General features: G+C 43.4%; 4 protein-coding genes and 1 long non-coding RNA gene across 5 annotated transcripts; 3 read left to right on the forward strand and 2 right to left on the reverse strand.

Annotated features, from left to right (window-relative positions):
- The first annotated feature begins 13,938 nt into the window (after positions 1–13,938).
- LOC133911007 (bZIP transcription factor 53-like) lies at positions 13,939–15,369 on the forward strand. The gene has a single exon (XM_062353241.1). The coding sequence runs from the start codon at positions 14,553–14,555 to the stop codon at positions 15,036–15,038; it is 486 nt and encodes a 161-aa protein (XP_062209225.1). The 5' UTR covers positions 13,939–14,552; the 3' UTR covers positions 15,039–15,369.
- Positions 15,370–26,823: 11,454 nt separating this feature from the next.
- On the reverse strand, positions 26,824–27,458 carry LOC133910524 (uncharacterized). The gene has a single exon (XM_062352892.1). It carries the CDS (start codon positions 27,262–27,264, stop codon positions 26,824–26,826), a length of 441 nt encoding a protein of 146 aa, XP_062208876.1. The 5' UTR covers positions 27,265–27,458.
- Positions 27,459–29,344: 1,886 nt separating this feature from the next.
- Positions 29,345–30,599, forward strand: LOC133912342 (uncharacterized). The gene is made up of 2 exons (XR_009908784.1): positions 29,345–30,220; positions 30,286–30,599. It is a non-coding gene; the product is annotated as an uncharacterized LOC133912342 (long non-coding RNA).
- Positions 30,600–31,238: 639 nt separating this feature from the next.
- On the reverse strand, positions 31,239–33,365 carry LOC133912343 (bifunctional TENA2 protein). Its single transcript, XM_062355023.1, has 3 exons — positions 33,126–33,365; positions 31,744–31,958; positions 31,239–31,659 (listed from the first exon to the last, which is right to left on the reverse strand). The coding sequence occupies exons 1-3, from the start codon at positions 33,267–33,269 to the stop codon at positions 31,344–31,346; spliced, it is 675 nt and encodes a 224-aa protein (XP_062211007.1). The 5' UTR covers positions 33,270–33,365; the 3' UTR covers positions 31,239–31,343.
- A 14,300-nt stretch (positions 33,366–47,665) lies between these two features.
- Positions 47,666–55,555, forward strand: LOC133912344 (uncharacterized). The gene is made up of 2 exons (XM_062355024.1): positions 47,666–47,882; positions 54,607–55,555. Exons 1-2 carry the CDS (start codon positions 47,810–47,812, stop codon positions 55,380–55,382), a joined length of 849 nt encoding a protein of 282 aa, XP_062211008.1. The 5' UTR covers positions 47,666–47,809; the 3' UTR covers positions 55,383–55,555.
- The last annotated feature ends 16,534 nt before the right edge of the window (positions 55,556–72,089 follow it).

Here is a 72,089-nt window from a genome sequence, read left to right on the forward strand (position 1 = left end):
ATGATCTTAAAAGACTTTGGTCTGAAGGCGTTGAGGTTTGGGATTAGTACAAACGAGAATACTTCACCCTACATGCCGTATTATTCGTCACCATCAATGATTTGCCAACACTTCATAACTTGTTGGGGCAAAGTAAAAGAAAATGTGAAGCTTGACCCCAATGCTTAGATGACACTGAGAGTATGTAGTTAAATGAGTCAAAGAAAATAGTGTACATGTGGCATCGACGTTTCCTACCCATATCAAAAAATGAAGTATCAACTTGACGACACAAGGGAGAAATCATCACCTCCAAGGTATTTCAGCAAGCAAAATGTCTATGATAAGGTTAAGAATACTAATGTTGTCCTTGGCAAGCTAAAACGATACTCCACGAGTGATGACAATGAAATGAGGAACAAGAAATGAATTATCTAGGAGTTTGATTATTAGAAATACTTAGACGTTCGCCACTCTATTGACCTCATGCACACAGAGAAGGATATTTGCGATAGTCTCCTTGGTACAATGCTCAACATGTAGGAGAAAATAAAGGATCATGAAATGCATGAGCTGACTTTGAAGAAATGGGCTTAAGGCCGGAGCCTCATGCACATGATATGGATAAAGGATAATTCCTACCCCCATCTTGCATCACCCTATCCAAGAAGGAGATTTTTTTTTTGCGAGTTCTTGCACGATGCGAAAGTTCCCTCCAGTTACTCATCCAACATTAGAAGACTTGTTTCGGTGAAAGAGCTGAAAATGGTTGGCGGCATGAAGACTCATGATTGCCATGTAATGTTGACATAGATGATTGTGGTTGGAATTAGAAACATGTTGCCAATTGGTGTTCGAGAGGCTTATGAGCCTATGTTTTTTCCTCAATGCAATTGGTCAGAAGCCACTCGATCCGAAAGCGCTAGTCGAGTTAGCAAAAAGACACTTTGAGACTCTATGTCTTATCGAGATGTATTTTCTACCATCTTTTTTTCGATATAATAGTCCATCTTACTGCTCACCCTGTGAAGAAGAATTATTCCCATGGCCCCATGTTCCTACATCAATATGTATCCATATGAGAGATTCATGGATGTTCTCAAGTCGTACGTAAGGAATCGAGTTTTGCTTAAGGGTTTCATCATGCATAGTTACTCTACAGAGTAGATAGTGGAGTGTTGTGTTAATTACACGAACCCAGATAACCTAATTGATGTGCCTCAATCTCGCCACGTGGGCAGGCTTGCAGGTCAAGGCATTCTGGGGAAATATGCAATTACTCTTGAGCCAAAGGCATACGACCAAGCTCATTTTCTCGTATTGCAACAAATGAGTGAAGTGTCCTTATATATCGACAAGAACAAGCAGTTGCTACTTCAAGAGAATCCAGGTCGGACAGAAGCTTGGCTTACGAAGTAACATATGCAAAGGTTCAACACTTGGTTTGGAGATCGAATCAATCAATCGAGTACTCCTACAAGTGATTTGATTAAGAAACTAGCAGCGTGCCCTATATACACAATTACAACATATCAATGGTACGATATAAACAGTTACACATTTTACACGGTTGCCCAAGATTACAAAAGCACATACTAGAACTACAGTGTCCATATAGATGCTTATGATAACCTCAAGCACATGAGAACATACTACGGTCAGATAGAGGAGATCTGGGAACTGTATTACTTGGGATTCAAGGTACCCATGTTTCGGTGTCATTGGGTACATGGGAGAAATGGCATTATGAAAGATAAGTATGGATTCACTAGCATTAATATCAAACATATCAGATATAAGGGCGAACCTTTTATACTCCTAAACAGGTTGCCCAGGTGTTTTATGTGACTAACACAGCAAATAAGAAACTCCATGTGGTTCTCGCCATGAAAAGATGGATTGTCAGAGTCAAAAATGTGGTTGATGTGGACATGTACAATCAATTTGATAAAATCCCCCATTTGCTACCTCAATCATGCCACAGGTTGCACAAAACGAGAAGACTCTGTACCCATGTTTCGACCATAACGAAGGGATCTATGTCAAGAAAGCACGAAAACAGTGAGTACATGCCAAATGATGCATGAATCAATGTAACATCAAATTTGTAATTTTGAAAAAAGTCAAATTTTCATGTGCATTGAAACCATAAGTTTGAATCTGATTTTTTATGAATTTTGATCAATTTTTAGGAATTTTGATGATATTTTTATTTTTGATGAATTTAGATGAATTTTAGGAAATTTGTGGAATGTTGATGAATTTTTATGTTTTTTTTAGAATTTACATGAATTTAGATGAATGTTTAGGATTTTTTGTGGAAATTTTAATAAATTTTCACAAAATTTCATGAATTTAGATGAATTTTCAGAAATTTTGTGAAAATTTTGATGAATTTTCACAAATTTCATGATTCTTCATGAATTATGTTGAATTTTGATTTTCATGAATTTAGATGAATTTTAATGAATTTAGATGAATTTTCATGAATATTGCAATTAAATAGTGCATAATTGTAATTTGTTAATTGTATATAAATTCGTAGAGGAAATAATTAAGTTAGACAGTAGGAAAAGAAATTATATTCTTCAAAGAAAATATCCCAAAATCCCTTTAAAAGTCATTAGTGACAAGTAGTAAACGCAGTAGTAACGGTAACAATTATAACCCATCACTACTGTGCTACTGTTGGACTGGTCGAGATAACCTCCTGACCAACAAGTGACCTTAGACCAGTCTTTACTTCTTCCGACCAATTATCCTCATTGAAGTGCTAGAGATTCCGATCAATTATCCTCATGTGGTCATCACCTGTCACCCCCTCCTTCTCGGCACCACCCTCCTCCTCATCACTGCCCCCGCCTCCCCCTCCTCCTCAACACCTCCACACTGAGGCCCCCTTCGCCCTCATCACTGAGGTTGCCTCCTCCTTCTCCTGGCCATCCCTAAGGTCATCGACGTCTCCCTGCCATCCCTATGCCCCTCCCTGACACCGTTGTCCCCTACGTCCTCATCCACCATGACACCTCGATGCTGAGGAGCTCGCTGCCTCATCCTTGATGCTATGGAACCCGCACCGCTATCGCTGAGGACAACTACCCCAACGCAGGAGCCCACACCATCATCGCTAAGGATCACCACCCTGATGCCGAGGAGCTCACGCCGCCATGCTTTGCGTCGCCATCGTCCTCATCCATTGAGGTAGGCCTCCCGACTCCTCCTCACCTCCTGTTGTTAGCTTCCTGTGCCAATGTGTTAACTTTCAGTCCTGGTAGTAGCATGATGATGACCTGGTGAACTAAAATTGGGCATATCTTGAGTACAATAGCTGTGAAACCTATGGTAGCATATCTCAATGATGATCTGGTGAACTAAAATTGGGCATATCTCTAGTTTATTTGTTGCGCACTTTAGTCGATGATGATCTGGACAATATGTTGTTGTACAATTTGTTGGCCTATGATTGTATCATATCCAGTATATATTTGTTTCGAGGCCATCGGTGTACAATTTGGATGATTGTTGCTTTGTTAGCATTTTGTTTATTTAGTAGTCTTCTCTATAGCAGCAGCTCTATTCCAAAATTGAATTAAACTAGAGAAAATATTTAGGTTTTAAGCTAGTTGAGAACTTGGGATTTGCCTAATTAATGATGTGTCACAACGTGTAGTTAGGGGCAAGATGATTTTCGTCTTGGGGCCAACTGCAAACTACATTCGGAGAGCACTTGCATTTATATTTCATACCTGTTGTTCAATTCTTTTGTGTTATTAAATCATTGTAAGGTCCTGCTTATCTGCAGCATTGTTGTTCCTCTCTCTCTTTTGATCTATGTAGCTCAGTTGGATATGTTCAATAGATGCTCGATGATGATGCGTACACACTGAATTTGGGCATGTATTTGTGAAATTTCTGTAGGCTCTGTTCTTTTATTTAGATTGAGTAACTATATTGAATAGGCTCGGTTGATTTGCTCATGTTCGACCGTGAGTAGTGCAACTCACTGGAATTATTTGAGTAGTGTAGCTCATTGGAATTTGCTTATGTTATTCAGTTTGACCTGAACTTTTTGTGGTCTATCGACATTAGCACTTGTCTGAATTATTTAAGTCTGAATTCAGTCAGAGCCTATATTGGCTTGGAAATTTTGCTTTGTGCCCAGTTAATGATGTGTTAGATAGATTAGTTAGGGGATAAGGTGTTTCTTTACCATGGGACCAACTAATTGCAGTAATATGAGAGCCATGACTAATGTAAATTCCACTGCATAGATTTTGTTTAATATTTCGATCAATGTTCTATATGACATGCTGTTGTTTCATATCATGTTATTTCAGATTTTGTTATGCTGCTCTTTACCAGTTAATTTCAGTTCTGCAAGCTCATGCTAATAGAATGCTTTTGCTTCAATACACATGTTGTTATTCCCGTTCGAGAGTGTTTGCTCATAATATTTTTGGAACCTAAATTTGTAAGAAAATCCTAAGAGTGGATTTAATTTGTGTCACCTATGTCTCCTGTTCGGGAGTGTTTGATTGTAAATATGACTTGACAACCCGTCAAACTTATAGAAAGATGCTCTTGAATTAGCCATGAATTTTGGACAGCTCGATGATATGTGGCCTAGGTAGTAGGCTTTTGTGCTCTTGTATGGTTATAAAGAGAATTTCAGTGGCATCTCCCTGTTGTTCTCTGAATACACACCCTCTTGGCTCGTTGTCGAGATGTGTATTTGGAGAACAACGGGGAGATGCTGTCGAAATTTTCTCTAGAACTATACAAGATCATGAAACCTACTCGGGCCATATATTCTCGAATAGGATTATGACATATCTTTGCCTATGTAGAAATTAGGATCCTTCACTATAGATAATATGTATCATAGATAACCTCTATCATTTCTATTAGATATCTACTAACGAGTCTTCATTGGGATCCTCTAACGAAGGACAAGCTCCCAGTCAGATGTCTACGCAACCAGGTCCCAGTAGAGCAACAATATGAATGCCAAGGACACAAGCAAAGTGGCTGACATATAAGATTACCATCATATAAATCAATGATGATGGCATGCCTATGGAGAAGAAGGCCCTGCAGAGGTTGAGGAAGCTTGCAGGCCTTAAGGCTTGGGAAAGGGTGCCATTGACCCTTCTGGAGTTCGATGACCTCACTGTGGCTCAAAAGAACGCCTTGTTCAATGATAACGTCAATACATTTCTGGAGTTCCTGGTGAACATGAAGGCGAAGGGTTTTAATGCTGCTATGAAAATGATAACCAAAATTTGGAGAAACCATAACAGCAAGCTTGTGCACGAGTATATGGCAAAAGGGTTGGAGCCCTGTTGCAAAAATGGCCCTATCAAGCCATGATTGCGATTTTGGTGATTGATATGTTTGTCAAGAGTATATGTTAGTAGGTTTCATGGATGCAATACATAAAAAAAGCCACCACAGCAGGGACAAAGTTTGGTCGAAGTGAAGAAATCCTAGGAAGATTTGTCTCGCTGTATGGTTCGGTGCTGTGGATGTTGAGCTCACCGGAGCATATTTGACAAAGGGGGAGAGAGGCCTGAAGACATCACCAAAAGGTCCGGCTATTAGCAAGTGTGCTCACCAGATCAATTCTTACAAAGAAGGGTGACAGTGTTGAAGAATGAAGGCTAAGCCTCACCGGATAGTCCAGTCATCAAAGCATGGAGACACCGGAGTGTTTCTGTCCAGAAGGCAGAATGGAATAACTGACCAGATAGTCCGATGATCAAAGGAAGATACACACCGAAGCATTTCCACCAGAGAAGGTTGCAGCATTGGAAGATCAAAGATCAACACGCTAGAAGGTCCGGTGATGAAGCAAGGCTACACTGGACAATACACCAGACAATGAACAGTGCAAAGAGGCAAAAAAAGTTTAAGACATCGAATAGTCCAGTAATAAAGTGATGTCCACCGGATGCTTACACCAGAGCAATTTACACAGAGAGAATGCAGTTGGCTCAGATGCTAAGTATATATTCACAGGATAGTCCGGTGATGGAGATGAAGTATACATCAGAGTGTCCAGTGTTCACAGAGGCTTGAGTGGGGGTTCCAACGGCTAGTTTATGAGACTGTACTCACCGGATGATCTGGTGTTAGTACTGTTGTTCTCACCGTATTATCCGATGTTAATAACTTTTCTGAACTGTTGGGTTAACGGCTAGTGCGTGAGTTTGAGGCTATAAATACCCCTTGACTTAGTCATTTGAGGGGATTGGAGTCGTGAGAAGTTCATGCACACATGAGAAGATATCCAAGACACCAAAGTGTTTAAAGTGATCATTCAAGGCGATTAAGTACACCATTAGAGAGTGATTATTGCTTATATGCCTAGAGAATGTGCTGCTAGGTGATTGCTGCCTAGAGATTGGATAAAGGAGTGATCCAAGCTTGTACTTCTTAGTACGTCGGCACCTTGGAGTCTTGGTGACTCATCGACAAACTTGTTAACCCTCCGATTTAGTGTGGAGAGGTGATGAGAAGCATGTATGGGGACACGGAGACCTTTGCCTTGGTGGCTCAAGCTCCAAAGTGATCACGACGGCAAGGAACCAGAAGAGAGGCTAGTGGTGAGACCTTGCCTTGGTGGCTTGGTGGCTCATCCGGGTGGAGGCACTGTCTTTGTAACTTGGCGGCTCAAGAGCCATGATCGAGTGCCAAGCGGGAGTATATCCTTTGTGGAGCTCCAACGTAGACTAGGGGTGGCATTGATGTGGTCGATACCACGGGATAAACATCCTTGTGTTGAGTTTGCTCTCTCTACCTTATTTATGTTTCCGCATTTACATTCTTGCAAATTACCTTCTTAGATAAGTTGCAAGCGCTTTGATCAGTAGAGTAGACGCACTAGATAAACATAGAGCACATCTAGATAGAATTTGATATACATTTATCTTGTGTAGGTTTTGGAGCTGAATAGATTCCAAATGTCCTAATTCACCCCCACCCCCTTCTTACGACGTCACCGATCCCTTCAAGCCCTTCATCAAGTACCTATATATGAAAAGGGAGGATTGGAAAGCTTTTGTGGCGTTGAAGAGCTCAGAGGCTGAGAGCTCGAAGGCCGAGAGCTCAACAAAGAAGCATCTTCGGGCAAAGAACAAGTAGAACTACAATCTGGGCACAACCGAGTACGTGGGAAAATGGAGAAATGATAGACAGAGGATGAAAATTTAACTAATGAAGGCCGTAAGAATCCTTAGTTGCAATTCCCGGGATGATCGCAACATATTTGTGAACGAGGGGTATGCTATCATATAGTGGAGAAGTCACCTTCAAATCCAGAAAAACCCAAGCAGTCATCGAAAATGTGAAAGAAATAGCAGTCCAATCCTCTACAGTGGGAATATGATGAGCTGTCCACTACACTGGGAAACCCTAAGCACCCAGGTCGCGTTCGACGCATGTTCAGTTCTCAAGGCTAGAAGTTAGGCTTCCCCGAACACGTCGGGATGTATAAGAAGAGGAAGAAGTCAGGTGCAATCGATGTGCAAGCATTGACCCAGTCAACCATAGAGAGTATCAAGACGTCTTGCAAAGGTTTGCAGCATAGGGAGTCATAATTCCTAGTGCACCAGTGGATGTAGCCTCGTTGCTGGACTCAAGAGTAGTCAAGCCTCCAGGGAGCAGGTCGAACAATCTATCTTCTCTCCATCCATGGAGTTGGATATTATAGAAATTCCCTATGGGCCCATGCCATGCTCGCTGGTCATAAGACATGGTGGGTACCAAATTGAGGTTGCAAAGGGCTAGGTGCATCCAGAGGTTCAAGTGCATTGAGTTTCATACCCCAACCTTAACCTTGATGAGCCAGGTACGTCAGCTTTGCCCACTCCACCATCTAAAGGTAGGAAACCTGAAGGCAGCCCTGAGAAGGAGTAGAAGTCCAAGTCAGGGTCTAAGAAGCAGCTACTAAAGAAGTCCAAGACCTTTGGTAAGGACTCAATCATCGATAAGCGTGATATAGAATCGAACAACCTTGTGTCAAGTTGCATAACTACTACATGCAAGGTTGTAGAGTGAAGAAGAGTTCCGTTGTCCTTCAATACCAAAATTGTCACTTCTTGAATGGGGACGGCTACTTCCTCGCGGGTTTCAACAACTTATACGACCTCTTCAACCTCGATGGCATAATTGTGGGGTTATTACGATGCCGGACATTATAAGTCCTTAGAGCTATATGTTCATTAATTATTACCACTAATTCTCCAATCTAACTAACTTCTTATCTATAGACACATGGTGTAAGAATCGAGGAAGAAAGAGCCCTTCAAATTCCTTGACCCCCAAACGATGACGATCTTGGTGATGCAACAAGATAGGAAATCCGTTGTGGGATATGTGGCTAGAGAAATAAGCCACTTTTCGAGGAAGGACTACCTGATGACCGCCCACAACACTGGTGACCATTGGATCTTATTGGTCATTGCCACCAAGTGGAACTTGGTTTGGTACCTGGATTCAGCAAGTCTAGTAGTAGGACCTGATGGCGAACGGGGAGAACATGACTATACTTTGGTCAAAGGAATCATTAATGAATAAGTGCTTCATGACTTAGGTTACATATTGAACTTTTCAAACTTTTTCCAAATGTTGACTAATCGATCCCTCTTTGCATATAGAGCTTTTGACATGTGTAATCATTTTGATCCGAAGTACGATTCAAAGGTGCCTCGCACGCTGACACATAAAACCGCCTTCGTAGTAAATACTAGCAGGGACATTTACAAATACTCTACTATTACCATTTTTTTTCTTTTGAACTAACTGTCAAGGGTTAATCCCTGATAATAGTTCCGGGTTGTACCAGTCGGTGGACGCGTGAACAATGCTTCGGCGTTTGTGTGCTTGTGATGGACTAAAGAACATAAAGGAGGTATCCAGGTTCAAGCCTCCCGAAGGATAACAGCCCTACGCTTTGTGTATTTTGTTATCAGAGTTTGTGAACTGGTAGTAGATGAGTCTTTTCGGCTCTTGCCCTCCCCCTTTACAAACTGGGTCCAACCCTCTTTATATAGAGAAAGGGAGAACTTACAAGTGAGCCTTATTTAGCGGACCTATGTCTGGCTAGATATTCTATTCTTGGATCATCCTCATGGAGAACCTAGTGAACCCAATTTGTCCTAAGAGCTCTACACGCTCGTCCCATCCATGGCACACCACCGTATCTGCCTTCCTTGGTCGCCTAGCCTGGCCTGTCCCATCTTCGTGCACTGCAGTATCATCTACCAAGCTGTCCTGTCCCTGCGCCTCGTGATCTACCTGCAAAGTCATCCAATTTGTCAGGTCGTTCTGTAGATCTTGTCTCATCCGTCGTATGGTGCAAGCTGGTCCACAACACCCCACTCTATAGCAATTAATGCTACAGGACAGGGCACTATCCATCTGCTCCGACCATGACTTTGTTCGCTGGAGGAGGTGCTTTGGAAAGGAAAACTCTTGAGTAGCATCAATAAATGCGATTAGATATGTTAGGTATGGGCATCTCATGACCAGTCCTGGCTAGTCGGGGACCATATTATATCACAAGGAGGCTGGTTGTGTAAGCCTCGCCTAGTCACGCAAGCCAAGAGCTGGTCGCTCGATGGGCTACGGTTCAGAAAATATCCCCCACCGGTCGCAACATCCCTCGTAGGGCCCATTAGCCAGAATACCCCTTTACTCAAAACTCCGACAATGATGGTTTTTTTTCTCTCCAGTGCCACCAATAACTACCGGGAAACACTTGCAACTTCTACATTGCGCGTCACATGCTACTAACCATTGCAGCAAAGGATATGAAATCCCCATATGTAAGATAATTGCATAGTCTTCTCATAGCTTATTTCATTCATTACTAATATCCGATGATAAAATAATTTTTCTCACGCAAATTGCATACCCTTTCCATTATTATTTTCATTCAACAAGAATTCAGCTTATTAGGCGGTAACATCAAGGAGTCTGCACTCTTCAACATTCGAGGACAAATCGCCTCATTCATAATGACCGAAGTCATCTCTTCAAAAGGCAAGTTCCATTGTAGGGACCAAACATTCTGAATCTTATGTAATTTATGGTTCCATTTTAGACTTAGGTATTTATACTATCTTGATGTGGACTTACAATATTGTATGTTTTGATTATGGATATGTGGATATCTTATGACTTTGGTCCCTACAATGTGGATATCTTGAAATGCATGGTGATTATGGTATCAAAGTTATGAGTGATCTCGATATGGATATCTAGATGTGTACTATCTTGTTTGCTGGAGAAGATGGCTATCAAATCCTGATATTGCTTCAGGATACAGTCAAAAATTAGGTAAAGCCCGTCGGGGGATTAACATATTAGTGACAGGTGAAAACCACGCATCACTAAAGAGTGTCATCAGTGCATGTTGTGGTTACCACCCGTCACTAATGATAGAGTCCCAGTGACAGGGTGCGGTTAGCACTCGTCACTAATTATCAAGTCATAGTGATGGGTAGTTCACTAATGACTCGGCCATTAGAGATGAGAGGAAAGGTACCTATCACAAATGACGGACCCCAATGATGAGTCATGGGCCTGCTCAGGCCATAGGAGACATATGTCACTAACAATTCGATCCGATTCGGTTTACTCGACCCGTGCCCGTGAAGGGTGAAGAGCACAATATTGTGCCGATGCCCGTGGCCATCGAGAACCCGAAACCTACGGGTCGCCTGCGGGGACAAGGGGTGGCTGGGGGTGGTGCTCAGGGACAGTGGTTGGCGAGAGGCACTCAGGGAAGGGGGAGCCGAGGGCGGCGCTCGGGGACAGGAGTGGAAGGGGGCGGAGCTCGGGTACAGGGGCGGCGCTTGGGGAAGGGGGCGGTTGAGGGAGGTGACGTAGATCTGGCCTGGAATTGGCGGCATGCAGGCGAGAGGCTAACGGTGGGCAAAGGCAGCTGAGGGTGAGACCCAGCACAAAGATCCTGGTGGTGGGAGTCGCAGGTAGAGTGACCAGTGACGAGATCTAGTCGGGCGATGGCGCGGCGCAACCGAGCGTAGGGGAGTGCAGGAGGAAGTTGATGGCACGCAAGAGGATCCGATCGGGCTAGGGCGACGATCTCGGGCGGTGGTTCTTACCGGGTGGAATGTAGCAGGTGGAGCACATTGGGAGGAGGATGCAGCAGGTGTGGAGCAGGCGTGGCCAAGGGCCCTGGTGGCAGATTCGGCCATGGGTGGCCTCGGCGTGGAGGCGGAGTGGCCTACTGCGCTGAGATGGGCTGAGTATTGAAGAGGTAGGGTTAGGTGAGGTGAGCTAGGCTGAAAGTATTGGGTTGTGGTGTGGTTAATGGCTATGCTGGTGGATACCCGTGGGCAGATTAAAATACCCATGCCCGACCCATGATTTCGTGGGTACCCAACCCGTCATACTCATGGGCGAAATCTCAAACCCGTGCCCGCACCCATCGGGCAGGTACCTGCGGGTAGGATTGCCATCCATAGGTCTCAGTTGTGACCTGTCACTGGTGACTGTCATTACTGACGGATTCGAATCTGACACTAATGTATCATCATTAGTGACGTGTTTGAAATGATGGGTATGGGATCCATCGCTAATTATGGTTATCACTCGTTACTAATGTGATGTTCTGATGTAGTGATAGACATATATCTCTTTAATATATTCTAGGACAAAAGCAGAAGGAGAACATGTATGATGAACATGATGGATCACAATGAACATACCTGGCGGCAGCATGAAATACAGAAACCTCCGTGATGGCGATGCGACAGACGATAATGAAGAAGACATAGAGGAAGCAGACCGTGATGACGAAGAGGAAGAAAATTGTGATCAAACGCGCCGAGCGCTTCCTAAAAACCTTATTCACCCTCTCCCGATGCCGAATCCCAAGAGCGACGGGTTCCAAAGGCCTGCCCTCCCGTTCATCGATGCACGCCGGTGCAGTGGGACGGAACAGAGTAGTATGACAGCGCAGCAAAGAGGAGAGGCAAAAAACCTAATTATGGGTATGCTTTGTGGCGGCGGCTGGCAGATAAATATAAAGAAAATTTTCTGGTTAAAACGAGTATGATTAAACTCGATTACGTGCCACGATCGGATTCTTAACCGACACGATTATCCATATATATCTGTTTGCGCATGCAGCAAAAAGAATAAAACTGCAAAAGAAGATCGCACATGCGCAAGCTACTATAGCTGATTTTGGCGGACCATTCACACATGTGATGTGCGGCCACGCGCTTGGCTCCAGCCACAACCCGGCAAGACGAGCAAGCGCGCGTTCTCAGTCCTCTCATCCACATATATTAAGTGGGTGAAGTAGACAATTACTTACAAATTGATCTTTCTCCTTCCCTACTAATAAGGTGAGATTAAAATATAGACCCACACTCCTATCTCCACTTATTTGACCATTAAGATTTATTTAGAATTACTCAAATATAATAAATCAATCTCGTATATTCTAACATCAGACAGGACGCCGTGATACATTTGTAGACAGCAGGAGTACTGCTCTACGGGTGAAGTGTATCCAGTCAGCTCTGCTTTCTTGAAACCAATAACTACACAAAAACTGAAAGATCTAGTGTGTACGCAGTACGCTCTTGCGTAAATTGCGAAAGTCAGCCAGTCATCGCAAAGAAAGTTTTGTTATTTACAGGCACTACTGCTGGAGAAAGTTCAGTGGGTCATAAAGAAACACATGTTAATTTTCTCCAACATGCTCGTATGTACTGAACTTTTAAAAGATTTGCATCAGCAAAAATGCTATGATGATCAGGTGCAAAGAAACTATGCCACATGACTAAATTAGCAAGCACTTGGCACTAGCTAATTAATCCCTTGTTACACGCAAAAGTAGTAAATCAAATGCTAAACTGCATATATTTTCTAGGTACATTATTCGCTGCTCTTTGTTTCCCTTAACATATAAGCAGCTTGCCAACACTGTCACGGCACAATGTGCCTACTAATCGAAAATGACATGTACTGGTTTTTGCATTTCCCTTCGTGTAAAACTATTGGTTCTACGCGATGTGGTCAGTTGTTAGTGTTATCTCATGACGCCATGCTCCAAGTCCAAGAGAAGCAACTGGGACAGCTGAATCTCAACATCGAATGTTCAGACATCTTCCTATGCATCGATCGGTTGATTGAGCTGCTGATCATTTCGTGAGAAAATGCAGCGGCCACCTGTCCTGAGGCCTGTACACATCAACCTGAAAACTAGGTCACAAATTCATACGATTCATGCAGTATCAGCCAGTAGTTAATTTGTTGTACTGTTTATTCTTTGATCTCTGCTCCGTGCTGCTTCGCAGAAGGTAGAGCGACCAATCCTTGCCTTTGGTCGGCGGAATACACGTAGGCGAAGTCGTCGATGGGAACCTTATGGATTTTTTTCACTGCATACGTGCGCTGTTGCTTTGTTGAACAGCAAGTTGCATTGTGGTGATGTAAGTAGTGGTGTACTTTTGGTCAGACACAAGAATAAACGAGCACCTCTCGAACTGTAAAGAATCAATGGCCCCCTGATGCTTCTATCTGACTGTTGCCACTTCATGAAGTTATTCAGTGTCTCTAAGCTGGTTAATTTGTCTATACACGGTTAAAAAAAATTTGATAAGATATTTCGCGTAAAATACCTCAGGTATGTGCACATCATCTAGTGGCATCGATAGAAACCGCATGCATTGTTTTTTTTTTTTGCGGGAAGTTTCTGGCCTAGTTCTTTGGCATCTTTGGAAATTTCACTGCTTGCAGTTCCACGGTTAAACCAACCATCCTTTAACCTGACCAATGAAGGTGGGTAAGTTTTTTGGTTAGAGTGGATTTTAAAAGCTACAGCAGATCGGAACAAAAGATCAGCTCTTTTCTTTAATCAAGCTAGTTGGTGCACACGCAATTGCACGAGCTACTAGTTAAGCAGTTAGTGCATTTATATGTCCTCAGTCCCCCGTTTGCACCCTCCACGGCAACACCACTCTCAAGCACCCCTTCTGCCCTCAGCCTTCTCCAACCTTCTCCCTCGTTGAATTCTGTTCTTGGTTGATCGAGAAGGATAGCGTCAGAGCGCCATGCCTCCTTCTCTCCCAGAAAGGCTTACTTCAGCTAGCTAAGTATTTTCATCGTCTCAGTAGCTGGTACTTTCTTTGAGATTCTGGTACGAACTCTCTACCTGCGGTCTCTCTTGTTTGTTTGTCAATCGGGTTCTACCTCCATGTCGCTCACGGAGGCCAGCCTCCACTTCTGCTACCTCCACTCCCTCTCCATCGTGATGCTCTACTTCCTCTACGTGATCTCTTGAATCGCCTCAGCCACGTTCCCAAGAAACCGATCGAACAAAGCTTTTATTTGATTCAGAATCGAAGCTTTGTTTGGTCTAAAATATTTATCGCTAGTTCTTGTCCCTCTTCTTGCATGATCTTGTCCCGTTCTTCTTCCCCTCCTTTGTAATCGCAGCTAGCTAAGTTCCGTGCCCCCCCCCCCTCCTATATTTGATCATTCAAGAAGGAGCGGGCGCTGCACCAAGATAAGTGTTCTTCTTCTGTAATAAGATGGCTCCAGCGGTGGCGCAGGCCGGGGTGCGCCGCGCCGCGGTGATCACCGAGGAAGAGCGCCGGCGCAACCGGATGAAGTCGAATCGGCTGTCGGCGCGCAGGTCCCGCATGAAGCGGCAGCAATACGTGGACGACCTGACGGCGCTCGCGGACCGGCTCCGGGGCGAGAACGAGGCGATGCGCTCCTGCATCGACGGCGCGCTGCGGCAGTGCCGCCTGTTGGAGCAGGAGAACCGAGTGCTCACCGCGCACGCGCGCGAGCTGTGCGCAGCCCTCATGCTGCGGAACTCCCAGCTCCGCCTGCTCGGGACCGTCACCAGCGTGACGCTCGACGTGCCGGGCGTGCCCGACCACCTCGTGCAGCTGTACGGCGGCATGCAGATGCCACAGACATTGCCGTCGCTGCCAACACCGCTGCCGTTGGAGATTCAGATGCTGTTCCAGCCCGACGTCGTGGACGCCGTCAGTAGCCTCGGGTTCTGAGTTGCAAGTGAAACTATAGTGTGATGTGTGCTTTGTTTTTCGCGTGCTGTTCTTACATATTTCGCGTGTTGTTTGTTTGGATGTGTTTGCCCAGCATCGTTGTGCTGTACGCTTATTGTATATATCAACTGTACTGTAGTATATACTGAAGTGTGATGTGTTAAATGTCGTCGATAAAAGAATCTATGCAATGTCAGTTGTGTAATGCTGAAACTGATGAAGAGACGTGTTTCTGGAGTTCTTGTAGACAAGTATCTTTTCTTGGAAGACTGTTTCAGTGTTGAGGTTTTAGGCTGCTTGTGTTGAGTCTGTCGGTGTACATTTTTTTGGAAAGAATCGGCAGGAGATATGCCGGATTATATTAATAGAGCAGGAAAAAGGGTATCGAAACAAGGCCGAAAGGCCTGGAAAAATTAAGACAAACCAAACAAGTTACAACTCTGATATTACTCTCGCCGAATGATGAGCTCTAATCCTTTGGCTCAAGCCAAACACCACATCCCAGCCACCTCTTTGTTCTTTGCCAGAAGCATAGGGGCTGAAGACTCCTTGCGTTGGGAAACTCATGTGTTGCGCTCTTTTCAGACTTCCCAGAAGACAAGAATCAAGGCTGTCCAAAGAGCCTTCCAGGGACACTCACGTCGAGGAGTTTTTCTGACAACGTATCCGAAAAATAATAGAATTACTTCCATGAATCAGAGATCGAATATGAAGCGAGACATATATAATATATACAGGTTTGGACCTCAGGTTAGAGTAATACCATATGTCATGTGTGGATGATTATGTATATGTATTCACTCGAGTATAAGCAATATGGTTAACATATTATAAGAAGTAGATCGGATCTAATCTAACTTAGGACTAAAGTCGTTGAGTTCCTTCTGTGTCAAGGTCCTGATACTTGCCTCGAGTAACCAGAAAAAGATAACCTTCGGAGGATTTGGATCCCCACCTTATATAGGGGTGATGTACTGCCTCTTATTCATTTATAATCGATAAGGAGTTCTTCTTGTCGTACAAGTAGATAAATCTGTTATGTATACTAGTCTTCTTGAGTTAGGTAAGCAATCAAGGCCTTCCTAGTATACATATTCTAGATTCCGGGCGTATCAGGTACCACGGATTTAGCTCCATAATATTTGGAGTATCAAGTATGCACATGGCATACCCCATACGTATATATTATACTCTTTATACGTATATACCATATAGTTAGATATTCGATAGTAGCCCCCAACTCTACTCAGCAGGGAGGATTTCTGCAAGTGTCTACTCGAGTACCGCCAAGTCCAAGCCTAGTTGAGTAAGGTAGATTGAACTTATAGTCGAAATAATCGAATAAGAAGATGCTATGTTCCGAGTATCGAGTGGAAACATTTTTGGGTCGAGTGCCCTGCTGTTATCCGCACTCAAGACTCAATAAAGGCCAGTAATATCGACTTCTTGACATCTATCTCTGAGTAGAGTTAAAAAACCTTTTGAAATTTTGAAACGATAGGTATAGGAACATTAAATGCTTTCAAACAAGCGTGTAGAGATTCGCACGATGCTATTGTCCCACCTTTCATGCTGATCGAAGCGCCACATTTTTTATCCGAAGCCAAAACAATTTCCGAGTCTCATCTTGAGGCAAGGCTTATTTAACTACTTGAGGGGGAACTTCACCGTCATTGTCTTAGTCTCGTTGCCTCCTCTATAGTCTCATCCTTCGAGTTCATCCACCATTGTTCACCTTCTACTCAAAGACTTCATCTTTAATTTTGGATCTTATGACGGAAACTTGCGATTGGGCGACTTTGTCTTTCAGGGTGCTAGACACTATCTCCAACAAACTATAGCATCCAGAAGCTTTTGTCTTCTTTCGTTGTGTCTGCACCTCATGGCGTGAAGTGCGTAGGACGACATAATGTGCTCCTTAGATCCTGAAGGTATTGTTCGTGCATGAGGATGGCTTGGTGGAGGTCCACCACCTGTGAAGTGAAGCAGTTTTCAACCTTCATTTTCAAGATTTAGTCAAAGACAACTGGGAGATGATTGGGGCCTCGAACGGGCTCTTAATCGTCATCGAGCGAAGGCGTCAGATCAAAAGTAGGGTAATTAACCCGGTGACCGGATGGTTCTATAATCTCATATCTCTTTCCTATGATGCGTTCTGGGTGAACCTGGAGGGGTTCGTAGTGCGCAAGGATGGGAAATTATTCATCATCATTGTTTCAAAGATGCCATCCTTTCATCTTAATGAAAGGAATGCATGTTTATCTTATCATCGGACCATCACGGTGGTTTCAGATCTCTAGTGGCAAGTTTTGGTGGTGTATTTCTGATTTCCTGGATGGAATGTCTTCTGGAGATCCATCGGGAGTTGTTACGACATTGGAACAATTGATGCCCGAGTTCGTGATCTGGCAACCTAGTCTGAGTGGTTCTCGACTGCTCCTGGTCGAGTATCGCGGGTTTTTTCTAAAGGTTAGCGAGCAAATTGATAATCTAGGTAAGCACAATGCATTGACGCCGGGTTCCCTTCACACATTCGGTGATGACATTTGGGAGCCACTAGAATAGGAGGTTGTTCATTGGGCGAAAGAATGATCATTTCTACTAGGCATGACCTCCGAAGTCATACCATCAGTACCCAGAGTTACAATCCTGGTCGAATTCTCAGCTTCCGCCGGGTGAACTCAACTTACCACCAGGACGATTATGACATGCTTGAAGTTTCCTATCATGACGAGGTTTTCTAGACTATAAAATCCCTTGAGGGGAATTTCAAGTGATGTTCTTGTAAATGGATATCACTGAAGCTTTCTCCTTAGTCGAGCAGTAGCCTTTTTGGTATGCTTTTGTCTGATGGTTGTAATAAAACATTGCTGATATCTTGCCCATCTAACATGCTATTGTCACTATTTCTTTATCTATAAAATAGAGATAGCATGAGTAGATACAATCTTGATCTGTAAGCATGTAGACCACCTTCATGACTTATTGATTGAATATTCATTGATATTTGAAAACTCAACTAGATAAATTGTTAGATGTATGGCTCTTGAGTTACTACTCGAAGTAACCACAAGAGTAAGGAAAAGATTTAGTGTAAAACTAAAAAATAGAAAACAATGATGACCTTTTGCAAACTTTTATTGACTTATGTGCTTGACCAGCGTATGGACATGAACTCGATAGAGAACACACATGGGATCGACTAGAACTTCAGAATCTTTTAGCTGTTAGGCGTGAGATGTCTGACAATCTCTTATGTCGTTATGCTTTATTAGGTATAGTTATCTGCCATCAACCCAACATATGCCTCTACTGGCTCTTATCCAAAGTAATTGATGCAGAGCCAGATAAAGTTTTGCAAAAGACATACAAAATATATGAAAAATATGTTATTATTATGTAGCCCCTGACTCTATAGTCGAGGAGAAGCTTACTCAATCAAAGAGTAGAAAGAGGACATACATGTACCATTGAAGATAGGTGTTGCTATAGCTCTCAACTATCTACTTGATGACGGAATCGAGTGAAGAGTAAAGCCGTGGCATTAAAAGTATACAATATAGCCCCTGACTCTCTGCTTGATGTGATAATCAAGACAGAGAGTAGAGCATATGCATCAAAATATACCTGACGTGGCCCATGTCTCTTCGCTCAATGACTGAATTCGAGTATAAAATGGAGCATAAGTGTTCACACAACATGGCTTCCAGCTCTCTGAATGGTGCAATAACCAGAGACAAAGAGTGAAGAAAAAGCATTGAAACAAAATTATATGATGTAGCCCTCGGCTCTCTATTCGATGAATGAATCGAGTGGAGAGTAGAGCATAATCATAAAAAAACACGCGATGTAGCCCTCGACTTTCTGGTCGATATGATAATTAAGACATAAATGAGAGCATAAGCATCAACACATTACTCTCGACCACACGCTTGAGAATGCTAGCCCCAGAGCTCATGGTTGTGACTATTCTATGGTCATCGAGTAAAGTCAAATAGGTAGGAAGGTGAGCATTAAAAACCCACTTCCTCTCATGCTCGTTTTCATTGCAACCCTTGATTTGACACATCATCACAACTATACACTCCTCTTTACAGAGATTAGACAGGTCATAATACCACAGCGATGCCTCGACTTTCGCCAGACGCACTGCATGACCAAGGCAGCCTCATTATCACACCTAGCAATATCGGATCTTGATGGCTCTGTGTGTACAGTGCGACCCGTTCTCACCGCTATAAATAGAGGGGACTCGAGACCATTTGTTTTTCACCCCGTCTTCCTCCTTTCTCCCTATATGCCTAGTAGAACTTGTAGAGCTTGAAGCCATGGCCTCCACTCCACCATCGTCTCCAAAGCCCGGTCCAGAAAGTGAAGAGATAAGATCTCTCACCCCAAGGCCCTTGGCCATGGTTCCTCTGGGAGTCATCATTGTTTCTTCCGACGAGGAGGAATCAATCGAGAGGCATAAGAGGAGAAAGAATAGAATGTTCGTTGGAGGTCGCTGATCCTTCACCCGCCACCTCCGGCGTCTCCTTGACATCGACACCGTGGAACGATCGACACAAGAGCCAACGACACGAGTTGTGAAGGAGGGAGATGAATATGGTTGTGATCTTGATGAAATTATCGACTAGGTCACCAATGAGACCTTCGGTGATGAAGCCCCCGAACCTCAAGTGGTAGAGAGAGTGTGGTCGTCTTCTCCATTGACAACTGCCAAATCACCTTCGCATCCTACGCAGGACCACTCGGCATCATCAGTGCCGGTCAACATCTCTAGTAGGGTTTTCACCTCGGCCACCCTCCCTGGACCTTACGCTGGCCAGCGCCCAATCCTCGGCATGATCAGCTTCCGTCCGAGGGATGAGTATAGAAGATTCCTCAACTCGTTCAAGGGAAAATAGAACCTGCACTATTTGCAAGAGCTATGCAAATACTTTCTATCAACTTTTCACTAGACATGCAGGTTAGATGTAATCGAGTAGTTAATCAAATCAAATGTAATTGACTTACCTGTAATTTACCCCTTTTATGAATGAAACTTTCGGAGTTGGTCAATATTTTATAAGTGCTTGAGTATCTAGCCGTTTGAAGTAGATAGTTGTACTGATCATGATCGAGTAACTTCGACTACTATGTAGGGTCATCCCTACTTAGGTGATAACATATGGCGTCAGGCCTATTTCTGCACCTTTTGCGGGACAAGATCCTCAACAACAAGTTTCCTGGCTAGATTTTTTGACTAGTATCTACTCAATACTTGTTGATACTTAGATGCTCAAATAGATGCTCGATTGCGATACTCCTTGAGTAAGTTGATGTTGTCCTCTCCTAACTACTCTTGCCCTTCCTCCGAGTAACGTTCCACTCATGGTGATCCAAACTGCAACTCATTCGTGAGCACCACCTCTGCTCCATAAACTAGGAAGAACAGAGTTTCACAGGTGACCCTGTTAGTCGAGGTATGAATGGCTCATAGTACTGAGGGAAGTTCTTTCACCCATCATTTCGAGTAAGCCTTTAGCCTACCGAAGACCCGAATTTCGATGCCCTGCAATATTATACCATTAGCACGTTCAACTTGACCATAACTTTGTCGGTGAGCTATTGAGGTGAAACATGTTTTGATGCCAAATTCTTCATAGAATGCAGTGAAGGTCCCGCTTCTAAAATGACTACCATTATCCATAATTATTCGATGTGGAATACCGAATCGAATAATTATGCTCCTCATGAACTTCTTAGCCACTTCTGCGGTTATCTTTCCCACGGGTTCAGTCTCGATCCACTTAGTGAACGTGTGGATAGCCACAAATAGGAATTTATAATCACCTTGGACTCTTGGGAACGGTCTCAGGATATCTAAACCCTAGATGGTGAAAGGCTGAGAAAGAGTAATTTTTTGCAGAGCTTAGTCTAGTCGAGTGGTTTGCCTTCCAAAAAATTAGCAGCTCTCGTACTTTTTGACCAGCTCAAAAGCACCCTGGAGGGCATTCGGTCAATAATATCCTTGGCAGAAAACTTTTTCAACCAAGGTGCAGCATGACGCATGATTACCACACATGCCTCTATGAATATCGAGGAATATTTTATTATCCTCTTCCTGCGTGATGCACTTCATCAAGATTCAGTTACTCCCCTTTCGGTAGAGCTTGTTGTTTATCAAAGCATAGAGCCTGGATTTATGAGCAATTTTCTTTGCAGACGTATCATCATCAGGGATGCCTTGACCTTTGAGATAGGCTTGGTACGAAGTCATCCAAGTCAATTCATGTTCGAGTAGTGCAACATCCGTGTCTGCGGGTTCTGCCACGCTGACTGGACCAGACTGCTGGTCGAGTTCGGCAGCATACTTTCGCTGAATTGTCGCGACATATGGTTTGAGGAGTTTCTCAATAAAGACTCCTATGGGTACCGGAGCTCGAGAAGAAGCGAATCTAGCAAGTTCATTCGCACTAGAGCTGTCACTCCTCCTGATGTGCGTTATTTCTAGCCCTTTGAACTTTTTCTCGAGCTTTCACACCTCGTTCAAGTAAACCGCCATATTGTCGCTCGAGCACTAGCACTCTTTTTAAACTTGGTTTACGACTAGCTGTGAGTCTCCTTTCACGAGTAGTAACCTAATTTCAAGTGATGCAGCTATACAGAGCCCGTTTACTAGTCATTCGTATTTTGCAATATTATTAGAAGCTTTAAAATCTAATTGAACGACGTATCTGAGTTCATCGCCCGTTGGAGATTTGAGCACAATACTAGGCCCCAAGTCCTGAAGCGTGAGCGATCCATCGAAGAAAAGCGTCCAGTGGTCCTCAACCACACTTGGTCTTATTTCTTCAACGCTTGTCCATTCCGCGATGAATTCCACTAGTACTCCTGACTTCATGCTTATGTGTGGTATATATCTGATGTCGAATTCATTGAACTCGACTGCCCATTGCACGATTCGTCCAGTGGACTCCCTATTGCGTATGACATCCTTCAGCGGGTACATCATCACGACGGTGATCTTGTGTGCTTGAAAATAGTATCACAACTTCTGAGAAGGCATCAAGACTACATATATCAACTTCTGCACTTGCGGGTGTCGTATCTTAGCATCGTGTAGGACTTCGCTCAAGTAGTAAATAGGTTTCTGGACCTTGGTCTTTTTCTCAGAGTATTCCTATTCAACCACCAGAATTGTGCTTATAACTTGTGGGGCAGCTACAATATACAAAAAGAGCTCATTTTTTTTTTGTTAAGTGGTGTAAGAATTAATGGAGACGACAAATACCTTTTTAAGTCCTGGAAGGCGCGCTCCACTTCGTCTGTCCACTCGAACCAGTCATGCTTCTTTAGCAACTTGAAGAAAGACATCCCTGACTCGTCCATCCTAGAAATAAATCGACTAAGAGCTGCAATACATCCTGTTAATTTTTAACCTCTTTTAGCGTTCGAGGTGACCACATCTTATCAAGAGCCTCGATTTTGCGTGGATTGGCCTTAATGCCTTGACTCAGACACCAGAAAACCGAGAAGCATGCCAAACGGAACGTTGAACATGCACTTCTTCGGATTAAGCATCATACGATACTTTCTAAGGTTGTCGAACGTCTCCTTGAGATCATCAATCAAAGCATCCCCGGTTCTCGACTTGACTACAATATCATTGACATAAGCTTCTATATTACGCCTAATTTGGGGTTGTAGTCAGTTTTGAATACACCGTTGATAAGTAGCACAAGCGTTCTTTAAACCAAATAATATCTTTACATATCAAAATACACAAAAAGGAGTAGAAAAACAGTTTTTTCATCATCTTCTATTCCCATGCTAATTTGGTAATACCCCGAATATGCATCTAGAAAACACAGCAATATACAACTCACTGTAGAGTCAATAATTTGGTCGATGTGTGGAAGAGAAAAAATATCTTTTGGACAGAGTTTGTTGATGTCAGTGAAGTCAATACACATTCTCCATCTACCATTAGCTTTCTTGACGAGAACAGGATTTGCGAGCCATGTAAGGTGATGAACTTCTCGAATAAAATCTACCTTAAGGAATTTGTCGACCTCCTCCTGGATAGCTTATTTCCTATCATCCGCAAATCTTTGCTACTTCTGCATCACAGGTTTGGAGTCGATCTTAACAACTAGTCATGCTTGATCATCTCCCTAGCGACTCTAGGTATATTGGACGGTTGCCACGCGAACATGTATTGGTTTGCCCGAAGAAAAGTGATGAGCTCAAATTCCTATTTAAGGTCGAGATTAGCTCCAACCTTAACCGTCTTGACTGATTCAGACAGGTTGAAGGACATCGCCTTGATGCCACCATCAATCTTTTTGTCATTAGCGCCATCATTGATCTCACTCCAATGAAACGTGGATTCGTGAAATTTTCTGTTAGAATTACACCGGGAACGATGTACAGTTCCGGACAACCTTCAACTTGAAGGGCTTGATCGAGATCGGGACATCGCGAAGTCGTTACAAACAAATGCCGCGTCGCTGCCACCTGACACACACGGTGATGCAAACGACGATTATTTTTCACCCCCTGCTGACGCGTTAAACAACGAAAGTACAACGAGGCACTCGAACGCGATGACGACATGTCGACGCGGACCGACAGTTTTCCCCCAGGCCCCCCGGCTGCACCCCCTGCATGTCGTCGTCACGACGTCGCCCCATGCCAGGTGCCCTGAAGCTTGCGAGATACGGCGAGCCCACAACGACCGACCGGCCGCCGGCCGCTAGATTCCGGTCGATGGTTTCTTTGGCTCTAGCGTGCGTGCATGCATGACGCCATGACGGTGATCTTTCCAAGAAGCAGTAGCACTAATCAAGCGTGTCCATGGCGACGTCCCTGGCGTGCTCGGGTTAAGAAAACGGCGCGCCGCCATGGACATATTTGGACTCGCTTTCCATGATGCTTTCGTCGACACGCTACGACACGATCGTACGGCTGGCCAGGTGTCCTTGGGCCACGTACGGCGAAAACGACGTGTACCAAACAAAAAACTGTAACTGCCCGCGGTGATCGAAACGGTAGGATAGAGATAGCCTACTAAGGTGGTGAATGGGCGTATTATAAGTTTTTTATAATAAATGGTCTACCACTAACGCTCTTAAAAACATATAAATGAAAACATAAACTCTTAGAGACAAAGTAAAAAAATTTTATTAAGATAATATGACTTCACGAATGGAATATGAACTATATATATATATATATATATATAGTCTCCGTGTAAGACCATTTTATATGTCTTTGGATACAAAAGTTTTAAATTTGAACGAAAAACAAAGTAAGAAGACAGTTACCGAAGGAAGTAACTCTACAAGTTAGTGGTCTAGAGGCAAGAAGATTCATGACCCTCTCAAATACATGAGTATATGAACGTTTATACCTCTAGCAACAAGAAAGACAATTTCTCAAGGTTGAAAAATCACAGCTTAAAGACAAAAATAAAAATCAACAAAAAATAAAAAAAAACTTGCATCGAAAGCAATGGAGCCAAAAGAATGAGACTAGAAGAAGATGGACACAAGCTCATGCGAGAAAATAATCTTTATTAAATACAGAGATCAGTCCTATTCGACAGATTATAAAGTTGTTTCTCTCACAAAAGCTCTAGCCTATTACATAGTCTATCCTCTCATCTCCTCTAAAACCTATCACTAATCTCTCAAATGGTTGGCTCAAGACTTTCTCATAGCTCTACCCCTATATTTATTAGCCGTTAGGAGATTCATTGGTCCTTAAGTTTCTTTGTTCCTAAAATACCCTTCACTCCTACCTACCACCAAACATTTTGGTCCAGATTTCGCTTCTTCCATCGAATGGCCACGACTTTTTCATGACTTAGCTTCACCTTAACGCAAGCTTCGCGATGATGCCACGTAACCCTTCAGTCCTCTCGCGGTTTTGTGACCAAACCACAAAATCCTAGCATGCTTCTCAAAGTATTACTAGCCACCACTTTCTTTGCCTCAAGTAAGCGCTCCAATATCGACACATGTCCTCTGTCTTGCGATCTTGATTGCCAGTAAATCTCTCCCGCTCTCGATCCATTAGGCTCCCCTTCGCTTGACTTTGTCACACACCGTCTGCATCCTTCATCCTCTCCATGCTTTACTTAAACTCCACATGTACAACTAGGATTACCCTTCACTCCGTCTGACTCCCTTGATTGTCCGGCACCAAGCCTCTCACTTGGCCCCAATCATCTTACCGTTGATTGTCAAGTTGCATCCATCACCTGCACACTATGAGACAAGTAAACATGTTTTTTTTCACTCCAAACCATCTCCAGGTTAGCTCAAAAATAAAAATACTCAAATGAAAGCACATCTTATAAAAATCGTTAAGACTGGATGTTCCAGTGTATTCTGCCTCTAAATACCGGACCATCCGGTGAGTCCAACTCCTTTGTGCACTGAAGAATCTCGCATCTACAAGAAAAGTTCCGGTGCATAGTTCCGGTGTTCACTATCTAGTCACTGGAACATCTTGTGCCTTCATCTATACCAGAACACACTATTCTAATCCCTCTGTAAGGAATAGTCTGGTGATTAGTCCAGTGTTCAACTATGCACGCACCGGACCTTTCAGTGTGTACCACTGCACTAGACTTCAAAAATTCACCTTCTCTGCAAGAAAAGCTCCTGTATACTCTCCCGTGCTTACACATCTCATCATCGGACTGTCCAGTGAGTATCACTTATTAGAACCCAATTTGTATCCTTCTCTGGTGAAAATAGTCCGATGCACACAAGTAGCTACACACCGGACCATTCGGTGCCCATTTCAAATTTTGCCGCCAAACTGAAAATCTCTGACGTCAATATCAACACCACACTAGATCATCCGATGAAGCCAATATCTCAGGCACAAGATAATCTGATGAGAACAAATCACCTGGACTGAAAGAAAATCGTTCTAATTCTATTCTCCTTCAACTCAAGTTAGTCATAAATAAAAACAAGCATCAACAAACACATACTAACCAAATTCAACTTAACTCAAACATGAACAAACACATACTAACCAAATTCAACTTAACTCAAATATCAACAAACACATACTAATTAAATCTAACTTAACGCAAACATTATCAATGAGTCATGACACATTGGTTTCTTAGAAACGAAGTCAACGTGAGCACTTTTGTCAGTAACGGAGTGTTCTTTGAGCGTTTTATCGCCGTAATAATGGTAGAAAAGAACTACCGGATTTAAATTGCTTCTAAGTCCGTTCCATCTTGCTCTTTGATAGTCCTTAGGATTTCGATAGGTTATTTGTTCCTTTCTCAACGGAAAATGGTTTGGGAACCGCTATTAAGAATTAAGATACATGCTTCGGTTCAGGAGGAATTGTTTTTTTACTCCTAATGAATTCTGTTTTTAGCTCTTAATCTAGGAGAAATTATTTTGGCTTCGAAGTCGTAAAATCTGAAGCTTTCAACGCAGTTGGGCTCAAAATTGAACTTGCACACAATCGTCAATTGAACTACTATACTTTCAATTAAGAAAGATAAGTTGTTTGCCTTCGGTTTAAAATTTTCACCTCCCTTTCCTGCCATCCAACCACTAGAGCTACCATCGTTATTGGCAATGACATTCATCAGTGGGTTTAAGATCACATTCTAATTCATAAGTGACGTAGATTTAGAGGGGTTCATTGGAAAACAAAAAGCTCGGGAGTGCTTTTGTAACATATGAGGCACTTTTGCCCAAAAAAATGCTAGCCATTTTCTAATTTGCCGTTTTACGAAAACTAATGGTAAGGCAAAACATTACAAGACGCTATTATTGGCCAGCAATCGAAACCTTAGCTCAATTCGACGGCAAGGTTGTGAAAGCAAAAGGCAGAGAGCTTCTAGAATGAAAATCTGCCGTGGCTGATTTGTCACCACGCAATTGGCTAGGAAGAGATAAGAGTCGAACGGCATAAATGGATACCACCCCAAACCCAACGAAAACCTTCTCTTCACTCCATCACTACTCCCAAGAGAACCAAATCGCCAAGCCATGGCCACCACGGTCACCGCCATGGCTGCCATAGCCGCCTTCCCAGCTCCGAGAACCCTCCGGCAACCCCCGGCCCCGCTGCCTTCTCGCCAGAGCGTCGTGTCGTTCGCCTCCCGCCCTGTGCACGCGTGCCGCCGGCTGGTGGCCGTGGCGGCCAGCTCGCCGCCCACGCCGCCGGATCTGGCCGACAAGGTGTCCGAGAGCATCAAGCAGGCGCAGGAGACGTGCGCAGACGACCCGGTGAGCGGCGAGTGCGTGGCGGCGTGGGACGAGGTGGAGGAGCTCAGCGCCGCCGCCAGCCACGCCCGCGACCGCCAGAAGGGCGCCGACCCGCTCGAGGAGTACTGCAAGGACAACCCCGAGACCGACGAGTGCCGCACGTACGAGGACTGAGACGCCGCGCGGGCTTGTCTGGGCTTCCGCCATTGCTGTCACGTGATCTAGCTAGCTTAGTTAGAGTGGCATGATGACATGCATGGACCTGCCCCAGCCCACTGGTCTCTTTGGGCTTGCAAGTTTGGTGCAAGTTTGGTTTCTTCGTTTAATCTGGCTTGGTTTGCAATAACGCGGGGTTTGTTTGTTCGTTCGTTTGTTAACTAGCAGAGCTCCCCGCAAATTGCGCGGTTAGACCTAATATCTTTTTATAATATTTTTTGAATAAATCATGTTTTTTTATTTCTTGTTTACTTGTGAATGTATAGGTTCTTAAACTTTAAGCGTACACTAATTTGTATAGGATTTGTTTTATTGTATAAAATTTGTTGTTTCATCCTATTTTTTCAAAATCTTCTATGTACTAAATTATTCTCCTTGTTGATACTTCTTAGCATCCACTCCTCTTATTTTCTCACTATCTGTCGTTCGCACTACAACATAAATCTCATCTGATCCGGCGAGCTGCAGTAATGGTAGTACATGTTGAGCTGCTAGATTTGCTCGGCAAGAGTTCGGGTCCGTTGCGATGCGGCATCACGACGTCTGTATCTCTTAGTTGGAATCCCCCTCTATATCGGCTGTGGCGCCACCCTATCCAATTCTTTGTCCTCATCGCTACCTGCTGGTATTCTCTCTCGTGAAACCTTCCACGCTGCCACCAGGTGGTTCTGGCACCCCGGCGATCCCCTCCATCTCATCTCCTGAGCTACTAAGGATGATGTAGCCCCTGTAGCTGCTGGTGGTGGGGTTTGCAGTGGGTGTGCCGGTTATGAAGAAGTGCTACCATCACCACCTGCCGCCACTGTTGGCTCCCCACCTTCTTTACTACGATGGCCATTTGCCCTCCCTGCCTCATCCACCTCTGTCGTATAAAGGTGAGATGTTACCTTTAAGCTTAGCATGGGTTTTCAAGGAATCTGTTAGGTTTCAGTTATAGCATGTACAATGCACATTTTAAACATTGAGCCTTTCCTTTTATGAAATTATTGAGGTGAAAATGTGTAATTGTCTAAATATGTTACCTTTTATATCACCTAGACCTTTCTTTAACCTTTGCATGCGCATTTGTCATTTTTTTTACCCAATTCAAATTCTTGTTCATTTTCTTGGTGGTCCATTCTTGTGAGAAGCGGTGTAGTTTAAGTTTGTTTGTGAATTTTAAATGTACAGAGAGAAAGATGACAACTATAACATACAACAACCATCTAAAGAAAGCAAGTTAATTGAGGAAGCTCCTCTTCAAGAAACTGATCGAGGCAAAGAGATACATGTTTCAGAGTGTAAGACATTCTTCTTAGTTGTTTCCGATGCTGAAAGAAATATGAGTTCAAGTTAGCAAGGGGAGCATGATGAGTTGGTCAAACGATACTTTGAGCTTGAGGAGCTAAGCTGGAAATGATCTTCGACAACTCCAATGATCAAACAACTAGAATTATGAAGCACTAGAATATGCTTCTATGCAACTACATCATCAAGTTCCTACCTATAATGCTACAACACTCTTCCACCGTTTAATCCTCATGCTGCTATTGGAATGTATTCCTGGTATTTGTCTCTTGTTGTTCAGCTGACCAGCAAAGTGTAAGTTTTGCTTTTGTGCCACCTAATGGTGCTTGCAGTGTATCATTGATTTGTAGGTGTCTAGTTTATGCTTTCTTCATCTTTTCATATCTGTTAGCCTTATTCCAGTGCCTGCAAATAGACTACATGATGTTATTGATTTTTCAGGTGATCAGTGTCATGGTGTAAGCATTACATACACTACTGATGCAAATTTCATGTAGCCCCTAACAACGGTATCAATCAACGACTATCAAGTTAATAAGACTTAAATGATGACAACCGTAGGTACCTTCAATCCTAAGTGTATATTTTGTTAACAAAAATTGTTAGATGATCATATGGTTTTTTATTTTTATGGTTTCAAGGAAATTGCTAGGTTTCAATTAAAGCATGTGCAATTGTTGTTGATATTTATGTGACTGTGTTGGTTAAACTTATATTGTTTTGAGTTTCACTTGGTTGCTGTAGCATTTTCTTTTTCTAGTGTACCTTGTTTAACATACTATATGAATATTTCAGAAGGTAGATATTCCAACATAAGTAAATGAACAGTAAGTTTTATTCACAAATATAAATTGAGTTACCTTGTTGTGATGTTGTGATTGTTTTGAATTACTCTAGTGTGGTTCATGTGATTTTTCATCTAATATGTATCAAATTGATAATGTTCATGTTCTAAATTTGTTGCAATGATATATATATGCTGCTTAACCAAATACAAATATGAATTGGTGTAATAAATTAACATTAAGATAGTACAACTTAAGTACATTTGATTCTTTTTATAATAAAATAAGACCACTTATAAATCTAATATCTGGTCAACTCTACTTTATGCCAGTTCATCATTTACTCATTCAATTAAACTTATCGCTGCAAGATATCTAGATCATAAAACAGACAGATGGTGACAAAAAAGCCAGATAATGGAAGACCACCGAAAAAACATAACTCTTATAAATCTAATTTCTGGTCAATTCTACTTTTTAGCAGTTCATCTTTTGCTTATTTAAAAAAATTACCATTGCAAGATATACAGATGATGACAAAAAAAAACCTAGATAATGGAAGACCACCGAAAAAAGGCCAGCTAATCAAGATGCTATACCGGAGAAGGTGGAGACAGCAAAGCCAGGAAGATCACGACAAATAATTTCGATGCAGGTGAGATTAAGACAATATGGCACCAAGCCAATCTGACAAACACAAACTGATAGAATTTTTTGCAGGCAAGAAAACCAATCTTGGGGTATTCAGCAAAGCATCACCGATGCTGTACCAATGCAGATCGACGAAGACAAATAAGCAATGCAGACAAACCAATCTGGGAGTATTCAGCGAAGCAGCACCGATGCCGCACCAATGTAGATCGATGAAGACAAATAAGCAATACAGAACTTGATCATGTACTTTTTAATATATAGGCCTTTCTACCAAGCATCCTTTGTAACCGAATCAAACTTGGACTCTTTGTTTAAATATTTGGATATCTAGTACCGTACAAAACTATAGCATAAACGAAATTGGACTCTTTGTTTACATATTTCCCTTTAGCAAATACGAACTTGGACTCTTTGTTTACATATATTCCTTTCCATTAACATATGAGTACTTTACGAATACATATCTGGTTAATAGAATTCCATATGGACTTTTTGGATAAATCTAAACCGTTAGATGTTTATAACAATAAATGGCCCATGTTATTTTCTTTTTTTGATTTTAACGTAGTAATTTTGTGACCTTAAAAGCGAAACGTGGTAGCTCTTTTTTCACCTCAAATATTAAGATAATAGATTCCAAGAACTATTTAGGAGTTGCTACTGTGATTCCAAGGCAAGGTGTAATCCTTAGTATTACATTAGCTGGTATATTTATGAGGATTTACCCAGTTACCATTATTTACATTGGTGTTTTAACAAAATATCACCATTCTCTCACTGACATGACACCAACTGTGTTGGTAAATCATCGAAATGTAGCTAGCTTAGTGGCTTGCAAGCAATCTTTCCCAAAGGAAAATTGCATTAGGTTGAATAATACTGCACGGTCAGACGTTGTGTTGTGAAATTTGAGAGTGAACATGGTATTTGGGGTCTCACATGGCAACATTATTTCAGCTCTTTGTGATGATACATCGAAGTCCTCACTTCCCAGGAGTCAGGTGAAAGTGAAACCAAGATACAGGGGAAAATACAGTGCACGTTTGGGTCTGAACTCCCGCTGCACCATTTATTTCGTTCAAGCATTTGTACAGGTGTTTGGACTTAAGAGATTATGCTGTTGTTTAGGACTGAGAAGAGCTCATTTCCCAGAAACCAATTTCCAGCTCAAGTACCCGGATGAAGGCCTCTTCAGCGCTCTTCACAGCATCAGCAGATGCATTTGCCAAGCAGCGATCCGCGATTCTCTGCAGATATTGGCAGTACTGTTTGAACTCAGGGCTGCCCCATCTCTGGCAGGTGCTCAGGAGCTCCGGCCGTGTCTTGTTACCTTCTTCTATACAGAAACCGAAACTATCCTGGTACACGGTTTCAATTATCCAAAAGGTAGTTACTGCAACAGTGTAGCTAATCTCTGGCTCGGTAAAACTTCGAAGAAACCTGACAATTATATTGGTAATAGAGTTATAGATCTCCATACATGGTATAGATGTGAAATTATATAAATGTTTGATAGAGATGAACCTGCAGTACTCTAAATTGGATTTAAGGGGAGAAACACTAGCTAGATCAACATCCCATTTGGCGGCTTCGTTCTTGAACCAAGAGAGCTCATCACTGAGAGAAGCTACTCCACCCAGGATAATTTCCATGTCTGAGCTGTCTTCTTGTTTGCAACACTTGAGCAGTACACTGGCTACAAATGCGACAAATCCCCTCACAAACATGTAGTCCTGGCTCTGAATGGCAAAGAAACAAGGTTATTTATCTTTTCACCCATGAGCATTGATAACAGGAAAAAGTATCAACACAAACCAGTCATTATGAAGGCAACGGTGAACTCCTTTAGTGATGAATAAAATATCAGAATCTAACTTGTAAGTTGTATCTATCAACCACAAAATACTTTGAACTATTGCAAAGTTACACCATATTGCTGTCAGACAAGCTGTCCTACAAAATATTATAGGCACTAAAATGAAACATGGAGTTTATTTTACTAAAAATCTTCAAAACTTAACGTTCCTGCTTCCTTCTCTATGCTAGTATGCTTCAAATAAGTTCGCCAATATATGGGCTCGACTCTATGTTACAAGTAACAGGAAGCATCATACTGCAAAACAGTACCTTTTTTGTGCGCTTATGTATGCCATACTATTGCATAAGAATATGTGCCTATTGGGAGTTCCATGTCAAGAAGAACCAAAATCTTATCATTAAAGGAAGAACGAGCCCTTGGAGGGGAATTTGATAGCCTCAGAAGTACCTAGAAAAGAGCTCAACATTATACAAGGTACCCAACTTTCAATATAACACTATGGTCAACTGAACAACACATTCCTTGGTAGGAAACTAGGAATTGATTTTTTGTTCACCATTTCCTGAACATGATCCTTGATTGCTCCGCGATTTCACTATTGGACAATTCAACTAAGAGCCAATTCTATCCATCAGTTATTGTTGTCAATCAGAATAACAATGCAATGCTGACATTTCAGATCAATTAGTCATTCGAAAACACAAGAAATACCTATAAAGATCTTTCCCTTGTACCCTTTCAGGTTCCATTTTAAATTCACAGTCCTACTAAAACCACTTCTGACACAAATTACCCAATTCTCACTATATAAAGCACCCATGCTAACTGATCACTCGATTCTATAAATTTGCGGAGTCCCCTCCACACTAATTTTCGTTCTCTCAGCAGCAATTCTATTTCATCTGTTCATGTAACTTGATGTGCAAAGTTAGACGCCCCAAATAAAAATCCAGGCATGCCATGGTCAAAACCCAGCCCACGTGAATCCCCGAAGTTGGAGGCGCCACAGAACGAGATCCTCACAAGTCTATCAAGACCAATCGCCATGTTAAATTGCATCAATTGACGGGGAAATTGAGGGACTGACCAGCCAGCGCTTGAAGGCGGACAGGTCGACGGTACCGTCGCGGATGGAGACGATGAACGGGTGCCGCGTAGCCCGCTCATACATCTGCCGGTGCCTCTCCATCCACGCCGCCGTTGCGCTCGCCTCGACGCCGCCGCCGTCCATCGACGCCGTGTGGATTGCGGTTGCAGAGCCCGAAGTCCCCACTCCCAGTCTCAGGGGGCTTTCGCGCTTTGACCCCAGGGAAAATTGCCATGGAGTCCCTCGAGATTTCGTCCCATGACGTTCCAGTCCTGCTAAAATGTTTTACGACGAAAACACAAATATTAAATGTTGTAATATTCATAAACTTAAGATATGAAGATATAAATATATCATGAGAGTGTCACCGAATAAATACATCGAGAGCGACACCGTAGTTTGATTTCAGATGAGATCTGAAAGAGGGGGTTATACGCTAATTTTTCTCAAAATTTCTTCATTTATTTTTATTAAAATTGATCCCATATCCATAGCTATTAGTGAGACGGTGGATGATAAAAGTGAATAAATTATTTAAATTTTATAAGTTTTTATTAGGTTAGAGGAGAGTAGGAGAAGAAGTGACGTGAGAACACCTCAAATTTTATAAAAGTAGATATTAAGTGGTTAAATTGAGTACATGCTGGATTTGCGGCTGAAACGCAAGCTGCATGAAACATCTTCCTTTCGTTGAATGATAATGCTAACAAGTGGGTCCTCTGCTACTATGTCCCCACCTATCAGTTAACACAATAACACCATGCTTAGAGTATCTTAGGAGACTACCAATAAGTCATCTTCAATAAGTTGTTATTGGATGAGCCCCAATAACATTTTCAGCACTATTAGGGGAGTTGCTTCAGCAGACTACTAATAATCCTCTCCCACAATATTTCATCTCACTCTATTTCCCTTCCCTTTTGCATATGAACTCTATTTTCACATCGTAATGATTCAAACAATTATGTTTCTACCGCACACAATTCAATAATACTTCAAATCCATAATTTTTTAAATTCAAATTCAAATTAGAACATAGCATAGGGGCCAAATAAAGCAAATAACCTAAATAAAACATGATGAAATTGTTGCCCATAGAGTTGCCACATATGCTCAACAAGGTCATCTTAAAATTGTTCATTTGTCGCACGGTCTTAGATCCTTCGATGTACTTCAAGAAATCTCTAGATTCGGTCTTCATTTTGCTTGGTCCTCACAGGTGTTCCCACTTTCTCATAGTTGAAGTCTTCCAGCTCAATTATCATATTGTGTATGATCGCACATACTATCATGATCTGCCACAACATCTTTTGGTTCCAGAATCTACCAGGTCCATGAACAATTGCAAAGCGAGATTTCAACACTGCAAATGCATGCTCAACATCCTTCCTCATAGCTTATTGAGCCTTGGCAAAGTGAATTCTCTTGTTACCTTGAGGGTTTGATATTGTCTTCACAAATATGGACCATACTGGATATGTGCCATCTGCAAGATAGTAACCTATTTTGTACGGGTGACCATTAGTTTCAAAGTTCACTGGTGGAGCATCCCCAGCAGCTAGCTTTGCAAATAGAGGAGATTGTTGCATAATATTAATGTCATTGTGAGACCCAGGTAACCAAAACTATGCATGCAAAATCCATAAATCCTGGGATGCAACATCTTCAAGAATGATGGTTGGATCATAGCAATGCCTAGTGAATTGCCCATGCCATGCCTCAGGGCAATTCCACCTCTAATGCATGCAATCGATGCATCCAAGCATCCCCAGGAACCTTCTTGCAGCACCAATTGCCATAAGCCTTACAGTGTCCTCTGCAGTTGGTGCTCTCAAGTACTTCTCTCCAAATATCTCAATCACAGCTTTCACCAACTTCCACAAACTCAAGATGGTGGTGCTCTTACCAATCCGAAGGTAATCATCCATTGAATCAGCTGGGACACCATATGAGATCATGCATATTGCCGCCGTAATCTTCTACAAAGCACCGTGTCCAAGTACCCCAGCTGCATTCCTCTTCTGCTTGAAGTATTGCCGCCGTAATCTTCTATAAAGCACCGTGGACAATGAGCTTCCACATCATTTGCAATGCGCAAGAACAGCTCCCTAGACATTCTGAACCGTTTCCTGAAGGTAGCCTTGCCATACACGGGGACCTCTGCAAAGTAATCCTCCACAAGCCTAGCATGGCCTAGCTGCCTATTCCGACAAACCACCACACACCCCAGCATAAGACCACCATGTTTGGGCCGCTTGTTGCTCTCAATGTTAGCAAGCAAAGCAGCCACAATCTCAAAGTCATCATCATCGTCTGACCATGAGTGGTCAAAAAACATCTCCACAAGTGAGCTCATCTGCACAAAATCCATGAAAAATTCCATTGAACTTAACCACACATCACAATTTTGATCATACCAGTTGAAAAAAAAGAAAAAAACCTTCCGGGCGTCAATCGCATCGCCGGTCGGAGCAACGTGGAGTGGCCACAGAGCATTGACGATGGGGTGGTGAAGGGACGGTGGGACGCACCAGACCTCATGTTGGTCGTGTCGGACCTCGAGCTGGTCACGTCGGAGCTCGCAACAGCCGAGCTGGGGTCGCGCTGATGTGGCATGACATAGGGACGGGGCAAGGCCGCGGACGACCTCTAGAAGGCATTGGAGGGACCATAGAGGGAGAGAGAGGGCTCAGGCGATAGCGAAGTGCTGCGGATGGCCGGAGCTGTGGCGATGGTGGCGGACGCCATGAACATGGGTGGCGGGAGCTTATGGGGCTGTTTTAGGCAGGCGAAATCAACGTGTGGGGTGCTGAGGGGATGGGTGCGGCGACCAGGAGCCATCCGACGGTGGCATATGGCTGGTGGAGGCGGGCTGCATGGTCGCGACGATAGAGGGAGGGAGCGGGAGGTCGATGGGTACAGGCTGAAATGTTCACCCACCAAAAAATTTCACGATATTAGGGGTGGGGGTCTCTCTTTCTTTTGAGGGAGGGTGTTGGGAGACTATTGATAGTCTATTGGACCACCAAAAATCCCAATATTAATAGTTTTTTGTATTACCTAGGCTTGTTTGTTTTAGCTATGAATTGTGAAAAACAGCTTATAGGTTGTGGATTATAAAAAACTGAATTATGAAAGTTGGATTGTTAAATCTGGATTGTACAAACTGCAAAAACTGATAGAAGGCAGATTACTGAATTGTTATAATCTGTAGGCTAGATTGTACAATCTAGTCTGTTTGTTTTAGCTTGTAGATTACACCTTGCAGATTGCAAGCTGAAACAAACAAGCTCGTAGTAGTCTACTAGAGATGCTCTTAGGAAGGGAACGCAGATCACTACATTTTTGTTGAGGAACCTCTGCTACTAGGTATAGTCCAGAGATTCTAGCGATGAACAATCACAAAAAGGAGACACAATATAGGGGAAAACTATCTCTTTATTCATTTGTGTTTATAATGAGGGGTTCTGCCCTATATATATAGTGTCAAAACCCTTAAGAGATAGAATCGAATCTTTCAAGAAATCAAGATAGGTTCACATTCGGTTATAAAACTCCCCCTTAGGCACTTCTCGAGAAATTTATATGTCTCATCAAAACTCCCAAAAACCTAATGGAAAAAATTAGGATAAATAGTACATAACTCGCGGCATGGTCACACCAATTATCTCATTAAAAATCTTATCATGAAAAACTTCAGGAGAACTTATCTAAAGGAAAAAATAGTACAATCCACCCAAATACTTCATATAATCTTCATGATTAAATTTGGACACTTAATCTTCTTGACTAAGATTTAATTTCTTGTATCGGTATTATGTGAAAATTCTCATCTTGAAATGTGCAACTCTTTAAGCCTCATCATCCCAATGCTACGAACACATTTTTCAAAACTAGATGCAGGGAGAGACTTAGTGAATAAATCTGAAAGATTTTCACATGATTTGGTATGCATTACCTTTATTTTATTCATTTTATGCAATTTATGAGCATAAAAGAACTTGGGGTTGATACGCTTCGTTAAGTTGCTTTTCACATATCCCAATTGCACTTGTGCAACACATGCAGTATTATCTTTATAGATAATAGTGGGGGTATTAGTAGTGTTCAAACCACATAACTCTCGATATGATTGATCACTCTTCTAAGTCATGCGCATTCCCATACGACTTCATATAAAGTTATTATTTTCAAGTGGTTCGTCAAAGTAGATACAAGACTTTGCTTAACGATTTTCAAGATACTGCAGTTCCACCACATAAAAAAATATTATCAGTCTGTGATTTCACTATATGCGGGTCTGACAGATACCTAGCATCCGCGTATTCAACCAGACTTAGATCCTGATTCTTTCTGTAGAACAGACCTAAATCTTTGCTGCTTTGCAAGTAACGAAGAATATCCTTCACACCCTTCCAATGCCTTTTAGTGGGCTCTGCACTGTACCATGCAATTAGGTTTACTGCAAACGCTATATCTGACATAATGTAATTTGCCAGATACATCAGGCACCTATTGCACTTAAGTATGAGAATTATGGTCCCAATACTTTCTCTCAGTCTTCTCTAGGTCTATAAGGATTTTGATCTGCTTGCAATGACCTTCTGACCATGGGGTTTTTAGCGAGAAATGAATTTTTCAATACCAAACCGCTTTAACAACTTCTGAGTGTAGTTTGACTGATATACAAAAATTTCATCTGCCATATACTCTAGCTGCAGGCCTAAGAAAAACTTGGTTTTACCTAAATCTTTCATTTCAAATTCCGACTTCAAGTACAAGCTTGCTTCCTCAATTTCTTCTTCTATACTGGTGATATTCAGATCATCTACATATATAGATAATGAAGAATCCATTATGGGACCTTCTTATAAATACACAAGGACAATATGTGCTATTTGTGTAGGCTTGTTTTATGAGAAATTCACTCAAATGATTATACCACATTCTACCTGACTGTTTTAACCCATATAACAACTTCTTCAATTGTACGCTATAAAGGAGTATATTTCTTCTGCCCTGATTCGGCAATGGTATTCCTTCAGTTACTTTCATATAAATATCTGAATCAAGGCTCCTATAAAGATATGCGGTTACAACATCCATCAATTTTATTTTTAACTCTAGATTGACTGCCATCAAGATTAAATATCTAAAGGTAATGTCACTAATCATCAGGGAATAGGTTTCTTCATAATAATCGCTTGGTCGTTGAGTGAAACTTTGTGCAACTAGTCACACTTTATACCTCATAATTTGGTTCCTTTCATCCCTCTTATGAACAAAACCCACTTGTATCCCATTCGTTTGATGTGGGGAGGTGTGCGGTATACTAACCCAAATACCTCTGTTTTGTTTAGGGATAACTGCTCAGTTGTTATTACCTTCTATCAGTCTTCCTAATGTGATGAACCGACCAAATAGTATTCCAATTAATCATCAGAACAATTATTTGCTTAATCACGACCACGATGATAAACCGAAATACCACCCGGTAGTCCCAGTAAGCGTTTTGTGTCTAATATTGGAACACATGTCTTTCTAACATATAACATTATAACAAAGCTTAAGAAAGAGAGAGTGATTAAATTATATTACAAGTTCTTAAGCATTTAACCATTTACATAATTTACATAAAAAACAAGCTAGGAGGATAGAGAACAGTTCACCTCATAACCAAAACTAGAAACTACGCAGCAAAAGATTAATATCTATGAACTAACAAAAGTTAGGTGAAATCATATGCCTTTAGGCTCCACCTAAAAGTCTAGCCTCATGAATAGTTTGCACTACTCACTCCCGCCACTTAGATCGGCGGGTGTGAAGTAGCCAAACACAAGCTTCTCCTCACTGGTAGAAACTGAAATAGCAGCGTGAGTATGAAGGTACTCGCAATACTTAATCCATAATGGGTATATACAAATAATCCGACTCTAAGGAGAATGCATTGAGATATTAGTAAGGAATTGGCCACATGGTTAAGTAACTTTCATAAGCAAAATGCAACTTGACATACACATATGAGCATCTATACTTAACCACAGGTACTATTATATCCCATAATCACCACAAGAACATATGTAACTAGAACCATAATAAGCATATCTGTAAATAGAACCATCTCAACCATAACCCAATATGTTATACCACACCATCCCACATTCGTGACTCTATGACCTATGCGGATGCACAAAAGCATACTCATGACTGAGAGCACGATAATTCGAATTGATTTTACACCCTACAGGGGTACAACTTTACCCACACGACCTGGGTCCATCCTCTTGACCCCAAGACAACATTTCTCATACCTAAAACTACTCACTTGCACATGTCCCGGACACCTCTGGCTCCCCGCCACCTTACTTGTCATTTTTTTTTCTTACGCGTCATAGGACCGCAAGGCAAGCGTCAGCACGATGTACAATACTCAGCTCATTCGTGCATTATTGGAATATGTGATTGCACGAAAAATTCTAAAGTCAACGGTACCGACAGGCGGTGCTTAAATGATGCAAACGATCTATGGCATCCGGGCTCCTCTCCCGACCTACCCCTAGCACGGCCCACATCTCGCCTCATCCTCACATCTCATACAATCCACATCATTGTCGTTGTGTTTGAAAATAATAAGTAAATCATAAGCTCGCGAACAATGGTTGAATCATTGCTCGAGTTCTACCTGGGACTTATGCATCTGCTAAACATTTTGAATAACTCTTAAGTTAGACATCAACAATGTTATCAAGGCTACAAAGATATAGATCATCAACAACTCAAAATAGAGGTAATGCAAATCAACATAGGTTTTACCCATCTAAACCTGATAATGGAACCACTACTCATGCAAACATACATAAAGCGTAATTTATCAAGTTATATAATACGAGTCTAAAGTAGTAGGTGAGTACGCTTAGATGCTTGCCTTGTTGCTATGGTGGTTGCCTGATACTTCCGACGCAACTCTCACAGAACTCTGGTAGATTGGCGTCGCCTTCACTCGCTTGGACCATTGACATATTGCTCTCTAAAAGAATCAAGAATGCATTGCATAGACAATCAAATGGTGGAAAAGTGTGCATATGATGCATGCTTGAAATATTAGTAGAGCACGTGGTTTGAAAACATTTGTAAAAGACCACCAAATGATTAGGGTTCCGAAGTTTAAAACCCCGAATAAGGTAACATAAGTACACACAACCTTGCATGGTTGACGGTCAGAACAATGTGGAGGTGGCGGTTTGACCATCGGCCTACAAAAGGTTTTGGTGACTGGCAGTTAGACCGACGGTATATAGACGGTCAGACCACCGTCTGGCGGTCAGACCAGCCCTAGTGGCGGTTTGACCACGAGACCCTGCCAATGCCACTTCATGAGACCGCTGGTGGAGGCTTCGGCGAAACCTTCGGCAATAAAGGGTACCAAAATGCTGAGACTAGTGGAGTGCTTCTAAAGTGATTTGGATAACATTCACCAAGCTTGGGTCTAAATGGAATGGGAATCGATTAGAGCTCAGGAACGATGAGAAAATGGTAGGGAACATCTCACCTTAGTGTAGTGAGGTTTTCAATTGAAGGGGTTCACCCTGGGGAAGCTCCGATTTGGAGATCGGGCTCCAGAGTGGTGTAAGGTCTTGAGATGGATGAACACACATAGGAACCCCTCCGACAAAGAGGATGAAGGGGATGAGCTCGAGGAAGCCTTTGGGGACCTCGAGGAAGTTCTCTTCGTCGATTTTAGGTCATCGTGGACGTCAAGGTGATCTCTCCATCTCTCTTGGTGTTAGTGAAGGAGTGAGTGAGAGTGAGAGTGAGAGTGTGAGAGAGTTGGTTGATTTCTTTTAGTGGAGCCTCTGCGTTGTGGCGGTCAGATCGTGGGATGGGTTGGTCAGACTACAGGAAGCCCATGTGGCAAGCCTATGTGGTTGCCCCCTGACGATCAGACTGTGGGGAATCCCGATCAGGCCGCGAGAGCGGTCTTGAGCTAAAAACATGATTCTATTCCCTTTTCCTACTCTTCTTCATCTCCAAAGTATTTAGGGTTTTCCTAAAAGGTCCTAAACTACCTCCAAGTACTTTTGAAACATGTTTAAACTCAAGTTATCAAACAAATACACTTAAACATAATGTTATGATGATTGTGAATGCTTAATCACGTGATTAGTATTTTGGGACGTGACACCCAATCTGACCTCATCCTACATTCAGTGAGTGATGCAGGCTCAGGGTCATGATCTATAATTGTGGTAACTTTATTTGCAAAGTATGTATCAACTATTGTGGTTACTCTATTCCAAAATTCCCCTGAATTCATATAGTTTATAGCTATTTCATTATAGGTTGCATTTTCGGGTGCTTCTACATCTTACTCTTCATTATTTCTTTCTGTAAGAGCAAGGTCCTTTAGTTTATTAGCGTCAATTTTAGCGTGCATATTTTCACTGGTTTCTTCCTGCGTGGGAAGATTCAAATCTGGTATACCTATTTTCTTAGGTTTCATACCATTGCCACGTTTCAACTGGCTCCTCTTCTTCTTCCTTTAGGGCATTTTTATGATCAGTTGTGTATTATTAGAAAAATAATTTATACAAACGGTTCCAAAATCCCATGTGAGACACTTTTTCGAACCGTCTATACTAAAGAGTCTGTACAAATAAAATTTGTACAGATGGTTCCAAATTGTAACCGTCTATAATTAAGTTTTCTGGAGCTAAAAAAATCTAAAAAATATTTTTCCTACCCACACCAGCCCCTATATTATTATGTAGGTGCGATCGCAAATGACACAATTTTTCACGTGAAATACCACATATGTATTTTCTAGGAGTCAAACCTGCAACCTCTAACCTTGCGCAAAGCTTCTTTACTGTCTCACCTGTAATTGATTATTGATCATTGTATAAAAATAATCTATATAACATATACGCTCTAAACAAGTGGGACACTATCAGTACAGATGGTTCCAAACTTGTAACTATCTATACTAACAGTACAGACAGTTCCAAACTTAGAATTGTCTATATTGTTCTATTTGTACAGACGGTTCTAAACTAGAAACGTATGTACTATTACTATATATAGTACAGGCGGTTCTAAAGTAAAACAATTTGCACAAAAGGAACAGTACAGACGGTTCCAGTTTGGAACTGTTTGAACTATTAATATAGATGGTTGCAGTTTGAAAAACATCTATACTATGAGTATAGGCAATTGCCATTTGAAAACATCTGTACTATAGCGTCTCACTTTATTAGAACTGTTCGTTGTTATTTTCTCAAACAGTTGTACTTTAGAGCCGTCTGTGGTACCCTTTATACAGATGATTCCGTAGATCTACCTGTACAGAGGCATCCCACTAAATAGATTTTGTAGTAGTGGTGGTAAGTTCTCAGTCCCCACTTTTGCAAGACGTATCTGGCTATTTGGGACTTGAGTAATTGAATTTCTTGTTCTTTTATTATTTCCTGGAGCTCGTAGGACAAGATTTTGGTAATTCCACCATCTCTGGTGCAATTCGTGCAGGCATATGCAACTTAGTCATGCTCTTCAAATCACAAAAATGATCAGGCAGATCATTTTGCTAATTTATGCAAACTGATAATTTTTTGTACTTCATCATTTACTTCACTAGTGCGAGGATCATATGTCGCAAGTCATTCTGCCTACCAAATAATTTCCTAACATTTTTCATCCAAGGGTATATTTTCTCCCTTTAATGATGGAAAAATATTTTAATCAAAAATGCAGTTAGCGAAGCAGACCATTTGCAGATTTCAAATTGTTGGTTCTAAATATCGGATCATAGATGCAGTCTCATAACCGACATATATTCCAACTTTTTGCAAAGGTCTCGTAGCGGTTCCCTATGGCGGCGGTATTGGCACATAAATCATACATTCAAATTTACGTAAATGGAAATTTTTCAGAATTACCCCTTGCACTAATTGCATAGGTAAACAAATGTTATAGGAGGATGGTCTATAATTAATGAGAGGTGCTGCATGTAAAACTATATATCTCCAACATGTAACAGATAAATTACAATGCTGCAACAAAGGTCTAGCAATAAATTTTATTCTTTCTATCAGTGCTTTGGCTAGTCCATTCTAAGTGTAGGTGTGTTGTACATAATATTCAACTTTAATTTCCATACCAGTGCAATAATCATCGAATATTTTAGAAGTAAATTCTCTAGCATTATCCATTCTAATGGATTTCACTCGATGGTCAGAAAAATTATTCCTGATTTATATGATCTGTGAGATTAACTTTGCAAAGGCGTGGTTGCGAGTAGATAATAGACATATATGCGACCACTTCAAGGATGCATCTATCAATACCATAAAGTACCAAAACAGGCCAGAAAGCGGCTGAATAGGACCACAAACATCCCACTGGATTCGGTCCAGGAATGCAGGGATTTCATCTTGTACCTTCAAAGTAGATGATCTTATTATTAATTTTCCAATAGCACATACAGGGCATATAAAATCTTTAGGATTTGAGAAATTCTTTACATTTATGCCATGATGTTGTGAGTTAGTAATTATATTTCTCATCATTCTATGTCTAGAGTGACCTAATCTATCATGCCATAGGGAGAATAATTCTGTACTATAAAACATAGGCTTTAAGGTAGTGAACACTTCAGATGTTCTAATGTGAGTGTATTACAAGCCACTACTCATGAAGGGAAGTTTTTCTAGTATTCTCACTTCACTATCACGCTTAGTGATGAGTAGGTATTCCATACCATCTTTTTCACCAGTTTCTACATGAAAACCATTAGCATGAATATATGTAAACTTAAGATATTTTTTGTAGATTTAGGATACAATAATGATTTTTTAATATACAAAGTAGTTTCCATAGGTAGTATGATTGTGGCTCTTTCAGAACCTACTATGCATTTATCAGTACCAGTGACAGTCATAACTTTTTTAGAGCTATTTCGGATAGATTAAAAAACATATTTTCTCTTAAGATAGTGTTTGTGGTTCCACTATCTACAATAAACACTTCCTTTATGCGGGCATCACACATATTCTATAAATAAAGCATTCAATCATTCACATGTGAGGGAGTAGAAACAAGACTAAATACTTTATTAACTATCAAAAAATATTATTTGTAGCTAAGATTGCTCTTCTGGAGCTTACATTTATTCATTCAATCCTCCTACATTCAACAACTAAATGAATGGCTAATTACTCTAATTATAGATAGAGTCTGCAAAATATCCGGCCACTTCATCTTTAATGAATTTCTTTTCCGCTTCATCCTTCATGGCATCTTCTATGGCAATGGAGAAGGTTAAAGTAGAGGCCTCTGCATTTTTCAATGGGAGGTCTTTTACTGCTAGTGTGGGAGCATCATCAACTTCCATGTGAGATGTTTCCCTTTCAACCGTTGCTGCTTTGTCCACTTCCATCCCACTGCAATGGTGAGGTGTGCTTCTAGCTTCTCCTTTTTCTTCTTCCGGTATGCTTCCATAATATGCTTTGGTGCTTTACAGATTCGGGACCAATGGCCCCAAACGCCACACTTATAACATGTATGGTTCTGCTCACCATATGATTTAACTTTTTTCTTTGTCTTGTTATTATCATCATTAGGCTTGATCTTGTCTGTCACTACTTCCCTTCCTCCCTTCCCCTGCTTCTTATTGTGGTTCTTGCGTGCTTTGAAAGAGTTGTAATTGACTTTTAGGCCACTGCTCTTTCCTTGCGGCTAGGATAAGGAGTTCTTGTTTACGACTTTGTCATGAATTTTATGAAGCTGCAACACATCAATCAGTTCATAATACTTTTGTATTTTGATTGACAATAATTGCGTGCGGATTCTACCACATTAGAGTGGAAAGTGGAAAGAGTCTTCTCGATTTTCTCCTCTTCTATGATCTCTTTCTCACAGAGACACAGAAGTGTGCAAATGCGGTGCAGCGTAGAGTTGTACTTTCTAATATACTTGTAGTCACATAAACGGAGTCAAACCCATTCTTGCTCTGCAAGAGGCTTGATAGTATACTTAAAATACTCAAAATGCTCCTACAATGCGTCCAATAGTGTCTTAGCGCTAGTCATTGCAATGTACTCATCCTTCAAAGTGGGAGAGAGATGGTGGCAAAGAAAATAAAGTGGCTGATCATTCTCATCCTCCATGAGAGCCATTGCACTACTTGTTCCAAGGCCAATAGCAGCGCAGAGCTTTTTCGCTCTAAGTACAATACTGCATAATTGTTAAAACAGATGCAAAATTCAAATTTTGAAGGTGCTTCTATGCAAAAATAGAGGCTCTGGATAATCTTCAGAACAACCAGGGGCCTAAACGCAAAAATACATGGACTATGCTCAATTAATGAAACTCGGAGGGGGGAGGGTAAAAGTAAAATTTCGCATTTTTCCTTTTTTTATTTCCACCGGAGTTCTTCCTTTATTGGGCTAGCCTGGCCCATCCAGCCCGCACTCCTCCAATAAAACGAGCGACTAGGGTTTCCAAACCATAGTCGCCACTTTGACCCATCGATAGCCGTCTCCAGGGCGGTGGGCGTGCCGAGGCAGTGTGGGGCTGCACCGGCATGACGGCCGGGGTGCGCCCTGGCGCCGGCATGATGGCATGTTGGCTGCGGTGTGCCTCGGCGCGGCCCACGGTCGGTGTTCCGGCAATGATGCACTTCCGGCGCAGCCAAGCGACGGCGATAGGTGGCCCGATGGCTCAGGTGGCGGCACGCGGTCTTCGAGTGACGCAGAGGTGCGCACGGTCGAGCATACGATGAGCGGCGAGTACCAACGCACGGCTGCCTACAATCGCAGCGGCTCCTGAGCCAACGGTTGGTGCGATAGCCATCTGCCAGCGGGGCGTTGCAGCGCACCGACCAGTCGGCACTTCAGCCATCTGCCAGCGGGGCGAGACAAGCGCACGATCGGTGACGAAGGCGCATACGGGGATGTAACGACGCGATCGATGGTGATGATGCTTTGGGTGGTGCAGAGGTGGTGGCGTCGCTTCGAGTAGCATAGAGGAGGTGGCCTCCGGTGGCCCTACGGAATGGTGAAGCGAGAGGGCCACCGATTTCCATACTGGCGGTGTGCCATTGTTTGTTTTTTTTCTCGATTTGTGGTGGTGGCCGTCGAGCCACCACGTTCTTGTGCAGAGGGTCGGCCGCCGGATTCTAGCTGGTAGTGTGGTAGCGAATGTGGGTCCCACTGGTTCTACGTTGTGTATAGATCCGATGATGCTATGTTGATGCTAGTCATGCTACTGTTCATGTTACTGTTTATTGCTACGATGTACAGATCTGAAGCAAAAACAGTAAATGCAAGAATACATGCCAATCCGATCATACCTTTCAATTCTTGTGAGTGAGACGATTCGATTCCATAGCTTGGTCTCTAGCAGAGCTTTGTGCCGATAACGTGTTGAGGAGCCTCTACTACCGGGTATAGTCCAGAGATTCTAACGATGAATAATCACAAAAAGGAGACAAAATATAGTAGAAAATCTTTCTCTTATTCATCTATGTTTATAATGAGAGGTTCTACCCCGTATATATAATGCTAAAAACTCCTAAAAGATAGAATCAAATCTTTTAAAAAATTGTAACAAGACTACGGGCCTATTTGTTTCAGTTGTAGATTCTGAAAAGCAGCTTTTGGATTTTGGATTGTGGAAAGTTGGATTATGGAAAGTTGATGGTCCAAAAGCTGAGAGCTGTTTGGTAACTTAGATTGTAGATAGGTTAGATTGTTGTTTGGGCATGTTAAAAGTCTGTAATGCCCTCGACTATTTTGAGTGTCATGTTTACTATTTTGTGACACGTTTCTCATTAGATTGATCTTGTAGCATATTTCTAAAATACGAAAATCCATTACTCTATTTACTTTGTGTGCAACACAGTGTTGTAGGCGCGTACGTCATGGCGAGACCCAGCGAAAGCGGCATTTTGTAGAGCAGCACGCAGACGGCGTCATGCTGGCCCAGCAGAGCAGCGCGAGCGCCCACTCCTAGTGGCCAGACAACTCGAGGGCCTTGAGGAGGGACAAGATGTTAGCGCGGAGGAGCTTGTCACAATGGGAAGCGAGGAAGGCCGGGAGGGTGGGGAGTGGGTGCGAGGAGATGGCAAGCACGAGGGCATGTGCGACGGGAGAGAGGAAGGAGTGCGTCGGGGTCGGGTGCCATCGGCGCGAAGCGGGTGCCAGCGCCGGCGCCGCGATGAGGTGAAGTAGGAGGGAGTTGAGCTGGAGCGAAGAGGGCAATGACAGCGGGGGCGTGGACGGGAGAGAGACAAGTCGGTGAGAGAGACAGGAAAAAACGGTTCACTGAGATTGTAATAGCACTAGTGAGTAAATATATCAAAAATCTATACCCATATTAGTTTGCCCAAATTTCACAATATATCAAAAGCTCCTCTTTACCGGATTATAGGATTGAGATAATTAAAAAATAAATTATGAAATCTAAATTCTAAAAGCTGCTTGTTTGTTTCCATTTTAACTTATAAAACCACTTTTCACACTCCGTAACGAAAACGGTACCTTCATTGTTAACAGTTTCTAACACGCGGCACCAGCGAAGCGGACGCTGCGGCCATTCTCCTCTCTTTATTCCTCCTTTCCTCTGTTCCTCCGGTGGACGCGAGGAAGTGGAGATCCTCACGGCGTTTGATCCGGACGGCGGTGGCGAAGATGCTGGACGTCCAGAAGCGGCGCGTGCAGCTGCTGCTCTTCATCACGGGCGTCCTCGCCCTCAGCATGACCGGTCAGCTTCCCAATTGCAAACCTTTACTTTCCTCCTTTCCTTTGCAATCTCCCCGATTACGCAATTTCCCAAAACTAGTTTCCGAGGCGACTAGCCGTGGGCAGTGGGTTTCTGGTCGACAGGCAGATCCTTGCGCGCTTTTCCTCCTGCAGTTTTTCTTACCTTTATAGCTGTGATTCGTCGATTACTGGGGAGTGACTGGTTCCTATGAGAGACTGCGTATTTGCCTATTTTTTAGCGGCGATGCGTGTAATTTTGGGATGATAGTAGATTGGTAGTGGCTACTTTGCGAGGAATTTCTGCTGGTTTGGTGTAATTAGACATTGAGACATTTATTTGCGAGGCTTGGGTCGATGTGGATGGTGGGATTCTCCTCCCATTTTTGCTAATATTCTTCGCGTGGAGCTGCAAAGAAGTTAGAAACTAAACAACTGTAAAATACGCAATTGATTGGAGAAGAGTAGGTGTGACTAATTGCTCATAATTACTTTGTCCTTTAGTCAGAAAGTCATAAATTTGACATAGAGTTAACAACTTGCTCGTATCAACTTATTATTAATGATTGAACTGTTAAAAAAGAAGCAGATGGCTGTGTGTTGAATATTTGTTAGCATGGGCTAACAGCTAATTTTCTCTAATGGAACGGCTAAAACATATTATATATGTATGAGCCGAGCAATACATGTGAATATTCTCTGTGTCTTGGAGGTAAGATAACAATGTTATGCTGGCCGGGCTTCTGATGAATGACGGGTGACAGTATAATGATATATCACTTGTTACATGAATATCTTTTGCGGTTTTTGGTCCGGCACTTGCACACAGCTTAGTTTGAGCTTCTTTGGAGCCTAGAACCAGTTATATAAAATGTTGCAGCACTTTTCTGGCGTTGGCAGCTCCAAAAGCTATAGGTGAATATGAGACTAAAAATCTTAACGAATTACTACATCTGTTTACAAATAACTAACACTTTTGACTTTACTATTCAATGTTTAACCGTTTGTCTTTTCCGCAAATATTTGTGCAAATAGCCCGAAATAGAAGACATGCTTAAAGTATTTTTGATAACAAATCTAATGATATTTTTCCACTTTACTTAACTAAATATTTGAACAAATATTGTTAGTCAAAGTTTGAACGGTAAAAGTTAAAAATGACAATTATTTGTAAATGGACGGAGTATATGATTGGCCGCCAATTACAACACAAATATGTATCTAATTGCAAGGCAAAACTTTGTAGTAGAGATGTTGTAGCTATAGGCCGAATACTCAAGTAGCTCCAGATTCTTGATCCAGAGAAGCCAGAGCCTCACAGTTCCATCTATTCTATAGGTTCGAAGGAGGAGTTGCTGCCTATTCAAAGAGTGTTTTCAAGTGAATGAGTAATAAGTAGTGACTCGCAAATTCTGTAGGGTATCAGCGTGTTTCCAATTTTACAAGTTCTCTCATCAGTTTGCTTTAGATCAGTTTTTGCAGAGCGCTGGACATTGACTAGCAGGGGCTAATTTACATTAATGGATTTACAAAACCTCATTTTTCTTAAGAACTAACGATGCATTGTCGTTTCGTCAACTACAGTATGGGAAGGATTATCTTTCAACTGAATCAGTGAGGACAGAAAATTGCCTTCTTTTCAAGAACGTGCCGTGCACGTATTTAATTAAGAGGGGTAGAGCTTACAACAAAGAACACGAAAGACAAAAAACAGAAAACAAAGAACAAAAACTAAAAACCACACCAGAACTAAGGCAACTACTCGCGACAAACTAGGTGACCTACAACCAAAAAGAACACAGGGGGGCTATTCATGACTGAAAGAAATCCGACCAAACCAGCAAACCCGCTTTGTCCCAGAGCCTCGCCTCATCTGCAATGTGCTGCGTTAGAACCACAGGGGAGGAGATCTTGTCTCTGAAAACCCAACCACTTCTCTCGTTCCAAATGCTCCGAATGGTGAGGATGACCACTAAGTCGAAATAGCGCTGACGGGGCTTTGGTACTTCCTTCCCGCAGTCCAGTCACCACTCCACGAAATGGGCATCTGGCGTTGGTGCGAGGCGCTGCAACCTGGCACGTCGAAGAAGCCAAAACCAAGTTTCTCTGCTGAAGACACAGCCTAACAGAAGGTGGTCAAGGTATTCCGGTTGCTGGAGCAGAAAGTGCAGTTGCTGTGGTTCGACAACCCGTGTCGCTGAAGTCTCTCCGAGGTCCAACAACGTCTGTGAAGAACCAGCCATGTAAAGAATGGACATTTATTTGGAGCATGCATTTTTCACATATGCTGTGTGCCCAAAATAGAGGTTTGCCCAATGAAAAATGCCTTGTAGGCAGTGCTAGCCAAGTAGGAACGTGAAGGCGACCTTTTCCAAATGAAAACATCCACCACATCCCGGCAAAGATCAACTCGCTCGAAGATATTCCAAATATCCATGTATTCAACTAGGACTTGCACAGTAAGCCCGCCCTGGATATCGCGCACCCAACAACGATTGGACAGAGCCTCAAGGATGATGCGCTTATTACGAACCCGCTTGAGGATTAATTGCGACAAATTGGGTGCAAGATTCAATGGACTTCCCATTGATCCATCTATCTCTTCAGTACAAGCCTGCGCGCCCATCTCCAACTTGAACCGTTAGAGAGGCCTCGAACATAGCGACCATTGACTTGTCCGTATTGTTGACGGCGACGACCAAGGCCGTGACGAATCCATTCGGCTGAGCCATAGCCATCGCATTCTTATTGCTTGGCCCAAAATCTTGAGGTCAAGGATACCGAGGCTACCCATATCCATAGGTCGGCAAACCTTGCCCTAAGCAACGAGGCAATGGACACCCGACATGCCAAAAAAGGCCTTTCGGAGCTTGTCAATGGTGCGAATGACCCATGGTGGGAGCTTGGTGGAGATGGAGTATATTGGGATTGAAGTTAGGGTCACCTTAGTGAGAATCAAACGTCCACCCGAGGTGAGGAGACTGGGCATCCAAGCAGGTAGCCGGTTGGCGACGACATCGACCAAGGGTTGCAAGGCAGCCTTGGGAAGTTTGGTGACCGATAGTGGAACACCAAGGTATTTGCAAGGAAATTCGGCAACCTTGCATGGGAAAAGCAAGTGTGCAAGGTCCAGATCTTCCTAAGAACATCTGATCGGAGTAATATGGCATTTGTTCAAGTTGGTTGCCAACTCTGAGACAACCTCAAAAAAGAAAAGGATGTTGCACGTTAGCTTGAGATCAGAGGAGACCGGGGATAGGAAGACGACCAAGTCGTCATCATAGAACAACGACATATGTGTGATGGACCTGTGGCCGATCAGTGAGAACAGGGTTGAGGCATTCGCCTTCTTGATGATAGCGTTTAGGCATTTCATCACGAGGAAGAGCATAGGAAACAAAGGACCGCCTTGACGGAGTTCGCGGCTATGGCAGATTCGACCGCCTTATACACCATTGAGCATGATCTTTGTACTTGCCGTGGATAACAGGATTGAGATCCAGTTCTTCCATGACTAGGGAAATCTCATATGCCCCATGACCTCAAGGAGAAACGCCTAGGAAACGGAGTCGAAGGCTCGCTAGATGTCGACCTTGAGTAATGTAGCAAGACGCTTTCCGTATAAGAGTTTTGCTGCTCCCTGCACAAACCTGAAGTTATAATGAATGAGCCGCCCTTTGATGAAGGCACTCTGGTTTGGTGCGACCAGGGAGGACATGTGTGGTTTGGTGCGACCAGGGAGGACGTGTGGTGCTAGTCGGTTTGCCAAGGCCTTGGACAAGCTTGCCAAAGCTGTGTATGGGGCTAATGGGTCGGTAGTCTTGCACATGCTTGGCATCTACCGATTTGGGTATAAGGATCAGGATCGCCCCATTGACGAGGTGGAAGCTCAGCATATCCATAGCCGACAACGCATTCAACGCTAGCAACATGCTAGGCTTGATAATGTGCTAGGTTGTTTATAGAAAAGGCATGTAAAGCCATCCGACCCTAGGACCTTGTCTGCTGGGAGGTCAGTGATCAGCTTCGAAATTTCCTCCGTGAATGGACCATAGAGGCCAAACAGATCAACGGAGGGGACGCCCAAAAGGGACAATTCCAGAGCATGAGATCTCGATTGCGACCGACCTAGGATGGACTCAAAGTAGTTGAACACCATCTCATCTTTTGCCTCTTCAGATGTCACCGTGACATCATTATTTTGCAGCGTGGCGATGAAGCTCTTGCGATGCTCATAACTTGCTTGGAGGTGAAAGAACTTGGTGCTAGCATCTCCCTCCGATAACCATAGAACGAGCGACCTTTGGCAAGAATCGTCCTTTGCAAGGATGCAAGGCCGAGCACCTTGAGTTTTAGCCTCTTGCGTTGGGTATGTTCTTCAGGAGAGAGATGTTGTCTGTCTTGCGCCATGTCAAAACGATGGATAACCTCCTTAGCGACCGCGAGCTGCACGTGTATGCTCCCAACGAACTTGGTGCTCCAACTTTGCAGCGCACACGCTGTATGGCGGAATAGCCAATCAAGACGACAGAAGGAATGTGCTTTGTCCTAGGGGCATTGCCATGCCTCCTGGATGGCCTCCAAGTACCTTGGGTATTTCGGCCATATGTTCTCAAACCGAAAATGTTTCTTAGCATGAAAGGAGGCGTCCGTCTAGAGTAGCAACAACGCATGATCTGAGCCGCCCGATGAGAACGTTTGTAGATGGCAGTTGGGGTATAAGTCCTCCTAATTAGTCGTGACAAACACACGATCACTCCTCTCAAGCGTTGGATGAAAGCGCTTGTTACTCTAGGTGTAGAGCTGACCCTGAAGGTGAAGTTCCCTCAGCTCCAAATCATCAATGAGTCGACGAAAGCGACCCATCAACTGGTGATTCAAAAAGTTATTATTCTTGTCATCCGCCCTATATCTTTGGTTGAAGTCCCCACCATTGAGCCAAGGCCCCAACAAACCTTGCCTCGGGTCACGGAGCTCTTGCAGAAACTCTGGCTTGTCACGATCGCTAGTCGAACCATACACCCTGGTGAGCCACTAGGAGGTGTTCGGGCCTAAGAGGGTAACCCTTGTCGCAAGCGAATATGTCTGGCAAGAAGCATTCGTAACCAACCAAATTGATGAGCGCCATGGGCGCAAGACACCTCCACGTGTATGGATGAGGGCAAGAAGTAAAAGTCAAAGCCAAGGTCTAACATGTCAAGTATCATAATCCATGAGATTACATCCATTTTCGTTTCTTGCAGACATAAGAGGGAGATTCTATTAGAAATGACCACATCCTTAATCACCAAACGTCATGTCGACGAGTTTAGACCACATACGCTCCAAAAAAGTAAGTTTTCCGATGCTATAAAAATAAACACAAAAACGACCAACTACAACCAAGGGAGGGACCTTCCTACTGCTCCACATCCGGCGTTGACACATCTGACGCATGCTCCGGAAATAGCTCGACAATCGCTGCACATTGGGATGGTGACAGCCCCTCAATGAACAATCTCACGTATCGCTCAAAAGTGTCCGCATTCGGAATGTCTCTGCACCTTTGATTCCCAGTTGCTTCATCAGGATGTTCTGAACTGATCAACTGGGTTGGTGCCCCTAATGCGGCTCTTCTTGGCGAGGCGGGCACTGCGGCAAAGAAGATGAGGCTCAGGCGAGCGGGTGTGGCAACAGGGAGGTGTGGACTGTAGGATCGCCGGCGCCATGGAATGCCGAACAACCGAAAGGAACGTATCCGCCGGGCTAAGATCAACTGCATCCTTATCATGTGCCTCCCCATCCAACGTTAGTGACAGAGACGGGCAAGCTAGGTTTGGGGCTGCATTCCAAGCTCGGGGCGCGTCACTAATCTTCAGCGGTGGTGACAAGGCCACCGTGCTCACAATCTTGGCTCGGCGCTTGTATGTGATGTGCATGCCTCCACCGGCCTCCGCTCTGAGGCTACAGGGACAAGGGACGGAGGTGGCCGAGGCGAGGACAATGGCGGGTTGGGAGTTGGGGAGAAGGGGTGTGATCCCGTCGTAGAGGAGTCGTCCTCCGGCGGCGACACCGATGGCTCCAACTGGCGCGGAAGTGGGGCTCGGGTAGCGAGGACGATATGCGACGGCGCCGGCTGCTGGGCACCCTCCGTCATCCGAGCCAGCTGAGAGGCTGCCGACATAACAGGGCGTGTGTCCACCGGAGAATGAGGGTGCCTTTAGCTACGGACCTGATGCCCTCCTGCCGACAGAAAATTGGCTTTGAGTAGGGCTCTCCCCTACTGGTCTTCGAAATAAAGAAAGCTTTCATGCCTGATGCCCTCCTGCCGACAGAAAATTGGCTTTGAGTAGGGCTCTCCCCTACTGGTCTTCTAAATAAAGAAAGCTTTCATGTCAATTTTGTTGGATATGACTAGAGTGTTCAGTTGCACACACTTCACCCGTTTGCTTTGCCCAATCTCAGGTTTTGTCATACTCTTATGACTGACTCAACGGACTCACATTAATCTTGGAAGATAGCTCTTGCTGGGTAGCTAAATTGACATTCTGGAAGGCACGCTTCATTTTTTTCTTAGCCACAGTTTTATAGAAGAGACTATTAGCTGAATATTGCAAGCTATTAGCGCATTGATATTAGTTTGTATTTCACCTCCAAACTTAGTTTTTCCTATATACTGATCTCATGATTTTATATAAGAGCAAATCTTATCTCCTTGAAATAACCCTAATTCAACTTTCTATTTACAGCTGAGAAGTTCAGAGAACTTGTTGGAAAGGAGGCTGCATCAAAGAGTGGGCAGTTCACATTCCTGAACTGCTTTGATATGGGCTCTGGCAGCCTTGCATGTACAGCGAAGGAGGGTGTCAAGTTGTATGTCTACAACCTCCGAACGGCACACATGGAAAGGGTGCGGCAGCAAGCCATTGAGAAAGCATTAGCCGATGCTGTGACAGAAGGCCTGACACCCTCTGAAGCAGCCAAGCAAGCTCAGAAAGTTGGAGCAAAAGCGGCGAAAGTGGCCGCTCGTCAAGCCAAGCGGATATTGGGGCCAATAATTTCTTCTGGTTGGGACTTCTTTGAAGCAATGTACTTTGGTGGAAGCATGACAGAAGGTCTTCTCCGGGGTACCGGCACCTTGTTTGGAACTTATGTGGGTGGTTTCCATGGTGAGGAGAGGTTGGGGAAGCTGGGGTATCTTGCAGGAAGCCATCTAGGTAGCTGGGTTGGAGGAAGAATTGGACTGATGATCTATGATGTCATAAATGGCCTGAAATATATGCTTCAGTTTGTCCAGCCAGAGAATCAATCATCGTCATATGCTTCTGAAGATGGTTCAGAATACGCAGATAATTATATAAGCGGCAAAAGAGAGGAGTCAACATACGCAGATAATTATATAAGCGGCGAAAGAGAGGAGTCAACATACGCAGATAATTATATAAGCGGCGAAAGAGAGGAGTCAACATACTATGAAACATCGGAAGAGAAGCAAGAGGAATCGAAGTGGTTTAGTTTGTTCTGAGACTGCAAAGATTTGATATTAGCGGTCTTATACTGTCTTCGCAGAAATGGTTAGATTGTTTCGTTATAAATTCTCGACATGCTTAGCTTCATTTTGTATTGTTAAATGGGGTACGATTCTTCTTTGTATCTATCCTTTTGGCCACTGTATTCTGTATACACGTGCATGCAACTCTTGAGGCCGTGCAGAATGCACCACATGAAAGATATTGGGGAGTGTCTTACTGGGAAAAAAAATGTTAGAGCATCTTTAACTGATACCCTATCTAACTCCTCTGGTCAAATTTTAAGAAAAGTGGTTAAAACATCCCTCTAACCGGTATCCTATTCCACCCCTCTATAGTTGAGGATCTCTTACTTCTCACCCTGGTCACCATGTTACCTCAGATTTAGAAAGAGAGCATTGAGCCTCTATCTAGCAACCATCGCTGTCGGACTTGTCCTTCCTGCCACACTAGAGGTTTGTTTTTCTTCCCCTTCTCCAATGTATGCTGGGATGTGTGCTTGGCAGGGCTAGGTCATGGGGGAGGCGGCACAGATGAGGCATTGGAGGGTTGGGTCGCCAGGCCGATAGAGTAGTGGCACATGGAGCGGCACGACCAGAGGGGAGGATGTGGGTTGTCAGGGGAAGCAGTGCAAAGGAGGCACTGGATGAGCGGGAGAGGGCCAGCAGGAGGTCGGAGGTGGTGGCTCCGCGTAGGAGGCCGGATACCTTCATGGCCGACTCGGGCATCGCCTCCATCCCCTTTGGTCGGTTGTGCTGCGCGAAATGGGGAGATCGAATGATCTTCAACTTGACGCCATGACCCTCATGGCTGGCCGGATCCACCATCTTCCTCTCCACCGGCCTCAATCAGACGACGACTGCACTTACCCTCTAGGTGGATAGCGACAGCCCTCAGGCTGCGCATGTTCAGCGCGGCGAGCAGCGACCCTAAGGCCACGCTCAAATGGTAGTAGCCTAGGCCTAGCTAGCTTGGAGGCGGCGCTAGAGGGCGTGAGGTCCGAAGGAGGATGGACGGGGGAGCACCAGCGAAGGCGGTGCGGTGCGGCAGGGCCAGAGGAGACATCTGAGGGGGGGTCGGGTGTCACGTCCCCAAACTTGTAATCATGTATTTAAGTATAGTCACGCATCATTAGCATTATGTTTAATTTTGAGCAATTTTATTTTTTGGAGCACTAGATCACCTCGGTTTGGGTAATAAAAAGAGAGAGAAAAATGGGAGAGAAAGAATAGAATTTGCAGTTAAAATATTTTATTTCTCTTACGCATAGGAGCCACTAGAGTTGGTCAACCATCCCCTCCCTCTCCCTCAGCTACAGCCCCACCCCCTCACTCCTCCCCCATGCTCTCTCCCTCTCCAACCGAGCAGGAGAGCTGCTCCCCTTCCTCTCTCTCAAGCTCTCTCCTTCTCCCTCAGATTTCGACTTCAAGAAGCAAAATCGAGGTACGTGTGGTGCCCTCGTGGTCCCTACCTCTAGGCCTCTCATCCATCCAAGTATTTTGCACATACCCGAAGGATTCAAGCTATTCTTGGCCTCTTTTGGTGTTCTTGATGTTTGGAGCTAATTAGAGGAATTTGGATAGGTATGAGCTAGGAAATCGTGTTGTTTGGTTGGTGGATGAAGTGTAGAACCTATGTGCTAGTGCAAAAACCTTGTCTCTTTGAATTGGTAAGGTTTGCAAACTGTATCGACCAAAGTTCCTTGCAAAACCCGTGTTCTACCCAAACCGGGAAATTTCAGGCTCAACCGAGAAGTTCTAGGTAAACCAAATTGAATTATACTCGGAAAATTGTGTGGTTTAGTGTGTAATTTGAGTCTAGAACCCTTGGGCTAGTGCTTATACATGTTTATATGGGATATATTTAACATGCACGTTGAATCAGCAAAGAGATCAATGAGAACACGTTTTCTTCCAGAACCCAGAAGTTTCAGGTTTGCAACTCGGAAGTTCTGGGTGATCCTAGTTAGAGCAAAACCCGGATGTTTGACCCGGAAGTTTCGACCTCAACTCGGAACCTCCGAGTCAATCAAAAAGTGGCAACCCAAGGACCCTGTCTGGAGGTTAACCCGGAAGTTTCGAGTTTAACCCAGAACTTCCGAGTTCTGTCAGAAGTTCAGAAGTTGTGTTCTTTCGCGTGTTGTGTACTTTTAGCTTGTTGTTATGTTGCATCCTCCATTGTTATGCATCATGTAGCATATTTCCTTGCATTTCTTTAATACTCATCATTGCATGCGCTCTTCTTTAGAGAACAAAGGACCGAAGTGTGGCGCGGGGGTGATCGAAAGCAACACCAAACCACTGGAGTTCTGTGAGTGTTGCGTGGGTAGCATCAGGCAGGCATCAGAGCAGCAAGGCAAACATCTAAGCATATTGCACCTCATATTTTGGATCTTGTGAAGTCTCAATTGATAAATTATGCTTATGTAAGTTATGCATGTTAGAGTTCTAACGTCGAATTATATGAGTAGAACCTATGTTGATACATTACTTCTACCTTGATCTTGTTGATGATCCTTATCCTTGTAGCCTAGGTATAATAATGAGAATGTCTTACTTAAAAGTGATACGAGATGTTTAACAATGCATAGGTCTTCGGTAGAAGTCGAGCGATAGAATGTTCCATCGTTCGTGAGCTATAGGGTCAATTATTGTAGATAATGATGATAACAATATGGATTGTATGAGAGTGAGGATGAGACAAGATGTGGGGCGGTGCTAGGGGTAGGTCGGGAGAGAAACCTGAATGACATAGACCACTTGCATCAATTAAGTACCGTCCATCGGTGCCATTGGCTCTAGCACTTTCCGTACTAACCACATATTGATCTAATAGTAAGACAAGCCGATTATCATACGTCGTGCTGACGCTTACCTTGCGGCCATATGACGCGTAAGAAAAATGAATAGGAGAAGTAAGGTGGTAGGGAGCCGGAGGTGTCTGGGACACGCTCGCGGTAATCCTGGTGCCAAAGGGGCATGTGCAAGTGGGTAGTTCCGGGTATGAGAAAGGTTGACATGAGTACTCCCTTGTGTGGACCTATGTGGTCACGCAAGCTGAATGATCCTCGAGTTATGTGGCTAAAATTGTATCCTTTGTAGGGTGTAAGATCAATTTGAATTGCCACGCTCTCGGTCATGAGCATGCTTTTGTCTATCTGCATGGATCGTAGAGTCACGAATGTAAGATGATATGGTATGGTATGTTGGATGTAGTTGAGATGGTTCTATTCTCAGATATATTTATGATGGTTCTAGTTACATATATGTTTATGTTGCTGATTACATGATAGAATGGTATAGGTGGTTATGTGCAGCTTACACATTTATGTCAAAAAAATTGCTTCCGCATGTGAATCTACTTAACCTTGTGGTCGTTCCTTTCTAATAATCCAAATGAGTAATCCTTAGAATCGGGTTATTTATATATATCTATTATAGATTAAGTCTTGTGAGTACCTTCCTACTCACATTGATCTTTCAGGTTCTGCATGCGAGGAGGATCTAGTGTTTGGCTACTTCACGCCCACCGATGTAGGTGGCGGGCATGAGTAGTGCAAATTGCTCGAGTGACGTGATTTTGTGGTGGAGCCTAAGGGCATATAGCTCTACCCACCTTTTGTTGTCAATAGATTTTTTTTTTGCTGCGTAGTGTCTTATAAATGTTTATGACAATGTAATGGCTTAATGACATGTAACATATGTTAGTTACTCGCTGTTTCTTAAGCTTTATTGTGATGACCTATGTCAGAAAGACATGTGTTCCGATCTTGGCACAAAAACATATACCGGGACTACTGGGATGATATTATGATTAATCATTGCTATTGTGATTAGGTAAATGATCGACTTAATGATGAATTAGAATATTATTTGTACGGTTTCTTACAGTGTGGTATCAGAGTTTAGTTTAATGAAGTAGCATAAAGAACTTAGGATGGGTTAATAAAGCATATCAACCCCACTAAGACAACCCACTAAAGTTATCTTTGTATCCTAAGTGCTCTCCTTTATTCGTCACATAGTCTTAGATTTTGCCGTACATCTTCTTGTGGACAACATGTTTAATCTCGATCCCTGACTCATCTCCTTTTCAAGGGTTAAGTATGGCCGCTTTGGGTGAGTAGTTCTATGTTGGTGAAGATGAGAGAAGTCTAATAGGGTGTAGCTTCCTTGCTTGAACGTTTGAACGATTAAGTTAGCTATACTATGCCCCTAACTGTAACGTGTTCTTGGTTGCTGCACCTATATTGTTTTTGTTTCCGCATTGTTTTGTTCCATATTATGATGTCTTTGTGATTTATGTTGCATCGGCCTAATCGACGAAAAAGGTAAGAAGGTAAGGAACACATCTCGATGGTGGTAAATATCGGAGGCTCAACCAGTGCAAGGTAGGAGCCTGATGTGTTCCATACGACGATGGTACGGAAAGCGAATATATTAGTAATAACGCATGAACATCCACCAATGATAGTTATGGTCGTCTAACAATGTGGCGATTACATATGGTGTCCCATAAGGCGATGGTACAAGAAGTGAATACGTTTGCAACAACGTATGAAACGTTGCTTGTGCGGCAAGTTGCACAAGCACCGTTCGCACGAACACTTTTCTTTCTTGCGCGAAGGGTGATGATCGGTGGTCATTATGTGTGAATGCTTGTGGGAAGCGATGCACTTGAGAAAGAGATGTGTAGATAGGGATCGAGCATGCCTTCATTTCCCCATCGCTCATATTGCATGCATTTTTCCCAATCTACAGTATTATGGGTCCAAGCAAGTGATATTCGACTAGTACTATTTTTGCTATGTCGGAGTTTGACCTTTCACCTCTCTTTCATTTTATCGTCACAATAGGATGAGAACCTACCAAAGTCTTGGAGATCGTCTTGAGAGTTATAATGAGAGCAACCCAGTGCCGCCTCCACCACCGAGTATGGCGAATGTGCTAATACAGATTGAGCAAAACCGTCAAGCACAGATGGCTCTCCTCGAAGCTCTTATTTACAACACGGCCCCTCAAGGAGGAGGTGGAGCCGGGCGTCACGATGACTTCTCAGATTTTCTTTGGACTAAACCACCCACCTTCACGTGCACTGAGGATCCTCTCGATGCGACCATTAGCTTTGCACTATCGAGCAGAAACTCTCTCTCCTTCGGTGGGAGGACCACGAGAAGGCTCTCTCCGCTGCCCATCAACTTCAGGGTGCCTCTCGTGCGTTGTGGACCAACTGCCTTTCCATGCATGCCGCTAATCACCGGGTGTCTTAGGCAGTGTTCCACCAAGCCTTCCGTGACTACCATATTCCCAAGGGGCTAATAGAGATCAAAGTCAGGAATTTCTGGACCTCCAACAAAGAGGCAAGTCTGTTATGGAGTATGTACAGGTGTTCAACCACCTTGCATAATACACGCCGAAAGAGGTCAACACCGATGAGAAGAAGCAATATTGTTTTGTGAATGGCCTCTCATCCAAGATGCAAGACCGCTTGTTGGTTTATGAGTTTGTCGATTTCAACAAGTTGTAAGCACCTCTCTCACAGTCGAGTTCAAGATGAAGAACCACCAAGAGGAGAAGAAGCGCAAGAGGGTTCTATCGCCTTCCACGGGTGGGAGCTCTCAACGATCACGGACGGAGAGTCAACCTCCTCCGTCTCTCATGGCTACTCCGGCTACTCCATAATAGTGTGGGTAGTTCGACGTCCATCCTCCTCTTCACAAGGGCAACCTCAAAGACTTGCAGGATCACAAGGGAGCGTGACAGGTAGCCCCAGAGGCCCATGCTACAATTGTGGGCGTGTTGGCCACTTTTCTCGGGATTACTCTTTTCTGAAGCTGGGAGCTATGGTGACTGCTCCAAGGCCACCACTACCCTCACAATCCTCTCATCAGGTCTCTAAGGTTGCACAAGTCCCTAAGCACGGTCGTATCAACCACATCACCATCGAGGAAGCCCGAGAGGATGATAAAGTGCTTGTCGGTATGTTACATATGAATTCTCACCTTGCAGTCATACTTTTCAGTTCTGGTGAATCTCATTCCTTTATAAAGGAGGGTTATGTCTTGAGTCACCAGTTGGTCATTGAGGTCCTACCTTCTTCATTCCATATCGATGCACCCAGTACTAAGTTAAGAGCTAATCGAGTTGTTCCTAAGGCTATGGTACTCATTGAGAGAGTTTCATTCTTGGCGAACTTAATTGTGTTGGACACTAGAGGAGTTGATGTCATCTTATGGATGAATTGGTTAGCTAAGCATGGCTCTCGTATTGATTGCGCAGGAAGAGTAGACACTTTAAAAAATCCAAGTGGTGGGCAGATATCTCTTCACCTTGGAGAGGGTGGTCCCAACTTATATGCCTTGATGAGTGTGGCAACCACGAGTCTTCTGGATATTCCTGTGGTCTGTGAGTTTCATGATGTCTTCCTAGACGAATTGACAGGAATGTCACCCGACGGAGAAGTAGAATTCTTTATTGAGCTTTTACCCGGTACGGCCTCAATTTCAATGAGGCCTTATCAGATGCCTTCAAATGAATTGACAGAGATGAAGAAGCAGGTTCAAGAGTTACTCTCGAAGGGTTTCATTCGTCTAAGCTCCTCACCTTGGGGATGCCCGGTGCTTTTTGTGAAGAAGAAGGACCAAACTCTGTGGACATGTGGATTACCGTCCGTTGAATGAGGTCACTGCTAAGAATAAGTATCCACTTCCTCAGATTGACATTTTGTTCGATCAGTTGACCGATGTCTAGATTTTCTCCAAGATTGATTTGAGATTGGGCTATCACCAAATAAAGATTCGGCTGGAGGATATTCCAAAGACAGCTTTCTCTAACCATTACAGGCTCTATGAGTATACCGTTGTATTCTTCAGCCTAACCAATGCACCATCATTCTTTATGTATTTGATGAACACGGTCTTCATGGAAGAACTCGACAAATTTTTTGTGGTATTCATTGATGATATTCTCATCTACTCCAAGACTGAAGCAGAACATGCAGATCATCTCCGAGTTGTTCTTGGCCGACTTTGAGATCACAAACTCTATACCAAGTTCAGCAAATATGAGTTTTGGCTCAAGGAAGATGCTTTTCTGGGACATGTCTTATATAAAGACAGTGTTACCATTGACCCAAGCAAAGTACAAGAGGTACTCAATTGGGTTCAACCCAAGAATGTCACTGACATCCGGAGTTTTTTCGGACTGGAGGGCTATTACCGCTGGTTCATCGATAACTTCACCAAGGTTTCCAAGTCCATAACTAAGCTCGAAGCAAGGGAGTGTATTCGAGTGGTTAGATGAATGTGAGTCAACTTTCCAAACCTTGAAGAAATTGCTCACAACCGCTCCTGTTCTTACTCAGCCTGAAGTGGACACGGGTTTCAACGTCTATTGCAATGCTTCTCGCATAGGCCTCGGAAGTGTTCTCATGCAATAAGGCCGAGTTGTTGCATATGCTTCACACCAATTGAAGCGACAGGCAGAAAATTATCTAACTCATGACTTAGAGCAGCAGTAACGCACGCTCTGAAATTTTGGCGCCACTACTTATTGGGTAATGTTTGTCGTATCTATACGGATCATAAAAGTCTCAAGTATATTTTCACCTAAGATGTTCTGAACATGAGACAGAGAAGATGGCTCGAGCTGATGAAGGATTATGAGCTGAAAGTTCATTATCACCCCAGCAAGGCGAATGCTGTTGCCGATGCACTAAGTCGGAAGGCTCGATGCAATTGTCTCTCGCTCCAGCCTAGAGTCGCCATGCTTTGTGATGATTTCTGAAGGCTCGGATTCGAGATGGTTTTGGAGGGATTTTTTGCAAATTTAGAGATCAAATCCACCCCTGGATCAAATTAAGGAATCTCAAAAGGATGATAAGGGCATCGCCCGAATTTGAGACAAAATGAAGGAAGACAAGGCTACCTATTTCTCCGAAGATGATCAGGGTGTCTTATGATTCAGAAAGAGACTAGTAGTCCCTAAGATTCGGGAGCTGAGAAAGAAGATTCTGGATGAAGCTCATGATTCATTGTTATCCATTCACTCGAGGAGTACTAAGATATACCAAGACCTCAAGTCCAGATTTTGGTGGACTCGCATGAAGTATGAAATCGCTCAATATGTCGCTAAATGTGATGTTTGCTAGAGAGTAAAAGCCAAACACCTCAAGCCGACCGGTATGCTCTAGCCCTTACCTATTCCCTCTTAGAAATTGGAGGAGATCGGTATAAATTTTATTACCAGATTACCTAAGACCTCTCTAGGGCATGACTCAATTTGTGTCATTATGGACCGACTCACAAATTCAGCACACTTCCTCCCTGTGAAGACTTGATACAATGCTAAGGACTATGCAGAGCTATACCTCACTTGAATTGTTTGCCTTCATGGAATTCCGAAGAAGATCATCTCCGATCGAGGCACTCAGTTCATCTCTCATTTATGGAAGAGCTTTCATGAAGCTATGAGAACTGAGCTATTCCATAGTATAAAGAACTGTCCAAACAGTATTCTAATTAATCATTTACTTAATCACTACTTCAAGATTAATTAGAATACCGCTCGGTAGTCCCAGCACGTGTTTTGTGCCTAATATCGAAACACATGACTTTCCAACATATCACATCACAACAAAGCTTAACAAAGAGCGAGTAATTTAATTGTATTACAAGTTATTAAGAATCCACAATTTCTTATAATTTACAGCAAAAGAGCGCTAAGAGGAGTCTGAAACTAATCAACTCCGAGATAAAAGAGAACTATGCAACGAAAACTAAAACTATAAACAACAAAAGGAGGATGGAGCCATATGCCCTTAGGCTCCATCACAAAAGCACGACCTCCGAGTAGTTACCTACTTGTGTCCACCACCACCCTCGGTGGGCGTGAAGTAGCCAAAGACCAACTCCTCCTCACCGGTAGCACCTGAAATAGCATTGTGAGTACGAAGGTACTCGCAAGGCTTCATCCATATTGGGTGCTTATAGATAACCCGACTTTAAGGATTATGAATTGGGATGTTAGCAAAAATACGGCCACATGGTTAAGTAAATTTATATGTGAAAGCAAAATTTGACAAAAACATGAGTGAGCATCTAGACTTAACCAACACAACTATGTAACTCATAACCATCAACTGAACATATATGTAAAAGGAATCATAGTAATAATGTCTGTAAAGACAAACCTCAACCCATCAACCACCTCAAACCAAACTTGAAACTCTACGACTGCTGCAAATGGACAAAAGCATGCTTATGACCGAGAGCGCGGTATTTCAAAATATTTTTACACCCTGCAGGGGATACAACTTTACCCACAAGACTCGAGGACCATACGGCTTGAGTGCCCACACAGGTCCACCCAAGGGGGTACTCGTGTCAACCTTTCTCAATAAGCCCCAACAATTTGAATCAGTCATCGCTCAGTGCGGAGCCCACTTATGTTAACTCTCAGAGCAACCTCAAGTGTCTCTTACAAGCCCGCCAGCTCATACCGTCGATGTGCAAGCTCAAATGATCAAAGATACAGAGGTATTCGGCTTATCTTACCATTAGATCGACATGTGGTAATTACGATAAGTGCTAGAGCTAACTGCAACAATGATCGGTGCTTAAATGACGCAAGCAGTCTACTGTGTCCGGGTTCCTCTCCCGACCTACACTGGGGAACTTCATATCAGGGCAAGAGAAACACCCCTAACACTGCCCACATCTTGCCTCATCCTCAGTACTCGACCAACCAACACCATCAACCCAACATTGTTATCAATGTGACAGTAATTAAAACCTATAGCTCGCAAACAGGGTTGAACCACCACTCAACTTCTACCAAAGAATCTATGCATGTCTAAGCATTTCAGTTAACTTTTAACCTAGACCATCATCAAGTTAAACTCTAGTTGCAATGAGATGGAACATCAATAAATCAAGACGGGACGTAATGCATCAACATAGGTTCTACCCATACAAGATTCAACGTCAACTCAACAACATGCATAATGTACATAAAGCATATTTTACCATATTAGACACATATGATCCAAATTAATGGGAGAAACATGCTTAGATGCTTACCTTGCTGCTCAAGTTGCTGCATGATGCTACCCACACAGAATTCACATAACCCGTGTGACTTGGTGTCACTTTCAACCACACCCGTGTTACGCTTCGGATGCTCATTCACTAAAGAAGAGCGCATGCAATAATGAGCATGAATGAGGTGCAACAATGTATGCTACATATGTGTAATAACAAGCTAAAAGTGCAAGACATGCGAAATAATAACAACCTTTACGATCTAAACAACTTCAGAAAGCTAACAGGATGTCGTAAACTTCAGGTCGAACTTGGAACCTCTGGGTTGTACTCTAAATGGGGGTTCTCAGTTAGCCATTTTTGAATTAATTCGGAAGGTCCAGGCTTAGTCCGGAACCTCTAGGTTAGGCTGGAATATTCGGGTGAGGCTCTGAGTGAGGGTTCTCTGCTAAATCTAAATTAAATTAATCCAAACCCTCTATTTTTAACCCGGAATATCCGGGTTGGGTGAATTATCCAGGAGAGACTCCAAGTGAGAGTGCTCGATTAAAAGCACCGATGTCGGAGGGTGAACTCCTCAAGTGGGGATCCGGAGGGACCCCCTTTGAGATTCGACTGGGGGAGATAATTCTGAATCCGCTTCGTAGGTGAAATAACTGGGAGTAAATGAGATGCAGGTGGGGTGGAATGATCGGATGCAGGAGGAAGTAAATGCTCATGGGATTTTTAGACAGCTTCGGGCCGCACTGAGTGTAACACCCTACTCCTGTGTGTATGCTATAAATGCTCTAAGAACGTCTCTCTGAGGATCTGCTGTGTTACAAGAATGTTTGTCTAAGTCTAGAGCTTCGTGCTCCTTGCTCTTCAGTTGATCCAAGCCTCTGTCTTCTGTGTCTTGTGTTCTCCGAGACTCGTCTGGTGTTCCGTCTCTCCTGCTCTTCTCCGGGGAGCCCGCCCCTCCTTTATACACGTCAGGGCGGTAGCGTGCCCAGAAAGGATAGCGCGAGTTCCAAGGCGCCATAAATGGAAAGCAACTATCATGGGCTGCTGCGCGAGGTGACAGGGAGGGTTGAAAACGCGCCCCCGTCCGGTCTTGTTTGTCATCATTCTGCTTTTCAGCGAGTGCTGCGGGGAGGGCCCACCGGGCAGCCACCGAGCAATCCCGCGTGCCCGCCTGGTCAGAGCAGGCCTGACACAGCAGGGTGGCAGGCGGTGTGCCTCGAGCTCTGCGACGTTATCTCGAGGCGCGCCGGATGACGTGCGATGGGACCCGTGCACTAAATGTCCCCATGCCTCCCTGCCAGGCTGTGGCAGGGACTGACAGTAAGCGTGGGGGAGTGGTTGGAAGTGACAGGCCATGCGTCCTCTTAAATGCAGCATCAGGCCTCTCACCAGTTGACACCTCACTGCTGAGCCCTTGTGGGGACCACCGGCGAATGACTTCTCAGGCCCTCGGGGAACTGAGAGTGCTCGGGGACTACTGTTCACAGCTCCGAGCACTCTCTCCCGGATATGCCCTCTCTTGGTCCTCGAGGAACCGAGTTCTCGGGGACCACTGTTCACGGCCCTGAGCACTCTCTCCCGGAATTTGACTGCTTCTGTCATCGGGGAACTCGGGTGCTCGGGGGCCATAGTTCATGACCCCGAGCACCCTCTCCCGGAACTTTGCCTTCTTGGGTCATCGGGGAACTCGGGTACTCGGGGACCACTGTTCATGGTCCCGAGCACCCTCGCCTGAAACTTGGTCTTCTCGGATCATCGGAGAACTCGGGTACTCGGGGACCACTATTCATGGCCCCGAGCACCCTCTCCTGGAACTTGGTCTTCTCGGACCTCGAGGAGATAACCCCCGAGGGAGGGTGCCACGTGGCACTCTGCTGTTCTGGCCTCGGGACTCAGGGACCCCTGGTTCCCATCGACAACCGCGAATTACCCGGACCCTCCAGGTTTAACACAGACTATCTACGTTGGGCAGACTTACACTTCTCGATAATCTTCCTCAGCCAATTTGACTTGCATGTTAAATCTATCCTACATAAACATACATATACACTATACAAATGGTTCTAGACCCAACATGCGCCCTAAATCCTAACAATTTTTTAGCACGATTCATCAGGGTTTTCACTAGGCTATCCTAACTATTCGGGTTCTACCCTGACTATCTGGGTTGTTTAGAGAGGTTACTTTGAAGGGGAAAACTTGGCTGATTTGATTTACGAGCCTCTCCAAACCAAAAGGAAATATGTTTGAGATAGATCATCGAGTCTAGAACTCACTCACCAACCTAGCAACATGATTCCTAGCACAAATCTCATCTGAATCCTCTCTTTTTTCTCCAAAGCTCAAGAACTCGAGAACTCTGCAAACTTAGCTCCAAACTCGAAATTGACACACCAATTCAGATATTCTTGCCGAGGGAAGTCTAAGGAACTTACCCACGGTGCTTGTGGAGGTTGGTGACCACCGGGTGATGAAGGAAACAAAGAAATCATTCGGGAAGAGGAGTCCAACCACGGTTCCTTGTGCTTTAAGCAAGAATACCAAGAACGTCAAGAAAGACTCGAATCTTCTGGGAAAACGCAAATGAATTGGATGGATGGAAAGCTTATGAGCTAGTGATCGCGTGAATACCACATGCGTACCTCGATTCAGCTTCTAGAGGGAGGATTCGAGAGAGAAAGAGAGAGAGCTTGAGAGGGAGGGGATTGCTCGGGCTGCACGGTGGGAGTGAGAGAGAGATGGGAGAATGAGGGAGAGCGAGGGAGTTGGTGGGGGGCTGCTATCCCAAGAGGAGATGGGGTGGTTGGCCACCCATGTGAGCCCCACATGTTAGAGAAAGAAGCATGTTTCAACTGCGAATTTATTTATTTCTCTCCCGAATTTCTTTCTCTCATCCAATTGACTTTAAACCAAATGCTCTAATGCACCAAAATAAAAGTACTCAAAATTAAACCTAATACTTATGAAGCATGATTAGGCTTAATTACGTAATTATGGCTTTGGGACGTGACACAGTGCACCGCTTGTCATCCCTAAACTAATGGTGAAGGTAAATCAAATTCTGGAAGACATGTTGCGGGCTTGTGCTCTCACATATGGGAAGAAATGGGAGATTTGCTTACCACTTGCCGAGTTCTCCTATAACAACAGTTATTAATCGAGCATTGAAATGTCGCCATTCGAAGCTCTCTATGGCCGAAGATGTCGAACGCCGTTGAATTGGTCCGAGTCCGATGAAAGAGCTTTTTTAGGCCTGAATTTGGTCAAAGAAGCAGAAGAGCATGTTCTGATTATTCGCAAGTGTCTCCCCAGGGCCCAATCTCATCAGAAGAGTTATGCCAATTGCCGCCAAAGATAACTCATGTTTGCCATTAGAGATTTCGTATATCTCAAGGTGTCTCCTCTCAAGGGGATTCGATTCAAGTCAGAGGGAAATTGATGCCTCGCTATGTGGGGCCTTTCCAAATTGTTGCTCGGTGAGAAGAGGTGGTTTATCAGCTGGAGCTACCTCCATCCCTCTTCGTTGTGCATAACATCTTCTATGTCTCGCAATTGAAGAAATACCTTCGAGTCCCAACTGAAGTCATTGAAGTTGCAAACCAGGATTTACAGCCGGATCTTTCTTATTGCAAGCGACCCATACGGACTGTGGATAAAATGGAACACAAAATTTGACATCACTCTATCACATTTGTTAAAGTTCAGTGGAGTAATCACTCAGAAGATGAAGAAACGTGGGAACATGAAGATCGACTCTGTGCTGATTATCCTGAGCTCTTCTCCAACGTGTGAATGTTACCTTAGTGCTATCTCTCACAGCGTGGTATTTTGATGCCGTCTGCATCATTTATTTAATGTTCAATTTATGAAGTTCCTAGAGTCACCATACTCTCCCCTAAGCTCACCCGAATCTCGGGATAACATTCTTTTAAGGAGGGACGTTTGTCACGTCCTCAAACCCATAATCATGTATTTAAGCATAGTTATGCATCATTAGCGTCATGTTTAATTTTGAGCAATTTTATTTTTTGGAGCACTAGAGCACCTCCGTTTGGGTAATAAAAAGAGAGAAAGAAAATAGGAGAGAAATAATAGAATTTGCAGTTGAAATATCTTGTTTCTCTGACGCATGGGATCCACTAGAGTTGGCCAACCAGCCCCTCCCTCTCCATCAGCTGTAGCCCCACCCCCTCACTCCTCCCCCACGCTCTCTCCCTCTCCAACCGAGCAAGAGAGCTGCTCCCCCCTCCTCTCTCTCAAGCTCTCTCTCCTTCTCCCTCGGATTTCTCCTTCAAGAAGCAAAATCGAGGTACATGTGTGGTACCCTCGTGATCCCTAGCCTCTAGGCTTCCCATCCACCCAAGTATTTTGTGCATGCCCGAAGGATTCAAGCCGTTCTTGGCCTATTTTGGTGTTCTTGATGTTTGGAGCTAATTAGAGGAATTTGGACGGGTATGAGCTAGGAAATCATGTTGTTTGGTTGGTGGATGAAGTGTCGAACCTATGTGCTAGTGCAAAACCCTTGTCCCTTTGAATTGGTAAGGTTTGCAAATCGAATCGACCAAAGTTCCTCGCAAAACCCGTGTTCTGCTCGAACCTGAATGTTTCTCGCAACATGTCTTTCCAACATATAATATCACAACAAAGCTTAACAAAGAGCAAGTAGTTATGCTTATATTACAAGTTCTTAAGCATCCATAATTTCTTACAATTTACAGCAAAAGAGATCTAAGAGGAGACTGAAACTAACCAACTCCTCGACAGAAGAGAACTACGCAGTAGAAGCTAAAATTATAAACAATAAAATGAGGATGGAGCCATATGCCCTTAGGCTCCATCACAAAAGCACGACCTCTGAGTAGTTGCATACTCGAGCCCCCCCCCCCCAACCCACGGCGGGCGTGAAGTAGCCAAAGACCAACTCCTCCTCGCCAGGAGAACCTGAAAGAGCAGCTTGAGTACGAAGGTACTCGCAAGACTTAATCTATATAGGGTACTTATAGATAACATGACTCCAAGGATTATGAATTGAGATGTTAGTAAGAATACGACCACATGGTTAAGTAAATTTATATGTGAAAGCAAAATTTGACAAAAACATGAGTGAGCATCTAGAATTAACTAACACAACTATCTAACCCATAACCATCAACTAAACATATATATAAAAGGAATCATAGTAATAATATCTGTAAAGACCCATCTCAACCCATCAACCACCTCAAATCAAACTCAAAACTCTACGACAGTTGCAAAGGAACAAAAGCATGATCATGACTGAGAGCATAGCATTTTAAAATATTTTTACACCCTGCAGGAGGTATAACTTTACCCACAAGACTCAAGGACCATACGGCTTGAGTGACCACACAGATCCACCCAAGGGGGTACTCGTGTCAACCTTTCCCAATAAGCCTCAACCATTTGAATCAGGCACCGCTCAGTGCAGAGCCCACTTAGGTTAACTCCTGGAGCAACCTCAAGTGTCTCTTACAAGCCTACCGCTCACACCGTCGATGTGCAAGCTCAAATAATCACAGCTATAGAGGTATTCGGCTTACCTTACCATTAGATCGATATATGGTAAGTATCGTAAGTGCTAGAGCCAACTGCAACAACGATCGGTGTTTAAGCGATGCAAGCGGTCTACGGTGTCCGGGTTCCTCTCCTGACCTACTCGGGGAACCTCACATCGGGGCAGGAGAAACACACCTAACACCGCCCACATCTCGTCCCATCCTTACTACTCAACCAACTAACACCATCAGCCCAACATTGTTATCAATATGACAACAATTAAAGCCTATAGCTCGTGAACGATGAATACATTTCACCGCTTGACTTCTACCGAAGAACCTAAGTATGGCTAAGCAATTTGGTTAACCTTTAAATTAGACAACATCAAGTTAAACCCCAATTACAAGGATATGGATCATCAATATCTCAGGAAAGGGGATGTAATGCATCAATATAGGTTCTACCCATACGAAAACCCGACGCCAACTCATTAACATGCAAACATACATAAAGCATAGGTTATCATATTAGACACATATGATCCAAATTAATAGGAAAAATATGTTTAGATGTTTATCTTGTTGCTCAGACGGCTATCTGATGATACCCACACAGAATTCACATAACTCATGTGGCTTGGTGTCACCTTCAGCCACACCTGCGTCACGCTCTGTATCCTCGTTCACAAAAGAAGAACATGTGCAATGATGAGTATGAATGAACTGCAACAATGTATGTTACAATACGCATAACAACAAACTGAAAGTGCAAGACATGCGAAATTATAGCAAACTTTGCGATCTAAATGATTTCAAAAAGTTAACAAGAGGCCACAGACTCCAAGTCGAACTCAAAACCTCCGGATTCCGGAACCTCCAGGTTGTACTCCGAACAGAGGTTCTCGGTTAGTCATTTTTTAATTAATTTGGAGGATCCGGGCTGAGTCCGGAACCTCCGGGTTAGGCCAAAATGTCTGGGTGAGGCTTCGAGCGAGGGTTCTCTACTAAATCTAAATTGAATTAACCCGGACCCATCGGATTTAACCGAACTATTCGGGTTGATAGATTATCTGGGTGAGGCTCTGAGCGAGGGTGTTCAATTAAAAGTATCATGAATTACCCATACCTGCTAGGTTTAACCCAGA

This window comes from Phragmites australis, chromosome 3 (assembly GCF_958298935.1).
Source record: "Phragmites australis chromosome 3, lpPhrAust1.1, whole genome shotgun sequence".
NCBI classification, from domain to species: Eukaryota; Viridiplantae; Streptophyta; class Magnoliopsida; order Poales; family Poaceae; genus Phragmites; species Phragmites australis.

Bases quoted from the DNA above. Each gene is read 5' to 3' on its own strand.
- LOC133911007 (XM_062353241.1), top strand. From the start codon at position 14,553: ATGGCTCCAGCGGTGGCGCAGGCCGGGGTGCGCCGCGCCGCGGTGATC.
- LOC133910524 (XM_062352892.1), bottom strand. From the start codon at position 27,264: ATGCTCTCGGACACCTTGTCGGCCAGATCCGGCGGCGTGGGCGGCGAG.
- LOC133912343 (XM_062355023.1), bottom strand. From the start codon at position 33,269: ATGGACGGCGGCGGCGTCGAGGCGAGCGCAACGGCGGCGTGGATGGAG. The intron at 31,959-33,125 runs GTCAGTCCCTCA...TTTGCCATTCAG, and splicing joins CCGCCTTCAAGCGCTGGCTG to AGCCAGGACTACATGTTTGT. The intron at 31,660-31,743 runs GTTCATCTCTAT...TATAATTGTCAG, and splicing joins TCCAATTTAGAGTACTGCAG to GTTTCTTCGAAGTTTTACCG.
- LOC133912344 (XM_062355024.1), top strand. From the start codon at position 47,810: ATGCTGGACGTCCAGAAGCGGCGCGTGCAGCTGCTGCTCTTCATCACG. The intron at 47,883-54,606 runs GTCAGCTTCCCA...TTCTATTTACAG, and splicing joins CCTCGCCCTCAGCATGACCG to CTGAGAAGTTCAGAGAACTT.